Source organism: Pelodiscus sinensis, chromosome 29 (assembly GCF_052426305.1).
Source record: "Pelodiscus sinensis isolate ZL-2025 chromosome 29, ASM5242630v1, whole genome shotgun sequence".
In the NCBI taxonomy this organism is placed as follows: Eukaryota; Metazoa; Chordata; order Testudines; family Trionychidae; genus Pelodiscus; species Pelodiscus sinensis.
Genome location: NC_143080.1, coordinates 14,118,209 through 14,173,338, shown reverse-complemented (window position 1 = coordinate 14,173,338; position 55,130 = coordinate 14,118,209). Strand labels below are relative to the sequence as shown.

The 55,130-nt window shown below is 59.0% G+C and overlaps 1 protein-coding gene across 4 annotated transcripts; it reads left to right on the top strand.

The window, feature by feature from the left end:
• The first annotated feature begins 13,696 nt into the window (after positions 1-13,696).
• Positions 13,697-54,836, top strand: KIF18B (kinesin family member 18B). Of its 4 annotated transcripts, none has more exons than XM_089773915.1 (16): positions 13,697-13,811; positions 17,092-17,442; positions 18,522-18,679; positions 18,962-19,066; positions 23,145-23,255; positions 33,541-33,738; positions 34,094-34,270; positions 34,731-34,805; positions 38,629-38,741; positions 39,179-39,311; positions 39,853-39,941; positions 46,109-46,326; positions 51,099-51,666; positions 53,111-53,224; positions 53,430-53,515; positions 54,064-54,836. In XM_089773915.1, exons 2-16 carry the CDS (start codon positions 17,121-17,123, stop codon positions 54,168-54,170), a joined length of 2,574 nt encoding a protein of 857 aa, XP_089630041.1. In that variant the 5' UTR covers positions 13,697-13,811; positions 17,092-17,120; the 3' UTR covers positions 54,171-54,836. The 4 variants fall into 4 exon arrangements, with proteins under 4 accessions (XP_089630041.1, XP_089630039.1, XP_089630042.1 ...); XM_089773913.1 differs by having other exon boundaries at positions 46,079-46,326; XM_089773914.1 differs by lacking the exon at positions 13,697-13,811 and adding an exon at positions 13,894-14,050 and having other exon boundaries at positions 46,079-46,326.
• Positions 54,837-55,130: the final 294 nt, after the last annotated feature.

Here is a 55,130-nt window from a genome sequence, read left to right as displayed (position 1 = left end):
CTTAGCAAACCCCGTCCCACCCTCTACGCCCACGTGGGCCCCTGCAGGCCCTGCCCCACCCCCTCATGACCACATCACCCCCACGAGCCCCATTCCCCCAATAGCCATGTGGCCTCCCTACAAGCCCCATCCCACTCTCCCTACTGACACAGCCCCCCCAATGACCATGTGGCCCCCCATGAGCCCCATTTCCCCCAATGGAATGTGACCCCCACACAAGGTCCATTCCACCCTCTGATGGTGACATGGCTCCCCACTCGCCCTGTTCCCCCCCAATGAACATGCAGCCCCTTCATGTGCCCTCTTCCGCTCTGATGGCCACACTGCCCCCTGCCGCCCAACAGCCATGTGACCGCTGCAAGTCCCATTACACCCCCAATGGCCATGCAGCCCCCCTTGAGCCCAGCCCCCCCCATGGCCACACGGCCTCCCACACACCCCTTTGTGCCCACCGACTGCCCCCTGGTCGCCATGCAGCCCTCCGCCCCCCAACAGGGTGACTGTCCCCAGCAGCTTGTCCATATGTGCAGGGTGTGTATATATAGCTAGATATAGACGGGGCCGCAGCTTGAGTGCAGCCCCCCAAAGAATGGGGGCAGGGGAGGAACCACCCTGGGTGCACCAGGCTCCCTAAGGCTCAAGCCGTTGTGGGCCGAGTGAGGCACCCAGCCATGCCAAGCCCCTCCCAGAGCTGGGGGCTGGGGCTGGAGGTCAGGCGGGGGCAGGGTCGATTTTCTTATCAATATCAGAGCAAATCCATGGTAAAGAAGAGCTGTGACCTCCCCTGAGCCTGGTCTCTTCTTCCTCGCGCTCCTCCCCGCCTGCTCCGCTTGGCCGCCCCGCCGCAGGGGCAGGGGGGCGGGGAGGGGCCGAGGAGGAGACGTGGCCTGCCTGAGAATCCGTCAGAGCCTGGACCCAGATCAGCGCCCGTCTGTCTGCCAGCCCTCTGTCCAGCCAGCCCTCTGTCCAGCCAGCCAGCCGACCCTCTGTCCATCCATCTGTCCATCCAGCCCTCTGTCCAGCCAGCCCTCTGTCCAGCCAGCCAGCCGACCCTCTGTCCATCCATCTGTCCATCCAGCCCTCTGTCCAGCCAGCCCTTTGTCCAGCCAGCCAGCCGACCCTCTGTCCATCCATCTGTCCATCCAGCCCTCTGTCCAGCCAGCCCTCTGTCCAGCCAGCCAGCCAGCCAACCCTCTGTCCATCCATCTGTCCATCCAGCCCTCTGTCCAGCCATCAGTCCAGCCCTCTGTCCAGCCATCTGTCCATCCAGCCCTCTGTCCATCCATCTGTCCATCCAGCCCTCTGTCCAGCCATCAGGCCAGCCCTCTGTCCATCCATCAGTCCAGCCAGCCCTCTGTCCATCCATCTGTCCATCCATCTGTCCATCTAGCCCTCTGTCCATCCATCAGTCCAGCCAGCCCTCTGTCCATCCATCTGTCCACCCAGCCCTCTGTCCAGCCAGCCCTCTGTCCATCCATCAGTCCAGCCAGCCCTCTGTCCATCCATCAGTCCAGCCAGCCCTCTGTCCATCCATGTGTCCAGCCAGCCCTCTGTCCAGCCAGCCCTCTGTCCATCCATCTGTCCCTCTAGCCCTCTGTCCAGCCATCAGTCCAGCCAGCCCTCTGTCCAGCCATCAGTCCAGCCAGCCAGCCGGCCCCCTGTCCATCTAGCCCTCTGTCCATCCATCTGTCCATCTAGCCCTTTGTCCATCCATCAGTCCAGCCAGCCAGCCAGCCCCCTGTCCATCCAGCCCTCTGCCCATCCATCTGTCCAGCCACCTGGCCCTCTATACATCTGACCCTCTCTGCATCCATCTGTCCCTCTGTCCATCCATCTATCCAGCCAGCAAGCCAGCCCTCTGTCCATCTATCCAGCCAGCCACCTGGTCCTCTGTACATCCGTACCTCTGCCCACCCATCTATCCAGTTGGCCCTCTGGGCCTTCATTCCCCTATCCTAGCCAGCCAGTCAGCCCTCTAGCCATCCAGCCCTCTGTCTATCCGTCTGTCCAGCCACTTGTCTCTTTGTCCATCTGTTCAGCCAGCCAGCCAACCCTCTGGTCCTCTCAGCATCACCTGACTTCCAGGTGCTTCATGCTGCCCATTCTCTCCTGGACTGCCAGTGTCCTTTTCACCTGCCCTCCGCTGGGTCCCTGCCCTGCCCCTGTTGGGGGGGCCTCCCTAGTCCAGGATTGCTCTGCGCCCCTCCCGCCTCAGCATGGGGCTCACAGGTCCCCTTGGAAAGCTGCTCCCTGGCCAGCAGTGGAGCACAGCAGGCAGCCGGCACAACAGCCCCAGGCATTCAACGGGCAGGAGCCAGGCCCCTGGAAATTGGGTGCGTGGCTGGAGTGTGCTCCGTGCCGGGTTCCTTTGCTTTGCTTCTGGCCCCGGAGCCTGCGGGACATGCGGTGTCATGGCTCCAGCGTTCCCAAGGGCGGAGGCTCGTGGTAAGTTTTCAGCGGAGACTCCGTCTGTCAAGCATCGGGGCCTCAATATTGTGACCAGGAGCGGATGAGCGTGCCGCGGGGCCCAGGGCAGCGAAATTTCACGGGGCCCCCCCTTTGACACGGCACATGCGCGGGGCCTCGGGAAGCGCGGGGCCCAGTGCAGCCACCCCGCTCGCCCTGCCCTAGATCTGCTGCTGATTGTGTCCTCCCGAGGGCTGGCGACCCCGCTTTCCTGGGCCCTTTGGAGCTGCTGAGCCTTGACTTTCCCCAGCGGGCGGGTCCCGCGTCAGCCCCCACACAGGAGTCCAGGCCTTCCTAAGGGCCCGGGGCTGGGGGGGGACCCATTGGCGCTGGAGCACCCATTGGTGCACGCAGGCGCAGTCTGCAGAGCAACCGGGGCAGTGAAGTGGCCGTTGGGCCAGTCGAGGCGTTCTTCCCTTCAGCCACCAGAGGGCGCCAACGTGGTCCAGGGCGTCCATTTTGACCCCGTGGCCGTGGAAAGCCTGCCTCGTGGGCGGGCGGCACAAGGGCTGCGGGGCGACCCAGTGAATCCCCTCAGCTCGGTCCCGCCGCATTTCGAGCCTGCCCGTCCGGGGCACGTGGCTCTGAAGACACCTCCCCGCTAGACCCGGAGCATTCCCTCCCTCCGCCTCCCGGTGCCCTGCCACGCGCCCGTCCTCTCCTCCTGCGGGGTGGGCCCTGCATGCGGGACTGGCACCGTGGCCTCATGAGCAGCGCCTCCACTGGACTCTGCCTCCCCCAGCCCCAGTCCTGTGCATTTGCTCCCTCACTAGACGGGGTCTCCCTGGCCCTTAGGCAAACAGCCTTCCCCATCTCTGCAGGGGGGTCACTGCCATGGGCCCTGGGGTGCCCTGCAGGGCTGCCACCCGGGAGAGATTCAAATGCCACCCGGCTGAGTGGCAGAGCGCCCTGGTGCTCAGAGTGGAAGTGCATGGTGCAGGCCGGTCTCCCGCTGGGCGATGAGCCCATTAGAGACACCGTCTAGGTACTGGGTCCATACAGCCACTGTATCATGTATACACATGGGAAAGTGGCTCAGCTGGGCTGCCAGCCGCACGACTACGCTTGGCTGGCAGACTCTTCCGGCCCAGTGGCCCCCTGACGCCTAACCCAGCCTGACAGCCACTCCCGCGTGCTGCGCGGCTCGCCAGGCATCGGCATGACCCGGGGAGGGCCGCGCGGGCCAGTGCGCCTGCCTGCAGCAGGGTTTGGGGCAGGGAAGTCGCGGAGTGTGACGCCCCCTTGCCTGCCCCCTCTGGCCCAGCCCAAGAGCCCCAGCACTCCGGGATGGGCGAGCCGCGTCTCAGCTGCAGTCCAACGCAAGGTGGCCCTGGTGCACCAGCCTGGGCACCATGCAGCCGGTGACACAGGGAACCCCATGAGCTGCCGACCTGGGCTAGTCCCTGCTTCCTGCAACTGGCTAGCAGAGCAGCTGGTGGGAGGAGGGCGCCTGCAGCATCTCTGGGAGGGCACCAGCACATGGGCATGAGGAACCAGCCCCACCCTCCCTCTGCACACGGGACCAGGCGCTGGCTGCTCTCCATGCATAATAAAGTCGGTTTCTGGGGGCAATGCCAAGAGGATCAATTCAAGGCAAATTGCTCAGACCCAGGGCTACTTACAGCCCCAGACTGGGGGTCCTCCCTAGAAGGCACCAAACCAGCCACACTGAGCACTTCTGTACGCCACACTGGCCAGCAAGAAGCCTCACAAGCAAAACCCCTCAGACAGCCCAGCATTCCCCATGCCCCCCCAGCCCCCGCTTACACAGGGGAGAGGTTATAACCCATCCCCCCACCTCCCCTCAGACAGCCCAGCATTCCCCATGCCCCCCCAGCCCCCGCTTACACAGGGGAGAGGTTATAACCCATCCCCCCACCTCCCCTCAGACAGCCCAGCATTCCCCATGCCCCCCCCAGCCCCCGCTTACACAGGGGAGAGGTTATAACCCATCCCCCACCTCCCCTCAGACACCCCAGCATTCCCCATGCCCCACCAGCCCCCGCTTACACAGGGGAGAGGTTATAACCCATCCCCCCACCTCCCCTCAGACACCCCAGCATTCCCCATGCCCCCCCCAGCCCCCGCTTACACAGGGGAGAGGTTATAACCCATCCCCCCACCTCCCCTCAGACAGCCCAGCATTCCCCATGCCCCCCCCAGCCCCCGCTTACACAGGGGAGAGGTTATAACCCATCCCCCACCTTCCCTCAGACAGCCCAGCATTCCCCATGCCCCCCCCAGCCCCCGCTTACACAGGGGAGAGGTTATAACCCATCCCCCACCTTCCCTCAGACAGCCCAGCATTCCCCATGCCCCCCCAGCCCCCGCTTACACAGGGGAGAGGTTATAACCCATCCCCCACCTCCCCTCAGACACCCCAGCATTCCCCATGCCCCACCCAGCCCCCGCTTACACAGGGGAGAGGTTATAACCCATCCCCCACCTCCCCTCAGACACCCCAGCATTCCCCGTGCCCCCCCCCAGCCCCCGCTTACACAGGGGAGAGGTTATAACCCATCCCCCACCTTCCCTCAGACAGCCCAGCATTCCCCATGCCCCACCCAGCCCCCGCTTACACAGGGGAGAGGTTATAACCCATCCCCCCACCTCCCCTCAGACAGCCCAGCATTCCCCATGCCCCACCCAGCCCCCGCTTACACAGGGGAGAGGTTATAAAATTAGTCTCATCAACTCTGAATAGGTTCTCCCAGTCCCAAAGGACCAGCCACTGTCCCAGGCGTGACTTAGTCCTTTTTAGGCAGCTGCCATCGCTTGCACGCTGCTCCGAGCACTCCCAGCAACGTTCCTCAACTGTGGATTGGTGCTTGCTGAGGTGCACTGTCAGTCAAGTGCTGCCGTTCACTTGACCAGCTGCCTTTCACCATAGGCTGGCCAAGCCTCCTACATCCCAGAAGCAAACCTGTGACATACAAGGCCAGAGCCAAGACCCACAACTTCCAATGCAAACATCATAGCTGCAGATGAGCAGTAGAAACAGAATCAGCAGCTCGTACGCTTTCATGAGACCCCTCGCTCGCTCCACTCTGTACACGATTTGGTGCTTGAGTCCCCAGGCAAGGCTGAGCAACCCCCGTGGGCTGGCCTCATGCAGGTGAGTCATTGCCTGCAACTGCCTTGCTGGACCTTTCCCATGGCAGGCTGTGCATTACAACCCCACACCAGAGAGAGCTGTGGGTTACAGGGCGCGCCCCCGAGGACAGACTGTTGCATGGAGAAATTCTGTGCTGAGTGTAGTTCCCCAAATGGGGCCCAGACACTCTTCGGAACAGAGGATGTGGATTCCATTTCCCCTGAGCCGGGGAGTCCAGTTCCTGATGAGAAGAGAGTTGTGATTTGAATGGAAAGGGAATCTGCCTGCTGCAGGTCTTTTGTGGGAATTCGAGCCAGGAGCTGGGGAAAAAGATGAATTGAACCAGGCATGGAGACCCATGCCTAGGAAAGGGCTGAACCTTAGAACTAGGGATACGTAAGTGTTCAGGGACTGTTTTAGTTAGACGAGATCAGGTTATTTTCTTTGTTTTGTTGTTTGGTTAAGTTCCTCTGTACTGAGTCATAGAATCATAAAATCATAGAGTTGGAAGAGACCTCAGGAGTCCATGTGCCCCCTCCTCCCCAGACACTGTTATTGAAGATGAATCCCAGGGAAGCCATTCTCTGTGTTTTAATCTGCTTCCTCAGTTGTTCGGTAACACCTGGCAACCAAGTACAGTAAACTTCTGATAATACGGCACCTTTAGGACCCAGGGGGTGCTGGATTATCAGATATGCCAGACTATCGGAAGGGGGGGGCTATGAGGGGTCTAGGGTAGGGTGAGGTGGGGGAGATGCCACCCCAGACTCCTCATAGCCCCCCTTCTGATAGTCTGGCTCTGCCCCAGGCATCCCCGATTCAGCCGCTGCTGGTCAGTTTCAGCAGCGGATGAATCGGGAATGCCTGCGGCAGAGCAGCTGGGATGCTGCTGGGTTAGTCCGATAGCGCCACCTCTCGGCACTGCGAGAGCAACCCGGCAGCACCCCAACTGCTCTTGGGGACGCCTGGGACAGAGCAGCTGGGGTGCTGCCGGTTGGTTCAAGGGGCAGCGCTACGGGACCAACCCAGCAGCACCCCAGCTGCTCTGCCGCTGGCTTCCCCGATTCAGCTGCTGGTCAGTTTCAGCAGCGGCTGAATCGGGGAAGCCGGGCGCAGAGCAGCTCCAATTGTCCGGCTGCCCCAGCACTTCTGGGTTCCTGATGGTGCCGGACCATCAGGAGTGCCGGAGCACTGGATGCCAGACCGATGGAGTTTTACTGTAATGCTTTACCGAGCATGTCTTTTTTGTTCTGTTAATGGAATCCCCTTCTTGAGGCTGTGATCTGATTCTGGTGTCTGACAAGGCAGGCAGGTCTGCGTGCAGGACCCTGAGACGGAGGATCAGCTATTAGAAATTACACTTTGTTTGCAAGCCCTCTCCTGAGGGGGAGAAAAAGAGCTCGGGGCACTCCACAGGAAGGAGTTCCCAAGTGAGTCTGCCTGGGTTCAGAAAAGGGGGGGGTTGCACGTGGGTGGTGGCCACGTACCGCCCAAGCCCAGGGCATGTGTGACCTTGGGGAGCTTTTAAGAAGCCTCTTGAGGCAAGGGATTTTTAAGTCCCCTGTGGGTCCCCCCTTCTGCACTCAGAGTGCCAGAGTGGGGAACAGCCTTGGAAAGCCCCCAGTCCAAGGGTTTGCAGCAGCGTGACCTCTTCAAAACACACCAGGGGAATGGAAAGATCAGACCCTTCACTGAAGCTGGATTCACAGAACCACTGGGCCCTGCAGCCTGGGATCGGACATGCACATTCTGTGAAACATTCCTTAGCCCGCTCCTGGCTCTCCGGGTCAGTTGGTGCAGGCCAGCCGAATTGCAGGGCCAACACCCTGACTAAGCTGAGACAGTGACTTTGTGTCACTTCCCACCATGGTCCCTGGCGCAGGGTCATGACCCCAGAGCTGCTCTCAGCTGCTGAAATGGACCCTTAATGCCGCAGGCTGCTCCATGTAGCTCAGCCGCCTTGGAGGCTGCTTTGTCTCACCCAGAAGAGCAGGGCGGGTCCAGAGATGGCCCTTTGCCCCGCCACGCCCTCCCCCTTCCCATGCCAGTTACCAAGTCCCAAACCGGGCACCCTAGACTGAAGAGACCCAAATCCAGAGGCTGTTTTTGCTCCACGCAGCCTGAGTCACACAGCTCTGCTCTGGCCCCAGCCATTCCCCAGACAGCTCTCTGGGAACCTGGTGCCTCCTGTCCCTTCCCCTCTCGATTTACCCTTCGCTCTCACTGGCTGCAGCATGGCTGCAGTCGCAGGCCCTTCCCTGGCAATGGGAGGGTATATTTTGGAGCATGGGAATCCGAGGTGTGAGCTGCTGTAATCTCACTGGCAGGTATCAAACCTTCAGCTCTCCCCGGGAGGTGATAATGAGAGAGGCACACACAGCGGGAGCATGTTAAAAGTAGAGCTAGGCTCCAGATGTTGCCAAAAAGACACTTCTCCATCTGCCTCCCCTTCCCCACCGCAGAAGAGTCTCCCGCTGTGACAGTACTGGCGGGAGGGGTCGCAGGCCCCCATGGAGAGTCAGCACTCCTCCCGGCCTCCTCCACCTCCAAACAGGAGCACAAGTAGAGCGGGGCAGAATTTTTCAGACAAATCATTTATTCTCTGGAACATGCGGCTTCGGCCAACCTGACCCACTGGGGTCTGGCTGGGAAAAGATTTGCCAAGGCCAGTAAGAAACATGCCCCCAGCCTCCCACAGCTGCTGACCTGGGGCTGGGCTGCTTGCCCAGAAGCTAGAAGCCTCAGGGACTACACCCTTCCCCCCAGGTGAGTGGCATGGTGGGCTACCAGCCCCTCCTGCGGACACGGTTGTGCTTTGTGTCAATACGAAACAGTCCGTGGGCCCAGTGTGCGTGAATGAGACCAGTACTGTGGCCTGGGGGGCAGCAGGAGATGTGAATTCACGTCTTCTCTCTGTCAGCCTGACCAGCGCAGATGGAAGCCTTCATTCCCAGGCTGTAGAAATGCTGCTTCTCTCTCTGGGCCCATGCGTTTTCATGGGACTATTTAAAGTGGACCAGGTTCAGCAGTGGAGACTGAGAGCTCCTCGGTCCAGTGGGGTGGCAGAGGGTTTATGGGAGCTCAGGCAGCCAATAGGGGTGGGGTGGGAAAGGGGAAGCTACCCTGGAGCCCAGTGCAATACAGGGGGGTTTCTGAGGGCACTGCCGAGAGTATTAATTTATTGCTTGGCAACAAGGCTACTTACAGCCCAAGACTGGGGGTCCTCCACTATAAGGCACCAAACCAGCCACACCGAGCACTTCTGTTTGCCACACTGACCATCAAGAAGTCACTCAAGCAATTCCCTTCAGACAAACACTGCATTTCTCTTGTGTCACCACAAGTTCTACTCCCTAGGGGTATGTCTACACTACCCTCCTAGTTCGAACTAGGAGGGTAATGTATGCATACCGCACTTGCTAATGAAGCCCGGGATTTGAATTTCCCGGGCTTCATTAGCATAAGCGGGGAGCCGCCATTTTTAAATCCCCGCTGCTTCGAACCCCGTGTAGCGCGGCTACACGGGGCTCGAACTAGGTAGTTCGGACTAGGGTGCCTATTCCGAACTACCGGTACACCTCGTTTCACGAGGAGTAACGGTAGTTCGGAATAGGACCCTAGTCCGAACTACCTAGTTCGAGCCCCGTGTAGCCGCGCTACACGGGGTTCGAAGCAGCGGGGATTTAAAAATGGCGGCTCCCCGCTTATGCTAATGAAGCCCGGGAAATTCAAATCCCGGGCTTCATTAGCAAGTGCGGTATGCATACATTACCCCGCTAGTTCGAACTAGCGGGGTAGTGTAGACATAGCCTAGATAGGAGAGAGGTTATGAAAAGAATATCTCACTAAATCCAAAGAGGTTCTTCCGATCCCAAAAGACCAGCCCAATTCACCTTACCCAAAGAAGCACGCTGTGCCAATCCGAACGAACGAAAGAAAGAAAGGTTGAGTTCTTGGTGCAGGCTTGTAGCAGAGGTGGAATCATCTTGCTGTCTCCGGAGAATATCCTCTATTAGGATGGGTCAACAGCCCCTTCAAGCTTCAGTTTATAGCAGAGGTCCTCCAGGGGTGAAGAGCCAGACGGAAGACAAAAGGGAGGAACCCGTAGCCATGTGGGGGTTCTCCCATTGTTCCGCTGTGTAAAAGTTTGTCCCAAGATGGAGGTAGTCACATGAGAAAGTCACCCGTCCATGTGTAACTCAGTCCTTTTTCGGCAGCAGCCATTGCTCTCATGCTGGTCTGAATGGTCACAGAAAAGCCCATCGGATGTGGATTGGCACTACCCAAGGTGCATTGTCAGTCAAGTGCTGCTATTCACTTGACTAATAGTCTTCTCACAATAGGCTGGCCAAGCTTCGTATTGCAAACATGTGAAATACAAGGACAGAGCTAATACTCATAACTTCAAACTCAAGCATGATACCTGCATATGAGCCGTATAAAAGAATCAGCAAATCGTCCGCTTTTCATAGACATTCACTTGGCCTACTTTGTACAAGGTTTGATGCAAACATATAACAGCGGGTGCAACGATGATCTGTACGTTCATCTCACAATCCAGCAACGCACAGCCAATGGTATAAGAGGGCCCGGGGCTCCTGGCCACCACTACAGTAGAAATGGCAGGGGCCAGCGGGGCGGAGCACCCCTTCTGCCCAATGCCCTGCCTCTTCAGAGGCCACAGAGCCACCCCTCCCCCCTTTGCCCAGGGGCCTAGCAAAGTCTGTCGGCAGCCCTAAGTTCAAATCCCTGCTAACCTGTTCCCCCCAGCAGTGCGCTAGTCTGCAGCAAAAGATCACAAAGCGACTGGTCTGGACAGAGCTTTGCTGCTTTGCTGACAAATTCCAAACATTTTCAGACCAGAACTGAGTATTTTCCTGGTGGTTTCCGTGGGGTGGCCGAACAGCCGCCTCAGAGTCTGCCAGAGCAGGAGCTGAGATGCCCTGAGGACAGAGGGCAGGTCTGACGGCCCGTGGTGCCCAGGGCAGCATGAACCTAAGAAATGCTGCTTTCAAGGGCAAGGCAGGGCAGGGCAGGCACCCTCTAGAACAGTGGTCCCCAACCTTTTGGGGCTGCCAGGCACCCGGGGGCGGGGCCACTCATGTGCTGGGCACCCGAGGGCGGGATCATGCAAACGCCCAGTGCGGGGCCACCCATGCACCGCACTCCCGGGGCCGGCGCCGTTCCTGTGCCACACGCCCAGGGATGGGGCTGCCCATACCTCACGCGCCCGGGGCCGGAACAGCCCATGCGCCACATGCCCTGGGCTGGCGCCGCTCCTGTGCCGCATGCCCAGGGACGGGGACGCCCGTACGCTGCGCACCCAGGGGCTGGCACCATTCACGTGCCACGCACCCGGGGGCGGGGCCAGCCCCGATCACTCGACGGGCGCACAGAAATGGCCCAGCGGGCACCATGGCACCCACGGGCACCACGTTGGGGACCACAGCTCTAGAAGATGTGAGCTCTAGGCCTGGCAGGTAAGTTGGCACCCTCTACAGGTGAAGTGGGAGAATGGAGGAAGTGGGCCGCTCGTGTTGGGCTAATTTACACGCTCTGCTTTCTGGGTAAATGGGGAAGACTGAAGCTTTGCTGGCAAATTTTATGTCCATAAACCCTGGAGCTGCCTCATGTACCAGTGTGAAGAATCTGGAGTTGCACACTGGCCAAGCTGTCCTGGCAGACACGTGGCAGGGGTAGGGTTGCCAGATGGTTGAAACAAAAATACCGAACACCTCCCATCCCCCCAAAAAAAATTGTGTTGAAGGAAAAAAAAGGGGGGGGAGACCAAAGTTGTCGAGCAAACAAAATAAGTTGGGGGACTGGAGGTGTTGGGAGCAGGGGAAGGCTCGGGGGGGGAGGGAGGCAAGTTTAAATCTCTGTGGTAATCACAGGGATAGGATCACCACTAGGGTTGCTAGGTAGTCATAAAAAAAATACCGGACATGCTTCATGGGAGGTGTGGGGGAGGGACTGGCTGGGAGGGAAGCAGTGCTGGCCGGGGAGGGGGGGGCCTGGAAACAGAGCTAACAGGGGGGAGCAATGGGGCTGGCCAGGTGAGATGGGGGGGCTGACGGGAAGCAGGGCTGGTCGGTGGGGGAGGGGGTCGGGCAGAATGGGACTGGCCGCGGGATATCAGGGGGGTGGCTGGCGGGGGCGGAGCTGGCCGGGGGATCTCAGGAGGAGGAGGAGGAGGAGGAGGAGGAGGAGGGGAGAACTGGCCGCTGGAAGTAGGGCTGGCGGGGTGTGCAGCAGGGCTGGTCAGGGAAGATCCGGAGCAGGAACTGGCCAGCAGGAGGCAGAGCTGTTGATGGCGGGGGCGGGGGGAGGAAGGACTGGCCAAGGAAGACTGGGAGGAGAAGTCGGGGAGAATCAACCAACCGGCCGGCTAGGAGGGGGCGGGGGAGCGAATCAGCCGGCAGGGAGCAGGACTGACCCGGGCTGTGCAGATCCCAGGACACTCCTGTCCCGTGCGAGTCAGTCCGGCTGTGGCTCCACCATGTGCTTGACCAGCGCGCAGGATCATGGACCGGGCTGCCCCTCCTCCTTCTCACATGCAACCAGGGCTCCCAGCGCCGATCACACCCTGCCTCCTAGTCACTCCCCCGCCCCCGCCCCTGCCAGGCTTCTGTCCAGCACCCAGCCAGAAAACCAGGAAATACTGGACATTGCACATGTCTGGTATTTTCTGGATTTTTTTTTACCGGACAGAGGGCCCAAAAACTGGACTGTCCAGTAGAAAACCGTTGCTTACCTGGCAACCCTAGGCAGGGCGAGGAAGTGGGGACCAGCTGGGGGTTGTCCAGTGTGGAAAGTGGAGCAACCCTAACCTGGGGCCCAGATTGGCTAGTCGGGTTGATTTCACCAAGGAAGTGGGGGCTCTTTTTGAGGCAGGATGTCTGTGGTTGCTCTTCTCTTGGCAAGAGCTGCTCTGGGTGCATTGAAGCTGCGCTAAATGTCAAGGAGTTGGGTCCCTGGGTATTTCAGGGTGTGGAGGGAGGGAGACGGGGGCTTTACATTTTTAATTCCTAAAACATAAAACGGGACAAAGTTTTGGCTGGGGTTGGGGTTTGAGCCATTTACTTTCATCATGTTAAGTGGAATCGTAACATATTAGAACCAGGCTGGGCAGTCCCAGCAGAGCAGAAAGGGCCCGTCAAACCCATTGTGCATTTCTAATCCCCTGGCTCTGACACAGAGTTTGTTGTCAATTTCACTGTGGTTTGTTTGCTCACTGCAGGGTGGGTTCCCACGTCTGGGAAGAAGGCAGCACAGGAGAAGGCACACGGCTGAGAATGAGAGAAAGGGCTTGGAAGTGACACAAGGGGAAGCCAGGTGCAGCAGGAGGGGAGCAGCAGCATGTGTATATGGGGAAACACAAGGAAGCAGCTTGCGCAGAGCCAGAGGGAGGAGACACGCACCACAGTTCGAGTGGGCCTGGTGCCCTTCAGAGCTGAACTCCCTGATGCGCCAGTGAACAGCCTTTGCTTTACTTTGATCTGAGGAAGTGGGTCTGGCCCACGAAAGCTCATCATCTAATAAACCATCCTGTTAGTCTTTAAAGTGCTACATTGTCCTGCATTTTGCTTTGCTTTACTCAGTGATGCATCTGACCAAGTGGGTCTTTGCCCACGAAAGCTTCTGCTCCAATAAATGTGTTTGTCTATGAGGTGCCACAGGGCTCCTCGGTGTTTAGGCTTCACTCGGGTGCATGTTCCCACCAAGGGGGGTCAGCGCAGTGCGCCCCTGATCGGTCACTAGACAAGTTGTGTTCCGGGGCGATCCCCGCAGCTTTCGGAAAGGCGTGCGAGCCTGGGCTGCTCCCGGGGGGCGGGGCTTGCAGAGCCCGCGAGGAAAATCCCCACGGAGTGAATGGGGCAGGTATCCACGTGGCTGGGGCAATCCCGCCCGGTGCAGGTAGCGCGTGAGCAGCCGGCAGGCCCGGGGCCAAGCAGCTGGGGGCCCTGCTCTGCGTGAGTCCAGCCCAGCCCCTGCCCCCTGGCGGAGCATCCCCCCCCCCCCACTGCAGGCCTGGCCCGCGCGGCCGGGGGAAACTGAGGCACGAGCGGGGCCAGAGCCCGGCGGGCCGCGGGACCCCGGGGAACTCGCTGGAAGGACTACAGCTCCCAGAGTGCTCGGCGGCCGCCGGGCCGCTCCTATTGGGCGGCGAAGGGAGCGGCCGAGCCAATGGGAGGCAGGCGCGCGGCCGGGCCATTTGAACGGCGGCGGGCGGACGCGGCCCCGCTCCACGGTAAGAGCCGTTGCGCCAACCGCCCCTTCCCCACGCGCGTGAGTCCCCGGGGCAGCCCCCCCCTCTCCGGCGGGGGGTGACGGGCGGAGGCCCCGCCCCTTGGCAGCGGCTGCCCGCGGGCCCCCCCCCCACGCTGACGCGGGCGCGGCGCTGCAGGGGGCGCCGTGGGACTCGAGCGGGCCCCGCAGCGCTTCAAAGCGGCAGCGCCGCGGAGCCCGGGCGGGGGCACCCCACAGGCGGTACCGTGTTGTTTGTGTTTGGAATCCCACGGGGGGGGCTCCCTCATCTTTCAGGGCTTAGGGCCTCTCCGAGTCTGAGTCCCGCCCTGCCTGGAGCCGGCTCGGCTGGGGACTCAGCCTGGGCCCCAGGCTGCACCCAGCATTTCAAAGCAGCAGGGCCGCCTGGAGCACGGGGTCTGGCTTATGCTGCACTGCTGCTTGGAAGCACCTCCCCTCCCCCCCCCCCCCCCCCCCCCCGCCTCTGATAGAAGCAGCAAGTGGAGGGAAGCGACTAGTTGACGAGTAAAAGCGGCGAGGGGTCCGGTGGCACCTCACTGAAGTGTAGGAGCATAAGCTTTCGTGGGCAAAGACCCACTTCGTCACATGCATCTGGGTCTTTGCCCACGAAAGCTTATGCTCCAACACTTCAGTTAGTCTATAAAGTGCCACAGGACTTCTCGCTGCTTTTGCAGATTCAGACTAACACGGCGACCCCTCTGATAGTTGACTTGCTTATCAGATAGTCGACAGCGGTTCACGTCACTAATCTAGTGGTTATCTGACTTTAATGGAACGAGCTACTATTAGGCTACGTCTACACTGCAGGCTTTTTGCACGAGCACAGCCATTCTTGCACAGAAACTTGCAGAGCGTCTAAACTGCATGCGCATTCTTGCGCAAGTAAATGTACAGTAAAGCGTCAGAAAACAGGGCTTTTTGCGCAAGAGCTATTCCTCTCCCCAAAAAGGAATAAGCCTTCCTGCACAAGAACTCTTCCACAAGAAGGCAGTGTACACTGACAACGGGTTTCATGCGCAAGAAAGCCCTATGGCTAAAATGGCTATCAAAGCTGTCTTGTGCAAGAAAGCATCGGCACTGCCATGGATGCTCTTGTACAAAAGCACATCTCTTCCACAAAAGCACATGGCAGTGTGGATGCGCTCTTGTGGAAGACCTTTTGCACAAGAACTCTTTCACAAAACAGTTCTTGTGCAAAAAGTCTGCTTTGTAGATGTAGCCTGAGGGAAGAGAGAGATAAGAAATCTTAGTACTGCTGTATAAACCTATGGTATGCCCACATCTGGTATGCTGTGTGCAGTTCTTCTCACTTCATCTCAAAGAGAGAATTGTAAAAGTACAGAGAAGGGCAAGAAAAATCATTAGGGATATGGAACCATTGTCATAGGAAGGGAGGTTAAAAAGGTTGGGACTATTCTTTTTAGATAAGATAACTAAGGAGGGGATACAATAGAGGTGTATAACATCATGAATGTTGTAGAAAATATTTACCTCTTCACATAACCCAACAGATGTCTCCTGATTAAAATAATAGGCATCTCTAAAACAAACAAAAGGAAGCACTTTTTCAACACAATGTACCATTAACCTGGGGAACTCATTGGCAGGGAATGTTGTGAAATCCAAAAGATGCATCAGTGGCTTTGAACCAGCATGGTCAGGGATCCAACCCCATGTTTTGGGTGTCCCTAAACTTCTTGACTGCCAGAAGCAGGGACTGGACAATGGGCTGGAGCACTTGAAAATTACCCCCTTCTGTTAATTTTTTCTGAAGCATCTGGCACCAGCCACTGCTGGAAGACGGGATACTGTGCTACTGTAGTTGGACCACTGGTCTGACCTTGCATGGCCATTCTTACATTAAATGAACTGGACAGATGTCAGTCCATTGTTTGAACAGGTGACCCTGTAAACCAGGGGCGGGGAAACTTTTTTGGGTTGGGGGCCACTGATCCACAGAAAAATAGGTGAGGGCCTCTCACAAGTGTGAAGAAAAACAAAACCCAAAAAACCTTCTCACAAACCCAAACACTCAAGACACCTCACTCCCCTTGTACTCCAGACCCAGGACTGGATTGACTCTTCTGTGGGCCTGGGGCTAGTAGATTTTGTGGGGCCCCCATAGGCTCTAGGATGGGGCCAAAAATGAGGGGCTCTGTGTGGGAGGCAGCAGGCAGGAGGTGTGGTATCTGGGAAGGAGGTAGGGTGCAGGTACGGGCTGGGAGGAAGGGGACTGGGGCGCCTATCTGGTGCAGCTCCTTACCACCCTGGACTTGGAAACACTGCTCTGATACTCCTATTGGCCACAATTCCTGGCCAGTAGGAGTAATGGGGAAAGAACCTGCAAGCAAGCACAAGGACAGCTTTCCTGAGCTAGGGCTTGCCTTGCTCCAGCCCATGAGGCTCAGGGGTCTCTTTCCCTCACTCCACCAGCAAGAAGCTGGTGTTTGCACTCCAGCTTCACTCTGCTGCCAGGAGGGGGAAGGGGAGCCCTGGGGTTCTCTGTCCCTGCATACACAATACACCATTCCATTTGGCAGCGCTAGCTGCCTTTTTATCAAGTCACAGCAGAAAAACCAAGGACTGAATTCCTTCTCCCCCCCCTTCTCAGAGGTGTTGAGTACTGGTATTGAGTATTAGGGGGGTCTGAGGGATAGGGGTAGGCAAGGGTCCCATGTTCTGTGTCTGGATAGGCTTCTGACTACAGGGCTGTCCATCTGGCATGTAGAGCATTACACAGTGTGTGCACAGCAAATAGGTTCATAGTTGGGGACATATCACGGCAGTCCGGTATTTTTAAACAAAGGAGATAATCGCCCTGGGAGGAGAGTTTGTTCCCTAAGGCTACGTCTACACTGCAGCTCTTTTTGAAAAGCTATGCCACATCCAAGGAACACATCCGCTTTTCCGAAAAAACCTTAGAAAAGCAGATGCATTCTTTGGCCAGCCCTGTAAACCTCGTACGAGGAAGAAGGGATGTGCCGAAAGAGGAGGGTTTTCCTAAATTTGGCACTGTGCAGATGCACCAAATTTTGGAAAAGCTTCTTCCAAAAGAAAAATGGAAAAGGATTTGCAATTTGTGTATCTTTTTCCCATGTTTCTTTGAAGTGTAGAGACAGCCTAAGTTGTTGCTCATTCGGATCCATTTGTCTTGCCAGACCTTCTTGATATGTGGATTGTTGGAAGGGTGGGAACCCAGTGACCAGTGATGGCTGTTCAGTCTCATGCTCTTGCCTGTGCTTTCATTCTCTCTTTGGATGCAGCGTGCACTGACTGACGCTGCTCTGCAGTCATGGTGTCAGTCCTGCCCACAGAGGAGGGCAACGTGGCAGTGGTGGTGCGGGTACGGCCCCAGAATCAACAGGAGCGGGAAGGGTGTCGTCATGCTGTGGTGCAAGTGATCGATGACACCATGTTGGTGTTTGACCCTGAGGAACCCCGTCTGTCAGGAGTCTTTGCAGGCTTCCGGGGGCATGATGCCCCCAAGCGGAAGGGCAAGGACCTGAAGTTTGTGTTTGACCAAGTGTTCGGTGAGAGTGCCACCCAGGAGGACGTATTCCAGCACACAACTAAGGAGATCTTGGACGGGGTGCTGAATGGGTATAACTGCTCTGGTAAGGACCCTGCTGTGGCCTTTTATTTGGCTGCATCATCCAGAGTCAACTGAACGCATTGCAGGATGAAATATGCAATGAAACTACTCAAACACTCAGGGCCTGCGCGAGCTCTGCATTTAAAATGTAGTAGAGCCGGGCAGGTAAGCTACCCGGTTCCTACTGCCTTTTAAATTGGAGAGCCACAGCAGGGTTTGGTCCTGGACCTGGTGCGGGCCGGGACTGCCCCGGCTGACTATTGACTAATCGAGTAGTTGATAAAAATTCTATCAACTACTCGATTAGTAAAGTAACCTCATTTTAACATCCCTAGTAAAAACAGAATGGAGTTGTTTAGTGATTATAGCATAGGACGAGGCATCAGAACTCCCAGGTTGTGTTTCTGGCTCTGGGGTGTTTTAGGAGCATAGATCTGTGACTGGCTCTCTTAACATGGCATTCTTGTGCAAAATATTTGAGATCCTTTAATAAGATGCTGTAGACCTATAGTTAACGGGAGAGATACTGAAATCGCTAGACTGCCATGTCCTATTCTGATGTCAGCATTTCCAAAAGGATGTTGAAAATTGCAAAGGATTCAGAGATGAGGTAGAAGGAATGAAGGTCTGGGAAATCTTCCTTGTAGTAAAAGCTTTAGGAAGATCAATCTTATTGGCTTACTCAAGAGAAGGTTAGCAATGACCTGATCGTGTCTATAATAAGTATCTAAATAGGGAGAAGATTGCTGATATTTGATGGCTCTTTAATCGAGCAGACAAAAAGGATAATGAAATCCTGTGGCTGGAAGCTGATGCTACATCAAAAGACTAGACAATAGGTGCAAATTTCCAACAATGAGGGTAATTAACCATTGAAACAATTTATTGAGGGATGGAGAAAATTCTCTGTAACTTGGAATCTAAATCAAGATAGAGCATTCTTATTTTAAAAACCAAAGCATGCTCTGGCTCAGCCCCACAGGGCTCGATGCAGGAATTATTGGGTGAAATTCTCTGCTCTATATATAGGAGGACAGATTAGATTACAGTGGTGTTTTCTGGCATTTGAATTTCTAATGTGCCTCATCTTTCTCTTTCCAGTGTTTGCCTATGGTGCAACAGGCGCAGGGAAAACCTACACCATGCTAGGCTCTGAGAGGAGCCCAGGCATCATGTTTCTCACCATGGTGGAGCTTTACAAGAGAATTGAGGCAATGAAGGAGGAGAAGAGCTGTGAGGTGCTCATCTCTTACCAGGAGGTACAGTGTCTGACACCCCCCTGACTGGCCTTTTGTCAGCTACCACCTTCAAGTAGGAGTGTTGGGGAGTGGTATGTAGGATTACATGGCTCTACCCCCATGGTGTCAGCAAGCCGCTGGGATTCCATAACACTGAACGGAGTAGGTCAGCTGTTCCTGGCTCCATTTTCCCACTTGCTCTTTAGTGTCCTGTCACTGCTTCACAAACACCCTCCAGTGTCCCCCCCCATGCTTGCCTTAGGGTCACTCTTTAGTGTGTTTACACTTGATTCCTTGTTCTAGGTGTACAATGAGCAGATTCATGACCTCCTGGAGCCGAAGGGCCCTCTGGCAATCAGGGAGGACCCAGAGAAAGGAGTTGTGGTACAGGGTCTCTCCTTTCACCAGGTATGTACAAGGCCACTGTACACCAAAGGAGCATGTGAACTCGGCACAGCCACGGGTCTAAGTGGGCTTTGATAAAGGAAGAATAGCTGAGCAGAAGTAATGTTGCTTAAGTCCCTCCCACTGATCCTGAAGAGCTGGGTGAGAGGGTGTCTGCAGTGCTTCCCGGGGATACTCAGGGTTTTGAGGCACCTTGCTCCCACCACCCATGAGGAAGTCTGATTTGTTCCTGCCATGTTTGTCGACACTACCAGGGCCTGGCTATGCAGTGGCCCTTCCAGGACCCACTCACTCTTGAGAAGTTAGCGATAAACACGCATCAGTCCCCAAGTCCTCTGCGTGTGTCCCTGAAAAAACCCCAGGTCCCCTGGGCACTCTCAGAATTTCCCAATCCCTGTTTCCAAAAGAACTTCATTCCACAGCTTACTAGTTACACAGCTCTGCCTTACACGTAGCACTGGGACGCCTGGTGTTAAATGAGTACGTCAGTGTAGTAGGCATTGTGGAATGAGAATGATCGGCACAGGGTAAAACCAGAGTACAAACTATACAGGAATTACAGAGTAGGTCACGCTGGCGGGGGAATGGTGCTATATGTGACAGAAGGCATAGAGTCAAAGTACAAATCTGAAATGAATAAACCTGCACCATGGAATCTCTGTGGATAGAAATTCCATTCTTGAACGATAAAAGTATAGCAGTAGAAATAGCCTACTGCCCACATAGAGATTGTGAAATACTCGGGGGCTACATCTACACTGGCATGATTGCCTGAAAATGCTTTTAACAGAAAACTTTTCCGTTAAAAGCATTTTCGGAAAAGCGCGTCTAGATTGGCAGGACACTTTTCCGCAAAAGCACTTTTTGTGGAAAAGCGTCCGTGGCCAATCTAGACGCGCTTTTCCGCAAAAAAGCCCCGATCACCATTTTCGCAATCGGGGCTTTTTTGCGGAAAACAGCACTGTGCTGTCTACACTGGCCCTTTTGCGCAAAAGTCTTTCGGAAAAAGACTTTTGCCCGAATGGGAGCAGCATAGTATTTCTGCAAAAGCACTGACAATCTTATATGAGATCGTCAGTGCTTTTCCGGAAATTCAAGCGGCCAGTGTAGACAGCTGGCAAGTTTTTCCGCAAAAGCAGATGATTTTGCGGAAAAACTTGCCAGTCTAGGAGATTAGAGAGGCTACAAAGGCAGAAAACTAATAATAATATGGGGAGGATTTCAGTTATTCTCGTATTGATTGGGTAAGTCATCGCAGGACAGGTACCGAGAGACAGTTTCAAGACACCACAAATGACTATTTCTTGGATTTGGTCCAAAAGAAACCACTCAGTGACCATAATGTAATTAAATTCAACATTATTGGAAGAGGGGGCCTGCCAAAGAAATGCACCCTGGTAACAATTACCTGCAAAGAGGAAACTACAGAAAAATGAAAGAGCTAGATAAATAGAAATTAAAAGGAAGAGTCACAAGTGTGAAGTGCCTGCAAACTGCATGAAGCCTATTTAAAAACATTGAGGCTCAAACTAAATGTATGCCCACAAAAAATAACCAGTAAGAGACCCAAAAACCTCCACAATGAAAGTAGAGGTGGTTAGAAGCAAAACTGTATCCTTTAAAAATCAGAAATCAGAGCCTAGTGCGGAACATGGACAGGAGCATGAACTCTGGTAGATTAAGTGCGAAGGTATAATCAATCAGGCCAAGAAAGAGGTTGAAGAGCTAAAGACACAAAACCAAAGCTTTTTAAAGAATGACGCAGCCTGCCAGTGAGAAGGGTCGCTGTATGATCACGGTGCTATGGGAGCACTCCAGGAAGACGAGGTCATTGTGGAGAAGCTAAATGAATTCTTTGCATTGGTTTTTGCTGCAGATGTGGGGAAGGACCCCCCCTCATCAAAGCCGTTTGTTGTAAGTGACAAATAGGAAGAACTGTATCAAATTGGTGTGTCAATTGCAGATGAAGTTTTGGAAAAACTGAATAATTGATAAGTGACCAGGACTTAGAAAGCAGCGGATATTGACCAGGACTTAGAAAGCAGCGGATATTCACTCGAGTCCTGAAGGAACTTAAATATGAAATTGCAGAATGACTGTGTAATTATGTAACACTTAAACCAGCCTCTGCACCAGATGACTGGTCCATCTAGCCCAGAATCCTGTCTTCCAATAGTGGCTCATGCCAGGTGTCCCAAGGGGAGTGAACAGAACAGGGAATCAGCAAGTGATCCATCTCCTGTTGCCCATTCTGAGCTTCTGACAAACAGAGACTAGGGACACCATCCCCACTAAGTCTGGCTAAAAGCCTATCCTCCATGAATTTATCTAGTTCTTTTTGAACTCTGTTATAGTCTTGGCCTTCACAACATCCTCTGGCAGGGAGTTCCACTGGTTGACTGTCCACTGTGTGAAGAAATACTTCCTTTTGTTTGTTTTAAACTTGCTGCCTATTGATTTCATTTGGGGACCTCTAGTTCTTGTGTTATGAGAAGGAGTAAATTAATTTTCCTTATTTATTTTCTCCACACCAGTCATGATTTTATAGACCTTTATCATATCCCCCCTTTGTCATCTCTTTTCGTAACTGAAAAGGCAGGGTTTTTTCCCCTCATCCTCTCCCTTTTTTCTGCTATATATTTGTGCCACTGTGCCCCTGGCTCTATTCATCTGAAAAAGTGGGTTGTGCCCACGAAAGCTCATTATATATTTGATTTATTTTTGTGTTAGTCTCTAAGGTGCTACAGGACCATTGGTTGTGTTTTAGGCTTTTTTGAAAATTTAAGTACATTATATCCACTGACTCCCCCTTGTCCATGCTCACTGACCCCTCAACAACTCCAGTAAATTGGTGAGATATTCTCTTTACAAAAACCATTTGGACTCTTCCCTAACAAATTATGTTCATCTATGTGTCTGACAGTTCTTTACTATTGTTTCAACCAGTTTGCCCAGTACTGAAGTTAGACTTAACTGCCTCTAATTGCCAGGATCATCTCTGGAGCCCTTTTAAAAAATTGGTGTCATATTAGCTCTCCTCCAGGCATTTGGTACAAAAGTTGATTTAAAGGCTAGATTACAAACGACAGCTAGTAGTTCTGCAGTTCCCCATTTGAGTTCCTTCAGAACCCATGGGTGTACACCATCTGGTCCCGGGGGCTTGTTATTGTTTAGTTTGTCAGTTTGTTCCAAAACCTCCCCTAATGATACCTCACTCTGGGAGAGTTCCTCTGAATTGTCACCTAAAAAAATGGCTCCGATCTGGGAATCTCCCCAACCCCTCCCGCCCCGCCCCATCCTCAGCCTCAATTTACACATAGATGGACTGAACGATCGATATCTATGGCCTGAAAGAAACCTGTTTCTCACCTGGTAACAGATCCAAGTCAAGGACCACACTTAGCCAGACTGTTGCTTTGCCAATGGTTGGGAAGGACAGTGAGATAGGGCTTTCAGCAGAGACCTTAAATCACACCCTTTGCCAAACTAGAGTGTAGATAGTCGTCCTAGAGGTTTCCTGTAACTTTGTGTTGTCTCTGCCTCTACCAGTTGACACCAAGAGCTCTCTGGCTCATGGTGTCGCGCCAAGACACTTGGTTCAGGAGATCTATGATGGGATATTGGTCCCATTCACCCAGGGCACGTATTCAGACCCAGCTCAGCGGAAGAGTAACTGGCCACCGTTGCTATCTGAAGTTGTGTGTGAAGTGAGCTTGGTCTGAGTCTAGTTCCAGTGGTCAGTACCTGCTCGTTGGCACTCATCAGGGAGTCGGCACAGACAGGCGCTGAGGTACCTTGGCAGGGTTGCTTGGGGGAAGCTTGCCCCGCTTTTCCCCATGCGGTACCAATTCTGTGGATTGACATGGTTTCTGTTTCAAGGGAGATTAATGTGGCATCTTTTCTCCGTCCTATGCTCGCCTTCCCCACGAAGGTCTGTATGCACCTACTAGGGCATTGGTCGATGTGCTTACCGGTCCCTTGGCATGGGGGAGCATAGCTTCCCTGTATGGGTGCTAGCTGCAAAGTCCTCCCTTTTGAAGCACTGCATGGTACTAACTCATCTCTTTCTCTTCCTTTCCAGCCCAAATCAGCACAGCAGCTCCTAGAGATGCTGGCAAGTGGGAACAGAAACCGCACACAGCACCCCACAGATGCCAATGCTACCTCCTCTCGCTCCCACGCGGTCTTCCAGGCAAGTGGCAGCAGTGACATCTGCTAGAATGTTGTCAGGACTCTTGTCTGCGGGCTTCCGTGCCTAAGTTGAGCCATACGGAGAAGCAGGAAGAAAGTGCCTGCAGCCTTGCAATGCAAGGTCTCCTGTTGCCATTTCTGTTGAGTATAATCAGCAGGGAGACTGTGTCTTTCTCTGGAGAATCTGGCAATAGCTACTGTCAGACAGGACACTAGGCTGGACCGTTGGTTTGTCCTTGCAGCTAGAGCAGACCTAGCTGGGCCATCCACTTCCTCTCTGCCCTGCCAGCGTGGGGTTCTCTTGCACTGCATGCAGTGCTGGGACTCCCCCCTTCCCTTGAGAGACTCGACTCTCTACTAGATTTCACCGCCAAGAAGCTTTTCTTAACACTCGGCCTAAAGGTTCCCTTGTTTGTTTGGTGTAAATACAAATTATTTCCCTCCCCCTCCCTGCCGTCAGGATTTGGCACGCTTTACATACGGAGCTCCGACTCTCCCCCCGGCCTATCAAGTGCTTGCTGCTCTGGAAGCTTTTCAATTTCTCTTCATACTGTAGTTTCCACAATGGAAAAAACGAGTAACTCCAGGACTGTCCAAAGAGACGTGGATCTCTCTGACTACAGGCTCTTCTCCAGCTCACACTCAGTCAGCCCAGCTCTCCTCGTTCTTGGCTCCCAGGGTTTCTCTGAGGGACTTTTCCTCACCGGGATTAGCTGTTCTCAAGGTCGAATCTGCCATTGTGCTGACACTGACTAGCCAGTTCCAGTCCAACTTAGGGCACTCAGCCGGGAGGAAGGATTAGCTGTTAGGGCCTGGACCTGCAACTGGCCACTGAAGACCCTCCTACTGGTGGCTTCTGCTTTTCCTTTAGGCTGGCAATTAAAGGAAGGTACCTCTGTGTATGGAGGTAGGGCTGATTGTTAGTTCTCCTCATAAGAACATTAGAAGGGCCACACTGGGTCAGACTAGCTGTCTGTCTAGCCACGTACCCTGCCTCTGATGAAGGAAAAGGGCAGTTGTCTGGTCATGCATCCATCCCCTGTTGTTCAGCATCAGCTTCTGGCATTTGGAGGCTTAAGGACACCCAGAGCATGGACCTGTCCTCCATGGGTGTGTCTAGACTACCTAGTTTTGTCGACAAAAGTAGACTTTTGTCGACAAAACTATACCAGCGTCTACACTACTGATGAGTTCTGTCGACATAACGTCGACAGAACTCAGCAGTTTTGTCGACGCTGGTATACCTCATTTTACGAGGCATAACACCTTCTGTCGACAGAACTCTGTCGACAGAAGGTGTTATTGCCTGTAACACTGCGTCCAGACTACGGAGTTCTGTCGACAAAGCAGCTTGCTTTGTTGACAGAACTCAATGTGTCTTGACGCACTTTGTCGACGGAAGTTTTGTCGACAGTATCTGTCGACAAAACTTCCGTCGACAAAACGCGGTAGTCTAGACGTACCCCATGATCTTACCTAGTTCTTTTTTGAGACCACTTTTGGCCTTCGCAACATCCCCTGGCAATGAGTTCCACAGCTTGAATGTGTGTTGTGTGAAGTAGCACTTCCTTGTTTGCTTTAAACCTGCTGCTTGTTAATTTTATCACGTGACCTCCTAGTTCTTGAGTTGTGTGAAGGTGGGAAAAAAGACTTCCCTCTTGGCTTTCTTCACACCATTTCTGATGAGATAGCTCTCTATAGTGCTACCCCTTGCTCATCTATCTTCTAAGCTAAACAGTTTCCATCTTTTAATCTCTCCTCATATGGAAGCAGTTCCATCCCCCTAACCATTTTTGTTGCCCTTCTCTGCACCTTTTCCAATTCTAATATCTTCTGAGATGAAGCAATCAGAACTGTCCACAGTATTCGAGAGGTGGGCATATCATGAATTTATATAGCAGCACTGTGATATATTCTGTCATCTTATCTATCCCTTCCCTAAAGTTTCTAACATTCTCTTAGACGTTTTGACCTCTACTGCATGTTGAGCAGCTATTTTCAGGGCACTATCCAGAATGACTCCAAGCTCAGTTGCTTGAGTGCTAACAGTTAATGTAGAACCCATTGTTTTGGTATGTATAGTTGGGGCAATTTTCTCCTATGTGCATTACTTTGTACTGAACACTGAATATCATTTGACATTGTCACCCAGGTACCCAGTTTGGTGAGATCCTTTTGTAACTCTTCAGAGTCAGCTCTGGACTTACAAAATGACTCAAGATAGTTATCTTCAGATTTTGCCATGTCACCGTTCATCTTTTTTTCCAGATCATTTATGAATATATTGAACAGCAACATTCTTTGCACATATCCTTGTGGAGACCTGCTATTTACCTGTTTCTGCTGTGCAAACTAACCATTTATTCCTACCCTTTGTTTCCTATGTTTTAACCAATTATTGGTCCTCTTATCCCACTGCTGATTAATTTGCTTAAAAGTCTTTGGTGTGGGAACTTGTCAAAGGCTTGCTGAAAGCTCAGGTGCACTGTATCCACCTCAAGGAATTCTAATAGATAGGTGAAGCATAATTTCCCTTTACAAAAGCCTTGAATGTTCTCTGACGTATTATGTTCATCTACATGTCTGATAATTCAGCTCTTTACTATAGTTTCAACCAGTCTGCCTGGTCCTGAAATGAGGTTTAATGGCTTGTAATTGTCGGGATTGCTGCTGGACCCTTTTTTAAAAATGGACATCACATTAGCTACTCTCCAGTCAATAGGTTCAGAGGCTGATTTAAGCATTTGGTTACATATGACAGTAATTCTGCAATTTCATATTTAAGTTTCTTCAGAACTCTTCGGTGATACCATCTGGTTCTGTTGACTTACTACTATTTAATTTCTCAATTTGTTCCAAAACCTCCTCTACTGACACCTCAATCTGGGACAATTCCTCAGATTTGTCACTTAAAAAGAATGGCTGGGGTGTGGGGAATCTCCCACACATCCTTTGCAGCGAAGATCAATGTGAAAAATTGCTTTCGCTTCTCCACAGCAACCTTGTCTTCGTTAGCACCTTGATCGTTCAGTGGCTCTGCTGTCTGTTTGGCAGGCTTCTTGCTTCTGATAGTCTTAAAAAGTAACAGATTTTTTTTTCTGTGTCCTTAGCTAGTTTTTCCTCAAATTCTTTCTTGGCCTGTCTTACTATACTTGACTTGGTAGAGTTCATGCCCCTTTCTATTTTTCTCACCATGACTTGGTTTCTAATTTTTAAAAGATGCTTTTTTACCTTTAGCACCTCTTTTACGCTGATGTTAAACCATGGTGGTGTATTTTGGGTCCTCTTACTGGTTTTTTTTTAATTTTGCATATAAATAACCCTTTATTATTGTGCTTTTCAATACAGGCAGTCCCCGACTTATGCGGATCCGACTTATGTCGGATCCGCACTTACGAACGGGGCTTTTCTCGCCCCGGAGCTCACGGGCGGCGGGTCGCCACCCGTGTCCTCCAGAGCGAGAAAAGCTTCTCCCAGTCTCCCTGGTCTGCTGGGGGAGTCCAGCAAAGCCGCTGGACCCCCCCAGCAGACCAGGGGGACAGGAGCAAAGCCGCCCAGGTGGCGGGGGTCCCGCTGCCTGGGCGGCTTTGCTCCCGGGCAAACGAGCAAAGCCGCCCAGGCGGCGGCTTTGCTCGGGTGTCCCTGGTATGCTGGGGGGGTCCAGCGGCTTTGCTGGACCCCCCCAGCAGACCAGGGAGACAGGAGCAAAGCCACACAGGCGGCGGGGTCCCTCCGCCTGTGCGGCTTTGCTCGGGTCTCCCTGGTCTGCTGGGGGGGGGAGGGGGCGCAGCTAGTGCGCCTCCCCGCCCCCCCCCCCGCCCCCCAGGAGACCAGGCTTTTGTTGCGGGATGCCTCGGGTAGAGCAGCTGGGGTGCTGCCGGGTTGGTCCTGTGGGAACCTACCGGGCAATGCCCCAGCTGTTCTGTCCCAGGCTCCAGATTCAGCAGCTGTTGAAACTGATCAGGCTGATTCCAGGAAGCTGGGGGCAGAGCAACTCTGCCTCCTGCTTCCTGTAGTCAGCCCCTGGTCAGTTTCAGTGGCAGCAGCTGAATCTGGAGCCAGTTCCGACTTACTTACAAATTCAACTTAAGAACAAACCTATAGTCCCTATCTTGTACGTAACCCGGGGACTGCCTGTAGTCTCCATGCTGTTTGCAGGCATGTGACTTGTGACTGTTCCTTTTAATTTCCATGTCACTAACATCCTCATTGTTATGCTGTTTCCCTTTTTAAAAGTTAAATGCTACTGTGGTGGGTTTCTTTGGCATTTTCATCCCAAAAGGGATGTGTGGCAAGGGCTCCTCTTTCCCGGGCCACTGCTTGGGCTGGCAGCTTGCCCCCTTCCCAGGGGCTGGGCTTGCAGCTGGTTTCTGGGGGTAGTGAGCCCAGCCGCTCCTTCTGGGACTCCCTGCCCTGCTCTCAAGCTGTTAGGGCTTACTCTCATAGAATCATCGAGCTGGAAGAGACCTCAGGAGGTTATCAAGTCCAGCCCCCTGCCCAAGGCAGGACCAATCCCAACTGCTCTCAAACTCTTGGGCTGTGTCTACATTGGTGCGATCTTGCGCCAAAGCAGCCGCTTTTGTGCAAAAACATGCTGCCTGTCTCCACTGGCGGGGAGTTCTCGCGCAAGAACACTGACGTTCTAACGTGTGAAATCAGGGCTTCTTGCGTAAGAACTACGATGCTCCCGCTCAGGAATAAGCCTTCTTGAGCAACTGTTCTTGCGCAAGAGGCCAGTGTAGACAGGCAACATGAATTTCTTGCGCAAGAAAGCCCGATGGTTAAAATGGCCAGCAGAGCTTTCTTGTGCAAGAGAGCGTCTACACTGGCATGGATGCTTTTGCGCAAAGGCACATGCCAGTGTAGACGCTCTCTTGTGCAAATACTTTAACGCAAGAACTCTTGCATTAAAGAGTATTTGCGCAAGATCATGCCAGTGTAGACACAGCCTTGCTCTTTGCCTCTCCTCTGCCTCTCGCTCTTCCCTCCCCTTCTAACTGGGGAGGCTTTTACAGGCCTCCAGCAGGCCTAAAGTGGAGTCAGCTGGCCCCAATCTGCCAGGGCCAGCTCCCTGCAGCTGCTTCTAATTGTCCTATTGGGCTGCCTTTCTCCCACTCTGTAGCAACCCTCTGGCCTGACCCTGCCACAGATGTTACATTTAATTACGTTAAATTAAACCACTATTATTGAGCGGTTCAGCTATAGCCACCTCTTGGACCAGATGTGGAGCTCCACTTAGGACTAAATCAAGAATTGTCTGTCCCCTAGTGGGTTCCAGGACAAACTGTTCCAAGAAGCAGTCATTGGATGTGTCTAGAAGTTTCGTCTCTGCATCGCTTCCTGAGCTGACACACCCAGTTAATATCAAGGGAGTTGAAATCTCCCCTTGTTGTTGCATGTTCTGCCTTCATAGCCTCTCTAGTCTCCCTGAGCATGTCACAGTCACCATCGCCATCTCTGTCAGGTGGCTGGTGGGCTAGTCCACTGCTGACCTCCCCTTTAACCTAGGTAAGGCTGCTGGCCCACAGCCTCAGTGCAGAGAGAACTAGTGAGGTGAGGAGGGAGAGTAGTTGAGAGCAGGGTTTGCTTTAGATCAGTGATCTCCAACCTTTTTAAGCACTTTTTGAATTTAAGTGCAATCCAAGAGCTACCTCAAGTATAAATACCCTGGCCCCACCCCCCTTCCGCCCCTTCCCCGAGGCCCCACCCCTGCTCTCTTCAACCTCCCTCTCTCCCCCATCCTCACTGACTTTCACCAGGCTGGGGCAGAGGGTGGGGTGCAGGCTCTGGTCTTGGATTAAAGGATCTGGAGTGTGATGGGCTTTGAGCTGCTCTCAGGGCAGGCAGTTGGGATGTAGGAGGTTCTAGGTGCAGGCTGTGGGACGGCATTTGGATTCAGGGGTGCTTGGGGCTGGGACAGGGACTTGGGGTACAAGAGGGGGTTCATGACTGGGGTAGGAGTTTGGGATGTGGGCTCTCAGGGGGCTCCTAGTTGATGCTCCAGTGGGGCTAAGGCAGGCTCTCCCCTGCACCACTCCCAAAAGTGGCCAGCAAACTCCATCCCAAGTCTTGTGGAGAAAGGATACAGAGTAGGAGGGAGCACCCTCCTCGCCCTGCCTTGCCCTGCACAGAAAGCACAAGGCTCCCCATGGGGAGGGGGAGCTCTAAGGCAAAGGGCAGGAGATGCGCAGCAGTGGGGGGAGAGGCAGGTGAAGTGCCGGCACCTCTTGGCCAAACCAGTCCGAGGCTCCAAGATCTACCAGTAGATCCTGATTCACTGGTTAGTGACCGCTGCTCTAGATCAGTAGGACGGCCATCCTGAGTCAGACCAGTGGTCGGTCTAGCCCAGGGATGGGCAATCATTTTTGAAGGAGGACCACTTGGAAGAGACAGGGCCTTGGGTGGAAGGGGCGGGACCAGGAAACTTCCCATGCTCCCCCGCCCACAGACCCTGATTGGCCTGGGGGTGGGGGAGCGCATGAAGTCTTTGTCCCCTGGCACCTAGAGATGTTCTGAACAGCTGACCGTTCCCTCTAGGCGTCGCATGTGCCTGATGGCAGAAGGAGGTTTGCGTGCTCCCCTCACCTCCAGGCCAATCAGAGCTGGGGGCGGGGGAGCACGTGAAATCTTTGCCTCCCACCCCCACCCTGCAAGGGGTGCATGTCGCCTAGCGTGAACAGCTGACACTTCCCTCTGGTGCCACGTGCCCCTAGCAAGGGGAGGAGACTTTGTGCACTCCCGACCCTGGGTCTTGATTGGCTTGGGGGTGGGGGCGTGGCAGAGCGGCCACAGCTGGATCAACCTGCTTGGCGGGCCAAATGCGACCCACAGAGGCTTGCTTGCCCAGCCCTGATCTAGGCCAATGTCCTCTCCTCTGACAGTGGCTGGTGTCAGGTGCCCCAGAGGGAATGAACAAATAGGGCCATTTATCAAGTGATCCATCCCCTGTTGTCCAGGTTTAGGGATGCCAGAACATGGAGTTGTGTCCCTGACCATCTTGGCTAATAAGTATTGATGGGCCGGTCCTCCGGGGCCTTACCTAATCTTTTTAAACCCAGTTATAGTACATCAAGTATCGATAAACTCCCTTACCTTGCCAGAGCCCAACAAATCTCCTTTCTTAGCCCCCCAAGTGGTAATAGCTGTCAGTCACTCTTCACCGGAGCAGAGGTGGAGCTGGGCTAGAAATGAGAAGCTGCGTGTTTACCACCCTGGGGCTGTGTCTACTCTATACGGTTATTTCAAAGCCAGCCAATTAGCCCGTCATAAGACGGGATTTTCAGGTCTTCTCTCCTGAGCGCTCTCACTCTGTGTCTGTCTCTCTGTCTGTCTGTCTCTCTCTCTCTCTCTCTCTCTCTCCCCTCCTACTGCCTCCCCCCTCTCTCAGCTCTCCTCCGCCTCCTGCCTCTCTTCGTCTCTTTCTTTCTCTTCTCCTCCTCCTGCCTCTCTCTCCCCTCCGTCTCTCCCCGCCCCCCCTTCCTGTTCCCTCCCGCCGTGGCGCTTGGCTGAGTGCTGCCTGCTCAGCCGGGTTGCCGCGAGGGAGGGGGGCGGGGCGGGGCCGTACATGGCTGGGGGCGGGACCGTGTACATCATCGCCTTCCCTTCCCCTCCCACCGCGGGGGAGCCCAAACGGCCCCTTGTGCTGCTGGCTCCCCCGGCGGCCCAGCTGAGGGGCGCAGCACTCAGCTGAGTGCCACAGAGAGAGGAGGAAGGGGAGGCGGTGACCTACACGGCCCCGCCCCCTGGCTGTGTGCATCACCGCCCCGCCCCCCTTCCCATCCCACCGGGGCTCAGCTGAGCAGCACAGCACCAGCGCCACTCAGCTGGGCCGCGGCAGGGGAGCAAGCAGTGGCAAGCGGCCGTTTGGGGTCCACGCTCCCCATGCATGGGGAATGCGGACCCCAAAAAGCCGCTTGCTGCCCGGGTCCCAACTGAGCGGTGCTCCCGCCGGCGCTAGGGTTGCCAGGTGTCCGGTAGAAAAATTCAGAAAATACCAGACGTGCAATGTCAGGTATTTTGTGAATTTCTGGCTGGGCGCCGGAGGGAAACCTGGCGGGGGAGCGACTGGGAGGCGGAGCGCGATTGGCTTTGGGAGCTCTGTGGTCGCGCGCAAAAGCCGGGTGGAGCAGGGGCTGGGACTCCCAGACACCCACCCCCACCCCCACCCCCACCCCCACCTGGCTTTTGCATGGGATCAGAGACTCCCAGTGCCAGTTGTGGCCTGGCCTGTCTCCCAGCTGGGAGCCTCTGGTTGGGAGCAGAAGCCGGGCGGGGGGAGTGCCTCCCAGCCCCGCCCCCGCCAGGCTTCTGCTGGCAAGTAAAGGGAGCACCTGCCGACTCCAGCTGTGGCCAGTTGCTGCATCCCCCCCCACTCGCCAGGTCTGCTTTCTGTCCCCCCCATCCCATCCAGCCCCACGGCCCCCGATCCCCTCCCAGCTCTGCTTCCCGCCCCCTCTACCTACCGGCCAGCCCCACGGCCCCCGGACACCCCTCCCCCACCAGTGCTGCTTCCCGCCCCCCTTCCTCCAGTCCCCCCCATCTTCCCCTCCAGCCCCACAGCCCCTAATCCCCCCCAGCTCTGCTTCCCGTCCCCCTTCCAGCCAGCCCTGCTCTCTTCCCTTCCCTCCGTGGCCCGCTCAGCTGGGAGCGCTCAGCTGGGCCCCGGCAGGGGAGCAAGTGGCCGTTTGGGGTGAGCAGCGCAGCACTCGGCCAAGCCACCACGGAGGGAGGGGAAGGGGGGCGGGGCGGGGCCGTGTACGTCAGCGTTACAGACGCACGGACAATGGGCTACTATATATATGATAGTAACTCGAAATAGAAGCCTCGAAATGAGTCCAAGGCAGGCTCCCTTAATGTGGCTGCCCCAGGAAGCACTTGGAATGACCCTGGGGAGCAGTTCTTTTGGAATCACAGCAGCTGAGTGTCCACACGGACCCTATTCCAAACTAGCAGTTTTGAACTAGGCGTTATTCCTTGGTGAATGCGGGGTTATTGTTTCGCTATAGCAAGCCCTTTACTTGGAAATCATTCCGAAATACTGGGCCTCCTGTGTGGTGCTCGCCTTGGTATTTCGAAGTAACTCTGTAGTGTGGACATGCCCTGGAGGAGCCCCCCTGTATGGACACTCACCAGGTTGCTTTTTGGACACAACTGTTAGATCCCACATGCTGTTAGGGTGCTTGGATCGGGCCAGAGTCTAGACACTGTCTCAAGGTTGGGCTTCCAGGCACACTTTCAGGGTGCAGATCGTCTGTCTAGTACCCCTTCCTGAGATGGGATTCTGCAGTCCGTCTGCTGCTGGCCTCCCCCGTAGCAAACGCATGTCGCCCGGGTTCCACCAAAGCTACAGCCCCTCGGTGCTATTTCACCCTTTGGACAGTAGAGAAAGGGACTCAGAGCATTTCTCAGTCCGTTGTCCTTCACTAATAGACAAAGCACAAGAGCGATACAAACCTACAGCAGGTACCAACCCTCATTCCAGCATCCTCACCCCTCGGAGCCTTGGGGGGTTGGTCCCTGGACGGTCTGCTCCTGCACAGCCTTGTTACAAAGAGCCCTCGGTCAGAGCAGAACTTGTCCTTTTCTACAGTTCCAGTTCCCTCCATCAGCTTCAGGTCCCTTGTCTGGTGCCACTGCTTGGTTAGAGCCCACCTACCACTCAGACTGGGAACACCGGTTCCCCTGACGAGCCCACCAGCCTAAGGACAGCTCATTCTTCCAGGAATGGGTCCCATGCAGGTTAGTGACCTGACTGGTCTCTTGTTAACTCGTTGCCAGTGGGCACAGTCTAAGATTGCCCAGTTCAGTGTGGAGAGTAAAAGGCAAACACGAAGGTTCAGTACAAGTGACAGTCAACGTGGAGTTTGTGGACTGCTACACCTGCTAGCCCGTCATAGCCGCTATCTGCTGCAGAGTTCTCCTCCCTCAACCTGAAAGCAGAGTTGGTCTTCTGGCCTGTGAGTTCCTAGAACGGAGTGTGGGGAAGGCAGAGCAGTGTTTTCCCTCCGCCGGTCCCCCAGGCATGGGGAAGGCAGTTGACCTGTAGCGTGGCAAAGTGACACAGTAGATCAGCGAGTGGAGAGGAAACACAGGCTCTTGCTTTCATTGCTTGTGATATGGCTAGCCCCGCAGCGAATCCTCCAAGTGGTGACCTTACAGACCCCTGGAGAGTTCATATTCAGGCCTCTGCTGTCTGTTACCATAAGACATTGCCTGCTGAATGGGCTGAGCTGGTCTTAAGGCTTGGCCTTACCATTCCTCATTATCTTCTCTTCCTGTCCTTGCAGATCTATGTGAAGCAGCAGGACCGTGTCGTTGGCATCACACAAGACCTGCAGGTGGCCAAGATGAGCCTGATTGACCTGGCAGGCTCGGAGCGCGCATCAGCCACCAATACAAAGGGGGAGCGGCTTCGAGAGGGGGCCAACATCAACCGTTCACTGCTGGCCCTGATTAATGTCATCAACGCACTGGCAGATGCAAAGGTAATGGCTCTGCTTCCCCCTTGCATGGCATACCCTTCTTGGAGCACCACCTTGCATTCCTGCAGTACAAAGGGCAAGGGGGGAAAAAGGCATTTGACATAAGGTATTTCCTTGTCTGACAAACCTAAGGAACTCTCTGCTGCAGGATATTGACACATCTAGCTCAGGAGGACTTCATAGGATTAGGAATAGTCTCTGATATTCACTGTGGTGAAACAGGGCTGGACCAATGGCCTCTTCGTGCACTTGCTTCCTAACCTATGTCATGGGAATGAGCCTGAGCACTAGGCTATAGGCATGCTGGGCATCTTAGAAATCCCTGTAACTGAGACGAGGCCCTGGTCTCTCCAAACAGAGCAGAAAATCCCACATCCCCTACCGGGACAGTAAGCTCACACGCCTGCTGAAGGACTCTCTTGGGGGTAACTGCCGGACCATCATGATTGCTGCCATCAGCCCATCTGCACTTGCCTACGAGGACACCTACAACACGCTCAAGTATGCCAATCGGGCCAAGGAGATCAAACTGTCGGTGGGTCCCACACAACTGTATACAGACTTCTGTCGGGGGCAGGAGCTGGCTCCATGAGCTTCACCACCTGTCATGGGGCCTCTGGATAATTAAAAGGGTCTTAGTTCTGCCAGCCCACTAGTAGGCCCTATTTAGACCTCTGAGCGATCTAGTCCTCGTGTGTCTGCCTTCTCCAGACTAGCACAGCTGGAGTTGCTGACAGTGACGCAGCTCAGTCTGGAGGAGACGTGGGCATTGGCTAGTGCCAAGCGTCACTTTGTGGGTTGGCATGAGTGACCATGAAAGGGAGCGTCTCCCTTCACAGGTGTCCCTGCACCCAGCACATCTGCTTAAACAAACCCATAGCGGGACTGGCACTAATGTTACAGCAACAGGGCTGCCTGGCCTCTCGGTTCGCTCCCACAGAGCCACATCTGTTTCTTTAACCTCTCCTCTTCCCAACCCCCTTTCCATCCTGCAGTTGAAGAGTAACGTGCTCAGCCTGGACTGCCACATCAGCAAATATGCAGCTATCTGTGAGCAGCTGAAAGCAGAGGTGAGGTGCCTTGGGGGTGGGGGGGCTAGGCCCTGTTCTGTCTGTAGCCGATGCCAGAGAGCAGCGCCACTCTGGGGCTGAAAGAACCATGAGCTCTCACTGGCTGTGCTGCCGGAGCGCTGCTTAGCCCAGGCGTGGCCAGCGTCTTGCGTTAAGGATTGCAGAGGACTGGCATGGACTCCTAGGGCCGCAGTGAGAGCTCTGCTGCTGGACATAGCGGGGCCCAAGTATTCTCAGATCCTGCAGCACTTGCTCCAGATGCCAGTAACGAATCCAAGGGGAATGGCTTGTGACTTCGAATGTGCCGTGGGACAGCCAGAAACCGTGGCACAGCAGCGTGAACGGCCCTGTTGCTCCCTGTCATGGCTCAATTCCCCAAGCTGGCACTTCAAATGTAGCTATGGGGGCTGGCTAGCAGAATAAACTCTGTAAGAACCTCTCTGTAACTCCCAGAGACAAACTTGTCTGGTCTCAGTTTCCCTGAGATCCCAAAAAAAGACTGATCGCTGCCATCACCAAGCGTATCTAAAAATATCAATAAACCTTTTTCCAGGGAAGAAACCACTTGGGATCCCTTCCTTGAGGCAAAGTTCCCCCTGCCACAACCTCCCTTTTGCTTGGAGTTGGGAAAACAGAGAGAATCTGCAGAGAATAATGGGGCTTTGCTTCCCTCAATTAACGCAGTTTCACTTAGGTATGTAGGTGTAAGGACACACAAATTAACCAATACTGGTTAGCCAAAGCAAAAAGAAAACATTTGGATTATTAAAACGGCTGTTGCAAGCATCATACGTATAGTAGCCCAATGTCTGACTCTGTAATGCTGAAATGCTGGCTGCTGCCTGAGTCACGTCCTTCGCCTCCAGCTGTGGCACTCAGCTGACTTCTGCGCTGCTCAGCCGGGCCGCTGCAGGGGAGCAAGCGACCTTTTGGGCGCCGCAGTCCCTATGCAGCACCCCTGCAGAAGTCAGCTGAGTGCCACGGTGGGAGGGGAAGGGGGCCTGGCTGTGTACATCACCGCCCCGCCCCCTTTCGCCTCCTGCCGTGGCGCTCAGCTGACTTCTGCGCCGCTCAGCCGGGCCGCCGTGGGGGAGCCCGTACGGGCACGCCGCTTGCTCCCCCACGGCGGTTCGGCTGACCGGTGCAGAAGTCAGCCGAGCGCCACGGCGGGAGGCAAAGGGGGCGGGGCAGTGACGTGCACACCCAGGGGGTGGGGCCTACATGAGTGTGCATCCCCGTCGGAGAGCGGAGAGAGTGAGAGGCAGGAGAGGGAGAAGAGAGAGAGAGAGAGAGAGAGAGACGGAGAGAGAGGCAGAAGGCAGAGGAGAGCTGAGAGAGAGAAGGGGGGGCAGGAGGAGGAGGGGAGAGAGGCGGAGTGAGAGACCGGAGGCTCAGGAGAGAAGACCGACATGGGACGTGGAGAAGAGACCTGAAAATCCCGTCTTGTGACGGGCTAATTGGCTAGTAGTCAATAAGTCATGGATTGAAATAGACTCAGGGATTTTCCCTGGACTGTAATTCTTAGTTACAAAAGAACAGAGAAAAACAATTAACCAGCTCAGACATGATTTCCAAACTCCCAAACAAGGAAAACAATAAAAGCAGACGGACTATCTAAACTTTTCCCTACTTACACATTTTAATGAATTCAAGGCGTCTGTTCCTGGGAGAGTCCGTCTCTCCTGCTACCTGGGGAAAAATCGTGCTTGCTCCAAAACAAAGGGAAAAAAACCTTTCTCTTTGAAATTCCTTATCTGCATTTCATTGGCTGAATGCCCAAAGCCCCCTCCCTCAGGTGCATCTCCACACTTAGCTTAACCCTTTCCTCGCTCTCGAGGTAAGCCAGACTCTCCTGCAGCTCCTATTCATGACACTCCCCAAAGCTCCTTGTGTTCCCAACCAGCTGCCAGAATCTCCCCGATTCTCCCTTACCTCTCCTTCAAGGCAAGTGCCAATAAGTCTGCAGTACACTAGAAAACGCTGGGGCCAAGTCAGATGGTCTGTCTTACAACTGGGGCTACGTCTAGACTTCATCCCTCTGTCGACAGAGGGATGCAAATCAAGCATATTGAAATTGCTAATGAAGCAGGGATTGAAATATCCCGCGCTTCATTAGCATAAACATGGCCACCGCTTTTTTTTGTGAAATGGAGCTTTTTCGGAAAAAAATGGCAGTGTAGACGTGGATCTGTCGAAAATAAAGGCTTTTTCGACACATCCTGTATTCCTCAAAAGATGAGGTTTACAGAATCTGTCGTCAAAGGGGTTATTTTCGACAGATCTGTGTCTAGACTGCCTTTTGTGTGTGTGTGTGAGTGAAAAAGCTTCGTTTCGAAAAAAAGCAGGGGCCATGTTTATGCTAATGAACCTCAGGATATTTAAATCCCTGCTTCATTAGTAATTTCGACGTGCCTAGTCTACATCGCTCTGTTGCCAGAGGTGTAGTCTAGACACAGCCTGAGAGTGCCAATCTCAGGACAGACTGTGAGAAACCTGAGGTGGGGGCGGGAGGGTTCTGCAGTTAGATCTCCCCATGCCGAGAAGGGCGCGCTCCTTGGTCACTAGGTCCCTCCAGGGAGCCCCAGTCGCCTGAAGCTCTCCAGCCCTCTTTACCAGCCAGACAAACTGGACTCAGTGACAGTTAATAACCCCCCAAATCTCCTCACATTAGGTAGTTCCCAACCCCCAGAGTTACTTGCACCAGCTCAATGGATGCTTTGGATCGCACACCAAAGACAACGCTGTCGGCTAGTTTCTCTAGCAAATACCCAAAGCTTTTAGTAGTTAACCATTAGACTGGGGAGGTTAAAGCAGATACAATCTATTCACAGGGGGTCGAGGTTTGTAAGTCTCAGGGCTCCCCGGCATTGCTCTGGGGGTCTCTGTCCACTGGTTGAGTACTCCACCTCTTAGAGTCCACACTGGTTCAGAGGTGCAGGATCGTCCCGCTCCCAGAAAACGAGTTGACAGCTTGGGGAGCTGTTGTTGACTCGGAGACTCTTCCTTTGGTGTTAGCCTTCTGCTTCTTTCCATTCCCAAGTAATTTAGCTGCAGTGACACACAATGCAATGGCCTGCCATTCCATTCTAGCAGGGACCGGCAAGTCAAGCCATACAGATGCCATTCCTTACTTCTCATGAGGCTGACACGCCGCAGAAATTCTCACTAACACACTTGTGATGTGGGGTAGATGATACATAATGCTCTGAAATTGTAAACAGGTGAGTGAAGACAATACGCCCGGCACTTCACTCGTTCTCATGCGTTTAGAGAAAATGTACTTTCAGGGCATGTGCCGTGCTAATGCAGCAGGACAGCAACCCCCTTTGTGAACTGGCTTGAACACACCGGGACCTTTTCGCTTTTCTTGGCAGTCTGCACACCAGTGAATTGCCCTGAGCTGACAGTCTGCTAGACAGATCACAACGCTGGCAGGTGTCAGGGCAGAGCAAGCAGGGGGCTAGGGCAGTGGCTGGATTCGGCTGGATTGGAGTGCTCAGACTGGAAGGTGCTGCACAGTCTGATACAGGGTCCCGGGGGCTGGCAGACTGCTTGGGGGCAGGTACCAAGGACTCAAGTGTCATGGTGAGGTCTGGCGAGGAGTCTCCTGCGAATGCACCAACTGCTCCAGTCTAGTGTCTGGTGGAGTCTAGCTCCAAGGGGCAGACGGGCCCGGGCATGGTTGGGCGGTGTCCCTCGCTGCGGAGGGGCTCAGCTGAAGGAGGAACACGGCGAGTCCCAAGGACCCAGGTTTCTCCGGTTGCCGGCGAATGCCATGAATGGATGGAGGAGTTGGAGCTAAGTGGGGGAATTTCCCATGCAGGTGGCAAACCTGCGAGAGAGGCTTCACGCTTACGAGAGAAACGCCCAGGATCCAGCCCCCCATGTCCCGGCTCCTCAGGCGCAGTCTAGCCCCTGGCAGGTGGAGCTGCTCAGGTAGGTTTCTTTGATCATCAAAATCTTGTCCTTCCAGGAGCTACCTCCACATCAGGGGCGTGCAGGGTTCATTTTACCCAGCTGATGCGTGTGAAAGCTGATTGGAAAGCAGCCGCCTTTCTTGACTCGCTGCGCACATGATCACTCCTGCCCGTGATGGAGCCAGATGGTCTCAAGCCCTGGTCTTGACCATCAGTGCTTCCCGGAGCCAGTCGGGCTGAGCGGCTCACTGAGGAGTGGAGGGAAGGGGCCCAGGCTTTTGCCAGACTAAGCACTGAATAGGGCTTGCTAAAGCTGACTGCAAAGGGAAGGTCTCCAGTTCCCTAGAGAAACCTTTAAGTGGTGGCAGCAAGCACCGCGCTTTCCATCCCCTTCTGCGCTGCCCCCAAGGACCTTGTCCTGACGCTCTTGTGGCTTCTTCCTCTGGCCCGCTGCAGGTCAGAGGCTGCACAGGAGGGGTCTCCAGAGCCGGAAGTCCCTGAGGAGGGTAACCAGGAAATGGTGATGCAGCAGCAGGAGCTGCAGGCGAGACCGCCCGTTCAGCACCAGGGGCTGGGAGCAGTGGAACAGGTGAGGGAAGGGCTGCTTGGCAGAGGAGTGCTCAGGCAGGGATGGGGTCTTGGAGAGTGAGGGGAAGAGGGATTGGTAAGGGGGACCCAGAACTGGGGAGACCCTGAGAGGCAGAGCAGGGATGTGGCAGTAACGGTGGAGGAGAGAGCAGCAGGGCAAGTAGAGAAGCTGGGAATTGTGGCCTTGGAAGAGGAACATGATCGTGGGGAAAGGATAAGAGGCTGCTGGAAGCTGTGTTCAGACACACACAGTCCCCCTCCCCCCGCAACTCCTAGCTGACAGCCATCCCAGGGCCTTGGTTCTGCGCTGTAAGACAAGGGTCCGGCTGAGGAGCTCAGTGAGCTGAGTGCGTGTGATGTGATGTGCCGTGCCTCCCCCAGTCCCTCGTGCTGCTGGGAACGGCCCCATCTGCGCTCTCTGTATTACGGGCTACAGCCAGGTCCTGCTCTCCTCCGTTAAACCTGTGCCTGGTGAGGGTGGCAGGGGCTGGCAAAACAGCCAAGCACTGGATACTAACGGCCCCTCCTTGTGATCAACGCAGACTCCAGAGAAGGAACTTCTTGACCGTGCCGCTGATCTTCCGCAGAAAACCCGGAAACCAGGCGGCCTGCCCCGGGATCAGACAGAGAGGTGAGCGGTCCCTCCTGTGGCGGAATGAGCTGTGCAGCACTTCCAGCAGTGGGGCTGTGCCTGGGCTGCAGGGCGTGGGGGCTCGGAAGGGGCAGGAGCAGCCATAGGGATGTAGGGCCTCTGTCCTATAAAGGCAGCACTACTGTAGCCCACTGGAAACGTCAGGTGGGACGCCCCGACTGGATTGTAATGGGGGATCTCTGCGAAATGCCTGAGGGAGACCCAAGCAAGGCCTGGCCAAGGTGCCGTGTGCAGGGGAGACTCCAGAGGAGGTCTCGGCGCCCAGGCGCAATCCCGGTCCAGCCCAGGGCACTTGCGGACTGGTGGCAACAGAGTCCCGGTCAGACAGGCTCGGCCGGCAGAGCAGAATCAGATGGCGTGTGAGCCAGAGCTCCCAGGCAGAATTCACCTCGGGAGCCCTCTGCATGTCCTGGGCCGGTGCGTGCTGCTGGGATCCCTGCCCTGGGTTCTGTGGGAAGGTGACTGTGCAGAGGAGGCCTGGGGTGGGGGATTGAATCTTAAACCTGGCAAAGTCTGACCGGCAGCCTGCCAAGGAGCAGAGGCAGGGCCCAGCCCAGCGCCCCCAGCGCCCTGCCAGAGGGAGAGCACAGAGACCACCTGCAGCAATTCTTCCTCGCTGCTGTGGTCTGGCCAGACCTCGCCACCTTGGTTTGGCTCCACTGCCTGGTCCGCTCCGGCTGCGCCCCGGCCATAAGTGGAATCTGGACTTGAACCTGCATGTCTCAGCGCGGCGCTGGGGAGGGAACCTTGGTGCCTGGAGGGCCTGGACTGAGCCGCTGTTCAGCTTATTAACCAGCTCCTGGGCCAGGGCTCAGCTGACAAGGGGACACGCGGCGCTGGGGGGGCACGGAGCGGGGGTACGTGGCACTGTGCTGGGGGGCACGGAGCGGGGGGACACGGCACTGTGCAGGGGGGGCACGGAGCGGGGGTACGCGGCACTGTGCTGGGGGAGCACGGAGCGGGGGTACGCGGCACTGTGCTGGGGGGCACGGAGCGGGGGGACACGGCACTGTGCTGGGGGGGCACGGAGCGGGGGGAAACGGCACTGTGCTGGGGGGGGCATGGAGCAGGGGTACGCGGCACTGCGCTGGGGGGGCACGGAGCAGGGGTATGCGGCACTGGCACTGCGCTGGGGGGCGGAGCGGGGGCCGTGGCGCTGCGCTGGGGGGGACGGAGCGGGGGCCCGTGGCGCTGTGCTGCGGGGGGGGACGGAGCGGGGGCCCGTGGCGCTGCGCTGCGGGGGGGACGGAGCGGGGGGCCCGTGGCGCTGCGCTGCGGGGGGGACGGAGCGGGGGCCCGTGGCGCTGCGCTGCGGGGGGGACGGAGCGGGGGCCCGTGGCGCTGCGCTGGGGGGGACGGAGCGGGGGGCCCGTGGCGCTGCGCTGGGGGGGACGGAGCGGGGGCCCGTGGCGCTGCGCGGGGGGGGACGGAGCGGAGGGCCCGTGGCGCTGCGCGGGGGGGGACGGAGCGGGGCCCGTGGCGCTGCGCGGGGGGGGGGACGGAGCGGGGCCCGTGGCGCTGCGCGGGGGGGGGGACGGAGCGGGGCCCGGGGCGCTGCGCGGAGGGGGGGGACGGAGCGGGGGCCCGGGGCGCTGCGCTGCGGGGGGGGGGACGGAGCGGGGGGACACGGCACTGTGCTGGGGGGCACGGAGCGGGGGTACGCGGCGCTGTGCTGGGGGGCACGGAGCGGGGGTACGCGGCGCTGCGCTGGGGGGGCACGGAGCGGGGGACGCGGCGCTGTGCTGGGGGGCACGGAGCGGGGGGACGCGGCGCTGCGCTGGGGGGACGGAGCGGGGGCCCGTGGCGCTGCGCTGGGGGGGACGGAGCGGGGGCCCGTGGCGCTGCGCTGGGGGGACGGAGCGGGGGCCCGTGGCGCTGCGCGGGGGGGGACGGAGCGGGGGCCCGTGGCGCTGCGCTGCGGGGGGGGACGGAGCGGGGGCCCGTGGCGCTGCGCTGCGGGGGGGGGACGGAGCGGGGGCCCGTGGCGCTGCGCTGGGGGGGACGGAGCGGGGGCCCGTGGCGCTGCGCTGGGGGGACGGAGCGGGGGCCCGTGGCGCTGCGCTGGGGGGGACGGAGCGGGGGGACGCGGCGCTGCGCTGGGGGGGACGGAGCGGGGGCCCGTGGCGCTGCGCTGGGGGGGACGGAGCGGGGGCCCGTGGCGCTGCGCTGCGGGGGGGGACGGAGCGGGGGGCCCGTGGCGCTGCACTGGGGGGGACGGAGCGGGGGGCTCATGGTGCTGCGCCGGGGGGGGGATGGAGCGGGGGCCCGTGGCGCTGCGCTGGGGGGGACGGACGGAGCGGGGGCCGTGGTGCTGCGCTGGGGGGACGGAGCGGGGGCCGTGGTGCTGCGCTGGGGGGACGGAGCGGGGGCCGTGGCGCTGCGCTGGGGGGGGAGACGGAGCGGGGGCCCGTGGCGCTGCGCTGGGGGGGGGACGGAGCGGGGGCCGTGGCGCTGCGCTGGGGGGAGACGGAGCGGGGGCCGTGGCGCTGCGCTGGGGGGACGGAGCGGGGGCCGGGGCGCTGCGCTGGGGGGGACGGAGCGGGGGCCGTGGCGCTGCGCTGGGGGGACGGAGCGGGGGCCGGGGCGCTGCGCTGGGGGGGGACGGAGCGGGGGCCCGTGGCGCTGCGCTGCGGGGGGGACGGAGCGGGGGCCCGTGGCGCTGCGCTGGGGGGGACGGAGCGGGGGCCGTGGCGCTGCGCTGGGGGGGACGGAGCGGGGGCCCGTGGCGCTGCGCGGGGGGGGACGGAGCGGGGGGCCCGTGGCGCTGCGGGGGGGGACGGAGCGGAGGGCCCGTGGCGCTGCGCGGGGGGGGGGACGGAGCGGGGCCCGTGGCGCTGCGCGGGGGGGGGGGACGGAGCGGGGCCCGTGGCGCTGCGCGGGGGGGGGACGGAGCGGGGGCCCGGGGGCGCTGCGCGGAGGGGGGGGACGGAGCGGGGGCCCGGGGCGCTGCGCTGCGCGGGGGGGGGGGACGGAGCGGGGGGACACGGCACTGTGCTGGGGGGCACGGAGCGGGGGTACGCGGCGCTGTGCTGGGGGGGCACGGAGCGGGGGTACGCGGCGCTGCGCTGGGGGGGCACGGAGCGGGGGACGCGGCGCTGCGCTGGGGGGGCACGGAGCGGGGGGACGCGGCGCTGTGCTGGGGGGGCACGGAGCGGGGGGACGCGGCGCTGCGCTGGGGGGACGGAGCGGGGGCCCGTGGCGCTGCGCTGGGGGGGACGGAGCGGGGGCCCGTGGCGCTGCGCTGGGGGGACGGAGCGGGGGCCCGTGGCGCTGCGCTGGGGGGGACGGAGCGGGGGCCCGTGGCGCTGCGCTGCGGGGGGGGACGGAGCGGGGGCCCGTGGCGCTGCGCTGCGGGGGGGGACGGAGCGGGGGCCCGTGGCGCTGCGCTGGGGGGGACGGAGCGGGGGCCCGTGGCGCTGCGCTGGGGGGGACGGAGCGGGGGCCCGTGGCGCTGCGCTGGGGGGGACGGAGCGGGGGGACGCGGCGCTGCGCTGGGGGGACGGAGCGGGGGCCCGTGGCGCTGCGCTGGGGGGACGGAGCGGGGGCCCGTGGCGCTGCGCTGCGGGGGGGGACGGAGCGGGGGGCCCGTGGCGCTGCACTGGGGGGGACGGAGCGGGGGCTCATGGTGCTGCGCCGGGGGGGGATGGAGCGGGGGCCCGTGGCGCTGCGCTGGGGGGGACGGACGGAGCGGGGGCCGTGGTGCTGCGCTGGGGGGACGGAGCGGGGGCCGTGGTGCTGCGCTGGGGGGACGGAGCGGGGGCCGTGGCGCTGCGCTGGGGGGGGAGACGGAGCGGGGGCCCGTGGCGCTGCGCTGGGGGGGACGGAGCGGGGGCCGTGGCGCTGCGCTGGGGGGAGACGGAGCGGGGGCCGTGGCGCTGCGCTGGGGGGACGGAGCGGGGGCCGGGGCGCTGCGCTGGGGGGGACGGAGCGGGGGCCGTGGCGCTGCGCTGGGGGGGACGGAGCGGGGGCCGGGCGCTGCGCTGGGGGGGGACGGAGCGGGGGCCCGTGGCGCTGTGCTGCGGGGGGGGGACGGAGCGGGGGCCGTGGCGCTGCGCTGGGGGGGACGGAGCGGGGGCCGTGGCGCTGCGCTGGGGGGGACGGAGCGGGGGCCCGTGGCGCTGCGCTGGGGGGGACGGAGCGGGGGGCCCGTGGCGCTGCGCGGGGGGGGACGGAGCGGAGGGCCCGTGGCGCTGCGCGGGGGGGGGGACGGAGCGGGGCCCGTGGCGCTGCGCGGGGGGGGGGGGGACGGAGCGGGGCCCCGTGGCGCTGCGCGGGGGGGGACGGAGCGGGGGCCCGGGGCGCTGCGCGGAGGGGGGGGACGGAGCGGGGCCCGGGGCGCTGCGCTGCGCGGGGGGGGGGACGGAGCGGGGGGACACGGCACTGTGCTGGGGGGGCACGGAGCGGGGGTACGCGGCGCTGTGCTGGGGGGCACGGAGCGGGGGTACGCGGCGCTGCGCTGGGGGGGCACGGAGCGGGGGGACGCGGCGCTGCGCTGGGGGGGGACGGAGCGGGGGCCGTGGCGCTGCGCTGGGGGGAGACGGAGCGGGGGCCGTGGCGCTGCGCTGGGGGGGACGGAGCGGGGGGACGCGGCGCTGCGCTGGGGGGACGGAGCGGGGGCCCGTGGCGCTGCGCTGGGGGGGACGGAGCGGGGGCCCGTGGCGCTGCGCTGCGGGGGGGGACGGAGCGGGGGGCCCGTGGCGCTGCACTGGGGGGGACGGAGCGGGGGCTCATGGTGCTGCGCCGGGGGGATGGAGCGGGGGCCCGTGGCGCTGCGCTGGGGGGGACGGACGGAGCGGGGGCCGTGGTGCTGCGCTGGGGGGACGGAGCGGGGGCCGTGGTGCTGCGCTGGGGGGACGGAGCGGGGGCCGTGGCGCTGCGCTGGGGGGGGAGACGGAGCGGGGGCCCGTGGCGCTGCGCTGGGGGGGGGGACGGAGCGGGGGCCGTGGCGCTGCGCTGGGGGGGACGGAGCGGGGGCCGTGGCGCTGCGCTGGGGGGAGACGGAGCGGGGGCCGTGGCGCTGCGCTGGGGGGACGGAGCGGGGGCCGGGGCGCTGCGCTGGGGGGGACGGAGCGGGGGCCGTGGCGCTGCGCTGGGGGGACGGAGCGGGGGCCGGGCGCTGCGCTGGGGGGGGGGACGGAGCGGGGGCCGTGGCGCTGCGCTGGGGGGGGGGGACGGAGCGGGGGCCCGTGGCGCTGCGCGGGGGGGGACGGAGCGGGGGCCCGTGGCGCTGTGCTGGGGGGGACGGAGTGGGGGCCGTGGCGCTGCGCTGGGGGGATGGACGGAGCGGGGGCCGTGGCGCTGTGCTGGGGGGGACGGAGCGGGGGCCGTGGCGCTGCGCTGGGGGGACGGAGCGGGGGCCGTGGCGCTGCGCTGGGGGGACGGAGCGGGGGCCGGGCGCTGCGCTGGGGGGGATGGAGCGGGGGCCGTGGCGCTGCGCTGGGGGGACGGAGCGGGGGTCGGGGTGCTGCGCTGGGGGGACGGAGCGGGGGCCGGGGCGCTGCGCTGGGGGGGGATGGAGCGGGGGCCGTGGCGCTGCGCTGGGGGGGACGGAGCGGGGGCCGTGGCGCTGCGCTGGGGGGGACGGAGCGGGGGCCGTGGCGCTGCGCTGGGGGGGACGGAGCGGGGGCCGTGGCGCTGCGCTGGGGGGGACGGAGCGGGGGCCGTGGCGCTGCGCTGGGGGGACGGAGCGGGGGCCGTGGCGCTGCGCTGGGGGGGACGGAGCGGGGGCCGTGGCGCTGCGCTGGGGGGGACGGAGCGGGGGCCGTGGCGCTGCGCTGGGGGGGACGGAGCGGGGGCCGTGGCGCTGCGCTGGGGGGGACGGAGCGGGGGCCGTGGCGCTGCGCTGGGGGGGACGGAGCGGGGGCCGTGGCGCTGCGCTGGGGGGGGATGGAGCGGGGGCCGTGGCGCTGCGCTGGGGGGGACGGAGCGGGGGCCGTGGCGCTGCGCTGGGGGGACGGAGCGGGGGCCGTGGCGCTGCGCTGGGGGGGACGGAGCGGGGGCCGTGGCGCTGCGCTGGGGGGGACGGAGCGGGGGCCGTGGCGCTGCGCTGGGGGGACGGAGCGGGGGCCGTGGCGCTGCGCTAGGCTGTTGGTGACAGCGTTGTCCATCTGACGCAGTGTAGCTCATGTCCCGGCCCTGTGTCCCAGGCTGGTAGTCGCTGTCCTGCAAGTTGCGCAGAGGCAGTACGCTCTGCTCCAGGCAGCCAACCTCCTCACCCCTGCCATGGTCTGCGAGTTCGAAGAGCTGGAACGGCGGGTGCAGAGAGAGACCGGGAGGCGTCGAGAGCCGGCGGGGACTCCGGGCAGACCCCAGGTGACCAGGGCGAGTGCCCCAGCCCAAGAGGGACGGCAGCATTCGGCTAATGGTGAGTGCGGGTGCAGTCTGCAGAACCGCTGCCCCCCAGCCCCTGCTTTCTGCTGCCCCCGGGCTTTGACGTGTGTGCACGAGCGACAGGGCAGAGGAGCCTGGTCGGCTCTGCGCTGGCTCGTACTTTGGGGCCCTCACTGCGCCTCCCTGGCAGCGCGAACGGCCCGGCTCTGGTGCTCCTCCCTGGCAGCGGGAACGGCCCGGCTCTGGTGCTCCTCCCTGGCAGCGGGAACGGCCCGGCTCTGGTGCTCCTCCCTGGCAGCGGGAACGGCCCGGCTCTGGTGCTCCTCCCTGGCAGCGGGAACGGCCCGGCTCTGGTGCTCCTCCCTGGCAGCGGGAACGGCCCGGCTCTGGTGCTCCTCCCTGGCAGCGCGAACGGCCCGGCTCTGGTGCTCCTCCCTGCCGGCGGGAACGGCCCGGCTCTGGTGCTCCTCCCTGGCAGCGGGAACGGCCCGGCTCTGGTGCTCCTCCCTGGCAGCGGGAACGGCCCGGCTCTGGTGCTCCTCCCTGCCGGCGGGAACGGCCCGGCTCTGGTGCTCCTCCCTGCCGGCGGGAACGGCCCGGCTCTGGTGCTCCTCCCTGCCGGCGGGAACGGCCCGGCTCTGGTGCTCCTCCCTGCCGGCGGGAACGGCCCGGCTCTGGTGCTCCTCCCTGGCAGGGGGAACGGCCCGGCTCTGGTGCTCCTCCCTGCCGGCGGGAACGGCCCGGCTCTGGTGCTCCTCCCTGCCGGCGGGAACGGCCCGGCTCTGGTGCTCCTCCCTGCCGGCGGGAACGGCCCGGCTCTGGTGCTCCTCCCTGCCGGCGGGAACGGCCCGGCTCTGGTGCTCCTCCCTGCCGGCGGGAACGGGCCCGGCTCTGGTGCTCCTCCCTGGCAGGGGGAACGGCCCGGCTCTGGTGCTCCTCCCTGCCAGCGGGAACGGCCCGGCTCTGGTGCTCCTCCCTGCCAGGGGGAACGGCCCGGCTCTGGTGCTCCTCCCTGGCAGGGGGAACGGCCCGGCTCTGGTGCTCCTCCCTGCCAGCGGGAACGGCCCGGCTCTGGTGCTCCTCCCTGCCAGCGGGAACGGCCCGGCTCTGGTGCTCCTCCCTGCCAGCGGGAACGGCCCGGCTCTGGTGCTCCTCCCTGCCAGGGGGAACGGCCCGGCTCTGGTGCTCCTCCCTGGCAGTTCGGGACGTGCCTGCATCGCGCCCGGCTGGAGGAGGGCGACGCCAGAGGGTGCAGCGCTGGGGAACCAGGCAGAGTTGCAGGAGAGGACATGTGCCCCTCGGGGCAGGCGTGAGCGTGGCACTGCCACCGCTTTCACTAGGGCTTCCCTAGACTCCACTGGCGCCCTCCCCCGGCAGCACGCCCCCTTTGTGTGGAGACCCTCCGCGCGTGGACCGAGGGGGCCGTGAGCACTCTTCAGTCGGTGTCTCCCGCTCAGTCCTGCCCTGGCTTAGTGCCCCCCGGGCGTCACTGAGCTGGCGGCGGGGTCGTGGCCTGGGGCGTAACCCGGCTTCCTCTGGAGCACTAAGAGCCAAGGGCAGTTTTGTGTCAAAGGAACCTCCCTGTAGCTCCTGCCCTGTGGGGAGACAATTTAAAATGTTGCCTGTGGCCATTTAAATGGCAATTTAATCCCATTCACAAAGCCTGGGCACAGCCCGTCCACCTCCCAGCCCCGCCCGGCCGCAGCTCCGCAAGGCCCCTCTCCATACGCGACAGATCGGGGCTTCCTGGGCTTGCCGGGCAGGGAAGTGAGGGTTAGAGACCTCCCAGGGCTCAGCTGTAATTCTAGGGTTAGACGTCAGTGCTCTTGGTGCACGCACCCCCCAGTGGCCCCAGGGCTCTTCCAGCTGCTGGCTGGGGAAGCTTACCCCTCGCCCCGAATCAGCATCCGGACAAGGGCCTGGAGATCTGCCTCGCAGCTTCTGCCCTTCGCCAGAGGCACCTGCCAGCTCGAGTCAGTAGCAATACCAAGTGCCTATGGGCTCTGCCGCCGCAGCACCTCCCCCACCCAGGTCAAGGTAAGAGCTCTGTGCTGGGGGTGGGGTTCACAGAGCCCTCAGGAGTCATCGAGTCCAGCCCCTGCCCAAGGCAGGACCCACCCAGCTCAATCAGCCCAGCCGGGACTTAAAGACCTCCAGGGATGGGGATTCCAGCCTCTCCCTCGGGAACCCAGCCCAGGGCTTCACCACCCGCCTAGGGAAATAATTTTTCCTAATATCCAACCTAGACCTTCCCCCCTGCAACCTGAGCCCATTGCTCCTTGTTCTGCCACCTGCCCCCGCTGAGAACAGCCTCTCGCCAGCCTCTGTGGAACCTCCTTCAGGAAGTTGCAGGCTGCTCTCAAATCCCCCCTCACTCTTCGCTTCTGCAGACTAAATAAGCCCAAATCCCTCAGCCTCTCCTCGTAGCTCATGTGCTCCAGCCCCCGCATCATTTTGGTTGCCCTCTGCTGGACCCTCTCCAGTGTGTCCACATCTTCCTGTAGTGGGGGGCCCAGAACTAGACACAATACTCCAGATGTGGCCTCCCCAGTGCCAAATAAAGGGGAATAACGACATCTCTGGATCTGCCAGCAATGCTCCTCCTAATGCATCCTAATATGCCATGAGCCTTCTTGGCTACAAGGGCACCCTGGTGACCCACTTCTTCAGATCATGTTCTGAAAGTGAATTGGCATGACCATTATATAGCAGAGGGATACAATGGAAAAAGTAAACACATTACAAGCTAACAAATCAGCTACCTAGAACAGAAGGTGGGGGCGAGGGGACAAGGAAGAGACAGGCAGCTTCCCCACCTTTGATAGTCGTAGTAACTCCAGATCAGCCACTCAATTGACTCTTACAATAAGCAATTTTCTCTTTCCTTGTCCCTTCCTTGTCCCCTCGCCCCCACCTTCTGTTCTAGGTAGCTGATTTGTTAGTTTGTAATGTGTTTACTTTTTCCATTGTATCCCTCTGCTATATAATGGTCATGACAATTCACTTTCAGAACATGATCTGAAGAAGTGGGTCTGCCCCATGAAAGCTCATCACCTAATAAACCATCTTGTTAGTCTTTAAACTGCTACCTGACGGCTTTTTTGTTTTCCCAAGAAGGCAGTCAGGTTGGTCAGGCACGCCTTGCCCTTGGTGAATTCATGTTGACTATTCCTGATCACTTTCTTCTCCTCCAAGTGCTTCAAAATGGATTCCTTGAGGATCCCCTCCATGATTTTTCTGGGGACTGAGGTGAGGCTGACTGGTCTGTTGTTCCCTGGATTGTTCTTCCCTTTCCTAAATATGGGCACCACATTTGCCTTTTTCCAATTGTCCAGGTCCTCCCCCGCTTTCCACGAGTTTTCAAAGATAATGGCCAAAGGCTCTGCTGTCACATCAGCCAGCTCCCTCAACAGGCTTGGCTGCATTAGATCCGGCCCCATGGATTTGTGTGTGTCCAACTTTTCTAAATAGTTCTTAACCTGTTCTTTCTCCACCGAGGGCTGCCCACCTCCTTCCCATACTGCGTTGCCTAATGCAGTAATCTGGGAGCTGATCTTGTCTGTGAAGACTGAGGTAAAAATAGCCTTAAGTACTTCACCTTTTCCCACATCATCTGTCACTAGGTTACCTCCCTCATCCACTAAGGGTCCCAATATCCTCCCTGAAAACCTTCTTATTGCTAACACGCCTGTAGAAACCTTTCTTGTTACCCTTCACATCCCTTGCCCGATGCAATTCCAATTGCACATTGGCTTTCCTGATTATACCTCTGCATGCTCAAGCTGTGTATCTATACCCCTCCCTGGTCACCTGAGCAAGTTTCCACTTCTTGTCAGCTTCCTTTTTGTGTTTAAGTCACCAAGGATTTCACTGCTAAGCCAAGCTGGTCACCTACCGTATTTGCTTTTCTTACTGCGCAGCAGGATGGTTTGTTCCTACTCCTTCAATAAGGCTTTTTTAAAATCCAGCCAGCTCTCCTGGACTCCTTTCCCCCTCATGTCAGCATCCCAGGGGATCCTGCCCATCAGTTCTCTCAGGGAGTCACAGTCTGCTTTTCTGAGGTCCAGGGTGTGTATTTTGCTGCTCTCCTTTCTTCCTTTGGTCAGGATCCTGAACTCGACCATCTCCTGAGCACTGCTCCCCAGGGTGCCACCCACTTCTACTTCCCCTGCTAGTTCCTCCCTGTTTGTGAGCAGCAGGTTCCTTCAGCACTTGTACCAGGAAGTTATCCCCAACATTCTCCGAACACTTCCTGGATTCCCTGTGTCCTGCCGTATTGGTCTCCCAACAGATGTCAGGGTGACTCAAGTCCCCCATGAGAACCAGGGGCTACGATCTGGAGGCTTCTCTCAGTTGTCTGAAGAAATCCTCGTCTGCCTCATCCACCCGATCTGGTCTAGAGCAGACACCAAACACAGTATCACCCCCGTTGCTGCCATCTCTAAGCTTTTCTCCCCGTTGTTCTCTAGGCGACTTGGCCCAGGGTAACGTCTACTTCTTTATCTTGGTCGACTTGGGTAGGAGAGGGTAACGCCTGGCCTCTGGATTGCAGGAAAGGGAGAGACCTTGGGTGCCCCTCCCTGAGAACAGCCTGCTTGTGCGCAGACCAGGGGCTGGTTTTACACATTGAGCTCAGGCCCACCAGGCAGGACAGAGGCCTTAGAGCCATGTCTCTGCCAGCCTGGCCTCTCCTCCCCGCTTTGGGCTGGGGGCTGCAGGAGACACCGCAGTACTGCTCGGGGGCTGCCCCAGTGTCTGCTCAGGGTGGGCTGTTTCTCTTAACACTCTGCCTATCTACATTCCTAGTGGTGCCATCGGCCGCCTGGCCGCAGGGTCGCCCGGCCGCAGAGCGTGCCGTGCCGATGACCAGGTCTCTGACCCGGTCCTTGCAAGAGCCTTGGTTGTCCCCCGGTCCCTCCTCCGAGGCGCCCTGCCCGCCAACCAAGAAGCGGAGACGGTCGGAAATGAGCAGCCCATCCAGCGCGGGAGCGTCTCCCACACCAAAACCGCAGGCGAAGCGGCAACGGAAACGCTCCCTTCCGGGCCAGCCAAGGGGCTCCCCAACCGAATCGGCTGCTTCTCTAGCGACAGCCAGTCACGGCACCCCCAGCGCTGCGCAAGCCACATCCCAGCGAGTGCCGTCTTGCGTCCCCAAGGCCTGCCCCTCAACAGTCACCAGAACCCGGGTGCCTCTCACCACGTCTGCTGCCCAGAACTGCTGCACTCCAGCTGCACTCCCCGTCCGAGACCTGAACACCACCTTCGACCTTGCTGAGGACGGCTGTCCGTCCGGTGTGGCCAGCCCTGTGACCTTCCCTGGCTGGGAGAACGTCCAGTACCACTTCAAAAAGCCCGAAGGCCCCTTCATGCCCAGGTTTGTGCTCTGGGACTCTCCCACCTTCTCGTTCCACTGCCGCCGAACACCTTAGCCCGGGGGCCTCCCGCTCACGGCCTGGGGCTGCCTGTGGCCTGAGCAGTTCCACCATCCAGCCACGTACGGCGCCTGGCACGAGTCCCTGCGGCCCTGGGCCGGTGTCCGCACCCTTCCCCCAAGCTCTGCCGCTTCCTGCCCCTGCTCTGCCCTCTCCCCCCATCACGCTCCTTCCCTCAAGCCCCCTCCCTGCCCGGGATTACTGGAGTGGGGGGGACGGGGGACAGCAGGGCTCGGGCCCTCCTGCACTCACTGTGGTGGCAGGAGCCACGGAGAAGTGGAGCAACGCAGCAGCCTCTGCTCCCCTGCCACTTCCCAGGCCAGCCCGGTCGCTGTGCTTCACCATGGGCATGCCCCGGCCCCAGCGCGGGCTGGCATGGGAGATGATAGCAAGCTGCAGTGAGTGGGGGTGGGGCCGACCCCCTGCTGCCTAGTGCCCCAGGGGCTAACCTGAGTGTGGGGGACTAGCCCGACCATAAGACGGACGCAGCTGTCGCTGGGCCCCTGAAGCTCGTGGCCTGGGATGGCTGGGCCCAACCGTCCTATGGACAGGGTGGCGCTGCGCACACCCCCTGCCACGGGGCCCTGCCGGCCGTGGTGCGGAGCCGCTCTAGCCCCACTGTGCGCTAGTGGTGCCGGAAGCCCACAGGGCTAACTTGCCTTCAACACTCGCTGCCTCGCCCTCCTCAGGGAGCTCCTCTCGCAGTGGGGGGGTTTGGAAATGAAACGCAAGTGTCCGTGTTGCCTTCGAATCAGCGCTCCGGGGCGGGCTCACGTGCCGGCTGCCCCGGGCAGAGGACAGGCCCAGCCTCTCTCACCGCCACAGCTTGGGGGCAGGGGAGACGCACCTCTCCATGGCCGCTGCAGGACCAGCGGGCACAGCCGGGGGAGGGGCGCGTGTTCCAGGTTCATCTGCCCCTGCACTCTCCAGCCAGAGCGAGGAATGCAGCAAGCGGGGCGCTTCCCCTTCATCAGGGAGCAAAGGAAAAGCCAGCGATGTGCCCATACCAATCGGGGGGGGGAGTTTCAGCCCCCCAAGGGGAGCCTGGCGAGTGGGAGGCCCAGGGGTGGGGCGCCCCCAGCCAGCCCCTTTCACCTGCCTGGTGATTGTCTCTCTTCCGTGGGGCTTTAGGGGACTCAATCCCATTCCAGGCTCATCCCACTGGCCTGGCACAGCCAGCCCCTGCCCTTGCTGTAAGGTCGGGACGAGGAAGCTGCCTCCCGAGCGCAGAGGCCCTCGCTCCCGCCGTCAGGAGGCGCTCTTGCACAGACACAGGCCCTCTCCAGTGTCTCGGAGATGGCAGTGCCAGGCCGGGGCAGCTGGGCCTGCGCTTCGGTCTGAGGCTGCCTCAGCGCACGTAGTAACCTGTTGTCCCGTTGCATTCAGAGCCGCGATGCCTGTGCTCGCCGTGAAGGGCTCCTCCCTCCCGCCGGGCAGCATCCCAAAGCCGTCCTCCTCGGCTCCGAAAGCCCTGGGGCCGAAGCGAAGGCGTCCTGAGAGGTGAGAGCAGCCAGCCCACGCCCCGACCCATGTGCCCCTCTGGTTCCCCGGCAGCTGGCTGAGGAACCCTGGGAGCCAGCGAGTCTCGTGCCTCCCTTCGCGGCCCGGCTGCTCTCTCGCCAGCCCCACGCTGCCGGCCGGAGCGGAGGGGAAACGCTGCCCTGCAGCGGGAGCTGGGGGCTCATTGCCCTGCCTTGCCTTGCAGCGCTGCCTCCCGCTCCTTGGGCGGGCTGCGGAGCCAGAGCCGCATTGCCAGACTCCAGAGCAGCCGGACGTCCCTGCAGGCCTCAGGTAAGCCTTGCTCGTGGGGCTTGGCTGGGGAACGAGGGGAGGGGATGTGCTCTGGGCGCAGGCAGGTGCCAGCCTGGTCTTGCTTAGTGTAGGCGCCTGACGAACCTCGCCTGCTACGTCTGAGCAGCGACCCCTCCGCTCACTGGGAGGGGCAGGGAGCAGCTGCCTGGCCCCCGTGTCGCGGTACTGGGCAAGCCGAAAGCACAGGCAAAGCCTTGCCTCTCCCGTGCGTCCAGGCAGCCCGTCCGTCCGCCCGCCCGCCAGAGCCACCGCTCCCAAGAGCACGCTCAGCCCGAGGGTGCAGAGGGCTGGCCTGGGCACGCCGTCGAGCAGCGCTGGTGGGCCGGACGGTACCCCGCAGCCAGGGAGGGGGCGGATCCTTTCTGAGCCGCAGCTCCGGCATTGCCCCTTGGGAGAGCCAGCGGGTGGGAACAGGGCTCCCGGGCGCCTCGATGGCAGCGTGGGCCTGCTGCTGGGCAGGGAGGTGCCGGGGGCTGCAGACGCAGCGATCCTGCCAGTGGGGCTCAGGCCTCTGCTTTCACCTCCAGCGCGTCCCTCCTGCCCGCTGGCCAAGAGGAGCAGAGCAGACCTGGAGGCAGCTGGTGGGAAGATGCTGGCACCACCCAGGCCCCAGCCCATGAAGCTCTTCTGCTGAAGTGTCCTTGGCCGCGTCAGCTCAGCGCTGCCTGCAAACAGCAGTCTGACCCCTCCATCCCCCGCCCCACCCAGAGCAGGCCCCTCGCCCTGGGCATGTGGCAGCCCCCTCAGCGCCAGCTCTTCTGTAGTCTCCCCGGGCGCTCCTGGCTCCGCTGCCTCTGCCCAGTGTCACACTGAAAGGGGCACGCAGCCCTGCCCCGGTGTGTCCTCGCCCACCCCCCAGCCACGGGAGGAGAGGGGGCCTGGCCCCAGAGCCACACAGCCCCCCGGCGGGCCTGGCTCCCAGGCCAAGCGGCTGTGGCAGAGCACTGCTGGGCTGCACATCTCCGCCCCTCCCTCCCCCGCAGAGCTAAGCTTCCTGGAGCCCCCTGCCCAGAGCGCTCTGCCTCAGGGGCCAGAAACTCCCGAGCCAGAGCCAGAGCCAGAGCCTGACCTGCTACACCAGCTCTGGGATCGGTCAGGCCTGGCTGCTGCTAATGGAGCCAGCCGGGGCTGGTTCTTAGCCGGGCTCTGGGCAGCACGAAGGGCCGTGAGACTGGGCCGGGCTGTGTCTGCACCCGGCGGCTTATCGCTGTGTGTGTAGCTCCTGCGCAGACTCCTCTGCGGCGCCGGTGCTAACAGATGGCTGCTGCTCCCCCCTCTCTAATAAAGCTCTGAGGTGCGATTCTTCTCACTTCCCTCCCAGCCGCAGCCGGCGCGGCTCCACGCGGGGATGGGCCCGGCGGCAGCTTCCTAGATGGCCAGTGCCTGTCGCTTGGGGCCAGGCTCAAAGTCTGCACCGAGGCCTCTGTCCCCAGGGCTTCTGTTTGGTGCGGTGGCAGCTGGAACGTCGCCAGGGCCCGGGGCAAAGGGCCAAACCCCCAGGTAACGGCGCTTGGGCAAGAAAACGTGCGGGAGCAGCCCTGCCGAGTGCCCACCTGACCGGGGCGCTTGCTCCAGGACCCTGCAGCAGGAAATG

Excerpts from the sequence above, each read along its gene's own strand:
- KIF18B (XM_089773913.1), top strand. The coding sequence starts at position 17,121 with ATGGTGTCAGTCCTGCCCACAGAGGAGGGCAACGTGGCAGTGGTGGTG. Across the intron at positions 19,067-23,144 it reads AGGGTCTCTCCTTTCACCAG|CCCAAATCAGCACAGCAGCT; the intron begins GTATGTACAAGG and ends CTTCCTTTCCAG. Across the intron at positions 38,742-39,178 it reads TGGCAGGTGGAGCTGCTCAG|GTCAGAGGCTGCACAGGAGG; the intron begins GTAGGTTTCTTT and ends GGCCCGCTGCAG.